Raw genomic sequence first — 72089 nt, 5'->3', positions numbered from 1 at the left:
GGGGGGGGGGGTGTTATCTCTTTTAACAAAAATCAGCTGTTTTTGCTTGAACATTAAATGCATCCAAATGGTTTTTAATTCACTTTCCGGGCCCCTGGAAGCCTGAAAATCACTTTAAACATGCTAATTTTAGCTCTAAAACTGATGATTTTCCTACAAATGTGAACTGACGTGCAAAAATAAGACATTTGAAAATGGACCATTTTTCACCTTTCTGAAGCATGACGTAATGGGGGGGGTGTTATCTCTTTTGTCAAAAATCAGCCGTTTTTGCTTGAACATTAAATGCCTCCAAATGGCATTTAATTCACTTCCCGGGGTGAAGAAACACTTTTTAGACCTCAGAGTGAGTAAATTGGCCATTTTCATGCACTTTTAACCATTCCACAAATGTTGTGTTTAGGGCCCCTAGAAGCATGAAAATCACTTTAAACATGTTAATTTTAGCTCTAAAACTCAAAAATCAGCTGTTTTTGCTTGAACACTAAATGCCTCCAAATGGTTTTTAATACACTTCCTGGGCCCCTGGAAGCCTTAAAATCACTTTAAACATGCTAATTTTAGCTCTAAAACTGATGATTTTCCTACAAATGTGAACTGACGTGCAAAAATAAAACATTTGAAAATGGACCATTTTTCACCTTTCTGAAGCATGACGTAATGGGGAAGTGTTATCTCTTTTGTCAAAAATCAGCCGTTTTTGCTTGAACATTAAATGCCTCCAAATGGCATTTAATTCACTTCCCGGGGTGAAGAAACACTTTTTGAGACGTCAAAGTGAGTAAATTGGCCATTTTCATCCACTTTTAACCATTCCACAAATGTTGTGTTTAGGGCCCCTGGAAGCATGAAAATCACTTTAAACATGCTAATTTTAGCTCTAAAACTGATGATCCACCCACAAATGTGAACTGACGTTCAAAAATTAAATATTTGAAACTGGAACATTTTGCACCTTTCTAAAGCATGACGTAATGGGGGGGTGTTATCTCTTTTGTCAAAAATCTGCTGTTTTTGCTTGAACATTAAATGCCTCCAAATGGTATTTAATTCACTTCCCGGGGTGAAGAAACACTTTTTGAGACCTCAGAGTGAGTAAATTGGCCATTTTCATGCACTTTTAACCATTCCACAAATGTTGTGTTTAGGGCCCCTGGAAGCATGAAAATCACTTTAAACATGCTAATTTTAGCTCTAAAACTGATGATCTACCTACATATGTGAACTGACATTCAAAAATAAAACATTTAAAAATGGACCATTTTTCACCTTTCTGAAGCATGACGTAATGGGGGGGGTGTTATCTCTTTTATCAAAAATCAGCCGTTTTTGCTTGAACATTAAATGCCTCCAAATGGTATTAAATTCACTTCCCAGTGTGATGAAACACTTTTTGAGACCTCAGAGTGAGTAAATTGGCCATTTTCATGCACTTTTAACCATTTCACAAATGTTGTGTTTAGGGCCCCTGGAAGCATGAAAATCACTTTAAACATGCTAATTTTAGCTCTAAAACTGATGATCCACCCACAAATGTGAACTGACGTTCAAAAATTAAATATTTGAAACTGGAACATTTTGCACCTTTCTGAAGCACGACGTAATGGGGGGGTGTTATCTCTTTTGTCAAAAATCAGCCGTTTTTTCTTGAACAATAAAGGCCTCCAAATGGTATTTAATTCACTTCCCGGGATGAAGAAACACTTTTTGAGACCTCAGAGTGAGTAACTTGGCCATTTTCATGCACTTTTAACCATTCCACAAATGTTGTGTTTAGGGCCCCTGGAAGCATGAAAATCAATTTAAACATGCTAATTTTAGCTCTAAAACTGATGATGCACCTACAAATGTGAACTGACGTTCAAAAATAAAACATTTGAAAACGGACCATATTTCACCTTTCTGAAGCATGACGTAATGGGGGGGGGGGGTGTTATCTCTTTTAACAAAAATCAGCTGTTTTTGCTTGAACATTAAATGCATCCAAATTGTTTTTAATTCACTTTCCGGGCCCCTGGAAGCCTGAAAATCACTTTAAACATGCTAATTTTAGCTCTAAAACTGATGATGTTCCTACAAATGTGAACTGACGTGCAAAAATAAGACATTTGAAAATGGACCATTTTTCACCTTTCTGAAGCATGACGTAATGGGGGGGTGTTATCTCTTTTGTCAAAAATCAGCCGTTTTTGCTTGAACATTAAATGCCTCCAAATGGCATTTAATTCACTTCCCGGGGTGAAGAAACACTTTTTAGACCTCAGAGGGAGTAAATTGGCCATTTTCATGCACTTTTAACCATTCCACAAATGTTGTGTTTATGGCCCCTGGAAGCATGAAAATCACTTTAAACATGCTAATTTTAGCTCTAAAACTGAAAATCCACCTACAAATGTGAAATGACGTTCAAAAATAAAACATTTGAAAATGGACCATTTTTCACCTTTCTGAAGCATGACGTAATGGGGGGGTGTTATCTCTTTTAACAAAAATCAGCTGTTTTTGCTTGAACATTAAATGCCTCCAAATGATTTTTAATTAACTTTCCGGGCCCCTGAAAGCATGAAAATCACTTTAAACATGCTAATTTTTGCTCTAAAACTGATGATCTACCTACAAATGTGAACTGACGTTAAAAAATAAAACATTTGAAAACGGCCATTTTTCACCTTTCTGAAGCATGACGTAATGGGGGTGTTATCTCTTTTGTCAAAAATCAGCCGTTTTTGCTTGAACATTAAATGCCTCCAAATGGCATTTAATTCACTTCCCGGGGTGAAGAAACACTTTTTGAGACCTCAGAGTGAGTAAATTTGCCATTTTCATGCACTTTTAACCATTCCACAAATGTTGTGTTTAGGGCCCCTAGAAGCATGAAAATCACTTTAAACATGCTAATTTTAGCTCTAAAACTGATGATCCACCTACAAATGTGAACTGACGTTCAAAAATAAAACATTTGAAAACGGACCATTTTTCACCTTTCTGAAGCATGACGTAATGGGGGGGTGTTATCTCTTTTGTCAAAAATCAGCTGTTTTTGCTTGAACATTAAATGCCTCCAAATGGTTTTTAATTCACTTCCCAGGCCCCTGGAAGCCTTAAAATCACTTTAAACATGCTAATTTTAGCTCTAAAACTGACGATCCACCTACAAATGTGAACTGACGTTCAAAAATAAAATATTTGAAACTGGACCATTTTGCACCTTTCTGAAGCATAATGTAATGGGGGGTGTTATCTCTTTTGTCAAAAATCTGCTGTTTTTGCTTGAACATTAAATGCCTCCAAATGGTATTTAATTCACTTCCCAGGGTGAAGAAACACTTTTTGAGACCTCAGAGTGAGTAAATTGGCCATTTTCATGCACTTTTAACCATTCCACAAATGTTGTGTTTAGGGCCCCTGGAAGCATGAAAATCACTTTAAATATTCAAATTTTAGCTCTAAAACTGATGATCTACCTACAAATGTGAACTGACATTCAAAAATAAAACATTTAAAAATGGACCATTTTTCACTTTTCTGAAGCAAGACGTAATGGGGGGTGTCATCTCTTTTATCAAAAATCAGCCGTTATTGCTTGAACATTAAATGCCTCCAAATGGTATTCCCGGTGTGAAGAAACACTTTTTGAGACCTCAGAGTGAGTAAATTGCCCATTTTCATGCACTTTTAACCATTACACAAATGTTGTGTTTAGGGCCCCTGGAAGCATGAAAATCACTTTAAACATGCTAATTTAAGCTCTAAAACTGATGATCTACCTACAAATGTGAACTGATGTTCAAAAATAAAACATTTGAAAGCGGACAAGTTTTTCACCTTTCTGAAGCATGACGTAATGGGGGGGTGTTATCTCTTTTGTCAAAAATCAGCTGTTTTTGCTTGAACATTAAATGCCTCCAAATGGTATTTAATTCACTTCCCGGGATGAAGAAACACTTTTCGAGACCTCAGAGTGAGTAACTTGGCCATTTTCATGCACTTTTAACCATTCCACAAATGTTGTGTTTAGAGCCCCTGGAAGCATGAAAATCACTTTAAACATGCTAATTTTAGCTCTAAAACTGATGATCCACCTACAAATGTGAACTGACGTTCAAAAATAAAACATTTGAAAATGGACCATATTTCACCTTTCTGAAGCATGACGTAATGGGGGGGGTGTTATCTCTTTTAACAAAAATCAGCTGTTTTTGCTTGAACACTAAATGCATCCAAATGGTTTTTAATTCACTTTCCGGGCCCCTGGAAGCCTGAAAATCACTTTAAACATGCTAATTTTAGCTCTAAAACTGATGATCCACCTACAAATGTGAACTGACGTTCAAAAATAAAACATTTGAAAGCGGACCATTTTTCACCTTTCTGAAGCATGACGTAATGGGGGGGTGTTATCTCTTTTGTCAAAAATCTGCCGTTTTAGCTTGAACATTAAATGCCTCCAAATGGCATTTAATTCACTTCCCGGGGTGAAGAAACACTTTTTAGACCTCAGAGTGAGTAAATTGGCAATTTTCATGCACTTTTAACCATTCCACAAATGTTGTGTTTAGGGCCCCTGGAAGCATGAAAATCACTTTAAACATGCTAATTTTAGCTCTAAAACTGAAAATCCACCTACAAATGTGAAATGACGTTCAAAATTAAAACATTTGAAAACGGACCATTTTTCACCTTTCTGAAGCATGACGTAATGGGGGGGTGTTATCTCTTTTAACAAAAATCAGCTGTTTTTGCTTGAACATTAAATGCCTCCAAATGATTTTTAATTCACTTTCCGGGCCCCTGAAAGCATGAAAATCACTTTAAACATGCTAATTTTTGCTCTAAAACTGATGATCTACCTACAAAAGTGAACTGACGTTAAAAAATAAAACATTTGAAAACGGCCATTTTTCACCTTTCTGAAGCATGACGTAATGGGGGTGTTATCTCTTTTGTCAAAAATCAGCCGTTTTTGCTTGAACATTAAATGCCTCCAAATGGTATTTAATTCACTTCCCGGGGTGAAGAAACACTTTTTCAGACCTCAGAGTGAGTAAATTGGCCATTTTCATGCACTTTTAACCATTCCACAAATGTTGTGTTTAGGGCCCCTGGAAGCCTTAAAATCACTTTAAACATGCTAATTTTAGCTCTAAAACTGATGATTTTCCTACGAATGTGAACTGATGTGCAAAAATAAAACATTTGAAAACGGACCATTTTTCACCTTTCTGAAGCATGACGTAATGGGGGAGTGTTATCTCTTTTGTCAAAAATCTGCCGTTTTTGCTTGAACATTAAATGCCTCCAAATGGCATTTAATTCACTTCCCGTGGTGAAGAAACACTTTTTGAGACGTCAGAGTGAGTAAATTGGCCATTTTCATGCACTTTTAACCATTCCACAGATGTTGTGTTTAGGGCCCCTGGAAGCATGAAAATCACTTTAAACATGCTAATTTTAGCTCTAAAACTGATGATCCACCTACAAATGTGAACTGATGTTCAAAAATAAAATATTTGAAACTGGACTATTTTGCACCTTTCTGAAGCATGACGTAATGGGGGGGTGTTATCTCTTTTGTCAAAAATCTACTGTTTTTGCTTGAACATTAAATGCCTCCAAATGTTTTTTAATTCACTTCACGGGCCCCTGGTAGCATGAAAATCACTTTAAACATGCTAATTTTTTATCTAAAACTGATGATCTACCTACAAATGTGAACTGACATTCAAAAATAAAACATTTAAAAATGGACCATTTTTCACCTTTCTGAAGCAAGACGTAATGGGGGGGTGTTATCTCTTTTATCAAAAATCAGCCGTTTTTGCTTGAACAATAAATGCCTCCAAATGGCATTTAATTCACTTCCCGGGGTGAAGAAACACTTTTTGAGACCTCAGAGTGAGTAAATTGGCCATTTTCATGCACTTTTAACCATTCCACAAATGTTGTGTTTAGGGCCCCTGGAAGCATGAAAATCACTTTAAATATGCAAATTTTAGCTCTAAAACTGATGATCTACCTACAAATGTGAACTGACATTCAAAAATAAAACATTTAAAAATGGACCATTTTTCACCTTTCTGAAGCAAGACGTAATGGGGGGTGTTATCTCTTTTATCAAAAATCAGCCGTTATTGCTTGAACATTAAATGCCTCCAAATGGTATTCCCGGTGTGAAGAAACACTTTTTGAGACCTCAGAGTGAGCAAATTGGCCATTTTCATGCACTTTTAACCATTACACAAATGTTGTGTTTAGGGCCCCTGGAAGCATGAAAATCACTTTAAACATGCTAATTTTAACTCTAAAACTGATGATCTACCTACAAATGTGAACTGACGTTCAAAAATAAAACATTTGAAAGCGGACAATTTTTCACCTTTCTGAAGCATGACGTAATGGGGGGGTGTTATCTCTTTTGTCAAAAATCAGCCGTTTTTGCTTGAACATTAAATGCCTCCAAATGGTATTTAATTCACTTCCCGGGATGAAGAAACACTTTTTGAGACCTCAGAGTGAGTAACTTGGCCATTTTCGTGCACTTTTAACCATTCCACAAATGTTGTGTTTAGGGCCCCTGGAAGCATGAAATTCACTTTAAACATGCTAATTTTAGCTCTAAAACTGATGATCCACCTACAAATGTGAACTGACGTTCAAAAATAAAACATTTGAAAACGGACCATATTTCACCTTTCTGAAGCATGACGTAATGGGGGGGGTGTTATCTCTTTTAACAAAAATCAGCTGTTTTTGCTTGAACATTAAATGCATCCAAATGGTTTTTTATTCACTTTCCGGGCCACTGGAAGCCTGAAAATCACTTTAAACATGCTAATTTTAGCTCTAAAACTGATGATTTTCCCACAAATGTGAACTGACGTTCAAAAATTAAATATTTGAAACTGGAACATTTTGCACCTTTCTGAAGCATGACGTAATGGGGGGGTGTTATCTCTTTTGTCAAAAATCTGCTGTTTTTGCTTGAACATTAAATGCCTCCAAATGGTATTTAATTCACTTCCCGGGGTGAAGAAACACTTTTTGAGACCTCAGAGTGAGTAAATTGGCCATTTTCATGCACTTTTAACCATTCCACAAATGTTGTGTTTAGGGCCCCTGGAAGCATGAAAATCACTTTAAACATGCTAATTTTAGCTCTAAAACTGATGATCTACCTACAAATGTGAACTGACATTCAAAAATAAAACATTTAAAAATGGACCATTTTTCACCTTTCTGAAGCATGACGTAATGGGGGGGTGTTATCTCTTTTGTCAAAAATCTGCTGTTTTTGCTTGAACATTAAATGCCTCCAAATGGTTTTTAATTCACTTCACGGGCCCCTGGAAGCATGAAAATCACTTTAAACTTGCTAATTTTAGATCTAAAACTGATGATCTACCTACAAATGTGAACTGACATTCAAAAATAAAACATTAAAAAATGGACCATTTTTCACCTTTCTGAAGCAAGACGTAATGGGGGGGTGTTATCTCTTTTATCAAAAATCAGCCATTTTTGCTTGAACATTAAATGCCTCCAAATGGTATTTAATTCACTTCCCAGTGTGATGAAACACTTTTTGAGACCTCAGAGTGAGTAAATTGGCCATTTTCATGCACTTGTAACAATTTCACAAATGTTGTGTTTAGGGCCCCTGGAAGCATGAAAATCACTTTAAACATGCTAATTTTAGCTCTAAAACTGATGATCCACCTACAAATGTGAACTGACGTTCAAAAATAAAACATTTGAAAACGGACCATATTTCACCTTTCTGAAGCATGACGTAATGGGGGGGGGGTGTTATCTCTTTTGTCAAAAATCAGCCGTTTTTTCTTGAACATTAAATGCCTCCAAATGGTATTTCATTTATTTCCCGGGGTGAAGAAACACTTTTTGAGACCTCAGAGTGAGTAAATTGGCCATTTTTATGCACTTTTAACCATTCCACAAATGTTGTGTTTAGGGCCCCTAGAAGCATGAAAATCACTTTAAACATGCTAATTTTAGCTCTAAAACTCAAAAATCAGCTGTTTTTGCTTGAACATTAAATGCCTCCAAATGGTTTTTAATTCACTTCCTGGGCCCCTGGAAGCCTTAAAATCACTTTAAACATGCTAATTTTAGCTCTAAAACTGATGATTTTCCTACAAATGTGAACTGACGTGCAAAAATAAAACATTTGAAAATTGACCATTTTTCACCTTTCTGAAGCATGACGTAATGGGGGGGTGTTATCTCTTTTAACAAAAATCAGCTGTTTTTGCTTGAACATTAAATGCATCCAAATGGTTTTTAATTCACTTTCCGGGCCCCTGGAAGCCTGAAAATCACTTTAAACATGCTAATTTTAGCTCTAAAACTGATGATTTTCCTACAAATGTGAACTGACGTGCAAAAATAAGACATTTGAAAATGGACCATTTTTCACCTTTCTGAAGCATGACGTAATGGGGGGGTGTTATCTCTTTTGTCAAAAATCAGCCGTTTTTGCTTGAACATTAAATGCCTCCAAATGGCATTTAATTCACTTCCCGGGGTGAAGAAACACTTTTTAGACCTCAGAGTGAGTAAATTGGCCATTTTCATGCACTTTTAACCATTCCACAAATGTTGTGTTTAGGGCCCCTAGAAGCATGAAAATCACTTTAAACATGCTAATTTTAGCTCTAAAACTCAAAAATCAGCTGTTTTTGCTTGAACACTAAATGCCTCCAAATGGTTTTTAATTCACTTCCTGGGCCCCTGGAAGCCTTAAAATCACTTTAAACATGCTAATTTTAGCTCTAAAACTGATGATTTTCCTACAAATGTGAACTGACGTGCAAAAATAAAACATTTGAAAATGGACCATTTTTCACCTTTCTGAAGCATGACGTAATGGGGAAGTGTTATCTCTTTTGTCAAAAATCAGCCGTTTTTGCTTGAACATTAAATGCCTCCAAATGGCATTTAATTCACTTCCCGGGGTGAAGAAACACTTTTTGAGACGTCAAAGTGAGTAAATTGGCCATTTTCATGCACTTTTAACCATTCCACAAATGTTGTGTTTAGGGCCCCTGGAAGCATGAAAATCACTTTAAACATGCTAATTTTAGCTCTAAAACTGATGATCCACCCACAAATGTGAACTGACGTTCAAAAATTAAATATTTGAAACTGGAACATTTTGCACCTTTCTAAAGCATGACGTAATGGGGGGGTGTTATCTCTTTTGTCAAAAATCTGCTGTTTTTGCTTGAACATTAAATGCCTCCAAATGGTATTTAATTCACTTCCCGGGCTGAAGAAACACTTTTTGAGACCTCAGAGTGAGTAAATTGGCCATTTTCATGCACTTTTAACCATTCCACAAATGTTGTGTTTAGGGCCCCTGGAAGCATGAAAATCACTTTAAACATGCTAATTTTAGCTCTAAAACTGATGATCCACCTACAAATGTGAACTGACGATCAAAAATAAAACATTTGAAAACGGACCATTTTTCACCTTTCTGAAGCATGACGTAATGGGGGGGAGTGTTATCTCTTTTGTCAAAAATCAGCTGTTTTTGCTTGAACATTAAATGCCTCCAAATGGTTTTTAATTTACTTCCCGGGCCCCTGGAAGCCTTAAAATCACTTTAAACATGCTAATTTTAGCTCTAAAACTGTTGATCCACCTACAAATGTGAACTGACGTTCAAAAATAAAATATTTGAAACTGGACCATTTTGCACCTTTCTGAAGCATGACGTAATGGGGGGTGTTATCTCTTTTGTCAAAAATCTGCTGTTTTTGCTTGAACATTAAATGCCTCCAAATGGTATTTAATTCACTTCCCGGGGTGAAGAAACACTTTTTGAGACGTCAAAGTGAGTAAATTGGCCATTTTCATGCACTTTTAACCATTCCACAAATGTTGTGTTTAGGGCCCCTGGAAGCATGAAAATCACTTTAAACATGCTAATTTTAGCTCTAAAACTGATGATCTACCTACATATGTGAACTGACATTCAAAAATAAAACATTTAAAAATGGACCATTTTTCACCTTTCTGAAGCATGACGTAATGGGGGGGTGTTATCTCTTTTATCAAAAATCAGCCGTTTTTGCTTGAACATTAAATGCCTCCAAATGGTATTTAATTCACTTCCCAGTGTGATGAAACACTTTTTGAGACCTCAGAGTGAGTAAATTGGCCATTTTCATGCACTTTTAACCATTTCACAAATGTTGTGTTTAGGGCCCCTGGAAGCATGAAAATCACTTTAAACATGCTAATTTTAGCTCTAAAACTGATGATCCACCCACAAATGTGAACTGACGTTCAAAAATTAAATATTTGAAACTGGAACATTTTGCACCTTTCTGAAGCATGACGTAATGGGGGGGTGTTATCTCTTTTGTCAAAAATCAGCCGTTTTTTCTTGAACAATAAAGGCCTCCAAATGGTATTTAATTCACTTCCCGGGATGAAGAAACACTTTTTGAGACCTCAGAGTGAGTAACTTGGACATTTTCATGCACTTTTAACCATTCCACAAATGTTGTGTTTAGGGCCCCTGGAAGCATGAAAATCAATTTAAACATGCTAATTTTAGCTCTAAAACTGATGATCCACCTACAAATGTGAACTGACGTTCAAAAATAAAACATTTGAAAACGGACCATATTTCACCTTTCTGAAGCATGACGTAATAGGGGGGGGTGTTATCTCTTTTAACAAAAATCAGCTGTTTTTGCTTGAACATTAAATGCCTCCAAATGGTATTTCATTTACTTCCCGGGGTGAAGAAACACTTTTTGAGACCTCAGAGTGAGTAAATTGGCCATTTTCATGCACTTTTAACCATTCCACAAATGTTGTGTTTAGGGCCCCTGGAAGCATGAAAATCACTTTAAATATGCAAATTTTAGCTCTAAAACTGATGATCTACCTACAAATGTGTACTGACATTCAAAAATAAAACATTTAAAAATGGACCATTTTTCACCTTTCTGAAGCAAGACGTAATGGGGGGTGTTATCTCTTTTATCAAAAATCAGCCGTTATTGCTTGAACATTAAATGCCTCCAAATGGTATTCCCGGTGTGAAGAAACACTTTTTGAGACCTCAGAGTGAGCAAATTGGCCATTTTCATGCACTTTTAACCATTACACAAATGTTGTGTTTAGGGCCCCTGGAAGCATGAAAATCACTTTAAACATGCTAATTTAAGCTCTAAAACTGATGATCCACCTACAAATGTGAACTGACGTTCAAAAATAAAACATTTGAAAGCGGACAATTTTTCACCTTTCTGAAGCATGACGTAATGGGGGGGTGTTATCTCTTTTGTCAAAAATCAGCCGTTTTTGCTTGAACATTAAATGCCTCCAAATGGTATTTAATTCACTTCCCGGGATGAAGAAACACTTTTTGAGACCTCAGAGTGAGTAACTTGGCCATTTTCATGCACTTTTAACCATTCCACAAATGTTGTGTTTAGGGCCCCTGGAAGCATGAAAATCACTTTAAATATACAAATGTTAGCTCTAAAACTGATGATCTACCTACAAATGTGAACTGCCATTCAAAAATAAAACATTTAAAAATGGACCATTTTTCACCTTTCTGAAGCAAGACGTAATGGGGGGTGTTATCTCTTTTATCAAAAATCAGCCGTTATTGCTTGAACATTAAATGCCTCCAAATGGTATTCCCGGTGTGAAGAAACACTTTTTGAGACCTCAGAGTGAGTAAATTGGCCATTTTCATGCACTTTTAACCATTACACAAATGTTGTGTTTAGGGCCCCTGGAAGCATGAAAATCACTTTAAACATGCTAATTTAAGCTCTAAAACTGATGATCTACCTACAAATGTGAACTGACGTTCAAAAATAAAACATTTGAAAGCGGACAATTTTTCACCTTTCTGAAGCATGACGTAATGGGGGGGTGTTATCTCTTTTGTCAAAAATAAGCCGTTTTTGCTTGAACATTAAATGCCTCCAAATGGTATTTAATTCACTTCCCGGGATGAAGAAACACTTTTTGAGACCTCAGTGTGAGTAACTTGGCCATTTTCATGCACTTTTAACCATTCCACAAATGTTATGTTTAGGGCCCCTGGAAGCATGAAAATCACTTTAAACATGCTAATTTTAGCTCTAAAACTGATGATCCTCCTACAAATGTGAACTGACGTTCAAAAATAAAACATTTGAAAACGGACCATATTTCACCTTTCTGAAGCATGATGTAATGGGGGGGGTGTTATCTCTTTTAACAAATATCAGCTGTTTTTGCTTGAACATTAAATGCATCCAAATGGTTTTTAATTCACTTTCCGGGCACCTGGAAGCCTGAAAATCACTTTAAACATGCTAATTTTTGCTCTAAAACTGATGATCTACCTACAAATGTGAACTGACGTTAAAAAATAAAACATTTGAAAACGGCCATTTTTCACCTTTCTGAAGCATGACGTAATGGGGGTGTTATCTCTTTTGTCAAAAATCAGCCGTTTTTGCTTGAACATTAAATGCCTCCAAATGGTATTTAATTCACTTCCCGGGGTGAAGAAACACTTTTTGAGACCTCAGAGTGAGTAAATTGGCCATTTTCATGCACTTTTAACCATTCCACAAATGTTGTGTTTAGGGCCCCTGGAAGCATGAAAATCACTTTAAACATGCTAATTTTAGCTCTAAAACTGATGATCCACCTACAAATGTGAACTGACGTTCAAAAATAAAACATTTGAAAACGGACCATTTTGCACCTTTCTGAAGCATGACGTAATGGGGGGGTGTTATCTCTTTTGTCAAAAATCAGCTGTTTTTGCTTGAACATGAAATGCCTCCAAATGGTTTTTAATTCACTTCACGGGCCCCTGGAAGCATGAAAATCACTTTAAACATGCAAATTTTAGCTCTAAAACTGATGATCCACCTACAAATGTGAACTGACGTTCAAAAATAAAACATTTGAAAGCGGACAATTTTTCACCTTTCTGAAGCATGACGTAATGGGGGGGTGTTATCTCTTTTGTCAAAAATCAGCCGTTTTTGCTTGAACATTAAATGCCTCCAAATGGTATTTAATTCACTTCCCGGGATGAAGAAACACTTTTTGAGACCTCAGAGTGAGTAACTTGGCCATTTTCATGCACTTTTAACCATTCCACAAATGTTGTGTTTAGGGCCCCTGGAAGCATGAAAATCACTTTAAATATGCAAATTTTAGCTCTAAAACTGATGATCTACCTACAAATGTGAACTGCCATTCAAAAATAAAACATTTAAAAATGGACTATTTTTTACCTTTCTGAAGCAAGACGTAATGGGGGGTGTTATCTCTTTTATCAAAAATCAGCCGTTATTGCTTGAACATTAAATGCCTCCAAATGGTATTCCCGGTGTGAAGAAACACTTTTTGAGACCTCAGAGTGAGTAAATTGGCCATTTTCATGCACTTTTAACCATTACACAAATGTTGTGTTTAGGGCCCCTGGAAGCATGAAAATCACTTTAAACATGCTAATTTAAGCTCTAAAACTGATGATCTACCTACAAATGTGAACTGACGTTCAAAAATAAAACATTTGAAAGCGGACAATTTTTCACCTTTCTGAAGCATGACGTAATGGGGGGGTGTTATCTCTTTTGTCAAAAATCAGCCGTTTTTGCTTGAACATTAAATGCCTCCAAATGGTATTTAATTCACTTCCCGGGATGAAGAAACACTTTTTGAGACCTCAGTGTGAGTAACTTGGCCATTTTCATGCACTTTTAACCATTCCACAAATGTTGTGTTTAGGGCCCCTGGAAGCATGAAAATCACTTTAAACATGCTAATTTTAGCTCTAAAACTGATGATCCACCTACAAATGTGAACTGACGTTCAAAAATAAAACATTTGAAAACGGACCATATTTCACCTTTCTGAAGCATGACGTAATGGGGGGGGGTGTTATCTCTTTTAACAAATATCAGCTGTTTTTGCTTGAACATTAAATGCATCCAAATGGTTTTTAATTCACTTTCCGGGCACCTGGAAGCCTGAAAATCACTTTAAACATGCTAATTTTTGCTCTAAAACTGATGATCTACCTACAAATGTGAACTGACGTTAAAAAATAAAACATTTGAAAACGGCCATTTTTCACCTTTCTGAAGCATGACGTAATGGGGGTGTTATCTCTTTTGTCAAAAATCAGCCGTTTTTGCTTGAACATTAAATGCCTCCAAATGGTATTTAATTCACTTCCCGGGGTGAAGAAACACTTTTTGAGACCTCAGAGTGAGTAAATTGGCCATTTTCATGCACTTTTAACCATTCCACAAATGTTGTGTTTAGGGCCCCTGGAAGCATGAAAATCACTTTAAACATGCTAATTTTAGCTCTAAAACTGATGATCCACCTACAAATGTGAACTGACGTTCAAAAATAAAACATTTGAAAACGGACCATTTTGCACCTTTCTGAAGCATGACGTAATGGGGGGGTGTTATCTCTTTTGTCAAAAATCAGCTGTTTTTGCTTGAACATGAAATGCCTCCAAATGGTTTTTAATTCACTTCCCGGGCCCCTGGAAGCCTTAAAATCACTTTAAACATGCTAATTTTAGCTCTAAAACTGATGATTTTCCTACGAATGTGAACTGATGTGCAAAAATAAAACATTTGAAAATGGACCATTTTTCACCTTTCTGAACCATGACGTAATGGGGGAGTGTTATCTCTTTTGTAAAAAATCAGCCGTTTTTGCTTGAACATTAAATGCCTCCAAATGGCATTTAATTCACTTCCCGTGGTGAAGAACCACTTTTTGAGACGTCAGAGTGAGTAAATTGGCCATTTTCATGCACTTTTAACCATTCCACAGATGTTGTGTTTAGGGCCCCTGGAAGCATGAAAATCACTTTAAACATGCTAATTTTAGCTCTAAAACTGATGATCCACCTACAAATGTGAACTGATGTTCAAAAATAAAATATTTGAAACTGGACCATTTTGCACCTTTCTGAAGCATGACGTAATGGGGGGGTGTTATCTCTTTTGTCAAAAATCTACTGTTTTTGCTTGAACATTAAATGCCTCCAAATGTTTTTTAATTCACTTCACGGGCCCCTGGAAGCATGAAAATCACTTTAAACATGCTAATTTTAGATCTAAAACTGATGATCTACCTACAAATGTGAACTGACATTCAAAAATAAAACATTTAAAAATGGACCATTTTTCACCTTTCTGAAGCAAGACGTAATGGGGGGTGTTATCTCTTTTATCAAAAATCAGCCGTTTTTGCTTGAACATTAAATGCCTCCAAATGGTATTTAATTCACTTCCCGGTGTGATGAAACACTTTTTGAGACCTCAGAGTGAGTAAATTGGCCATTTTCATGCACTTTTAACCATTTCACAAATGTTGTGTTTAGGGCCCCTGGAAGCATGAAAATCACTTTAAACATGCTAATTTTAGCTCTAAAACTGATGATCCACCTACAAATGTGAACTGACGTTCAAAAATAAAACATTTGAAAACGGACCATATTTCACCTTTCTGATGCATGACGTAATGGGGGGGGTGTTATCTCTTTTGCCAAAAATCAGCCGTTTTTGCTTGAACATTAAATGCCTCCAAATGGTATTTCATTTACTTCCCGGGGTGAAGAAACACTTTTTGAGACCTCAGAGTGAGTAAATTGGCCATTTTCATGCACTTTTAACCATTACACAAATGTTGTGTTTAGGGCCCCTGGAAGCCTTAAAATCACTTTAAACATGCTAATTTTAGCTCTAAAACTGATGATTTTCCTACAAATGTGAACTGACGTGCAAAAATAAAACATTTGAAAATGGACCATTTTTCACCTTTCTGAAGCATGACGTAATGGGGAAGTGTTATCTCTTTTGTCAAAAATCAGCCGTTTTTGCTTGAACATTAAATGCCTCCAAATGGCATTTAATTCACTTCCCGGGGTGAAGAAACACTTTTTGAGACGTCAGAGTGAGTAAATTGGCCATTTTCATGCACTTTTAACCATTCCACAAATGTTGTGTTTAGGGCCCCTGGAAGCATGAAAATCACTTTAAACATGCTAATTTTAGCTCTAAAACTGATGATCCACCCACAAATGTGAACTGACGTTCAAAAATTAAATATTTGAAACTGGACCATTTTTCACCTTTCTGAAGCATGATGTAATGGGGGGTGTTATCTCTTTTGTCAAAAACCAGCCGTTTTTGCTTGAACATTAAATGCCTCCAAATGGCATTTAATTCACTTCCCGGGGTGAAGAAACACTTTTTGAGACCTCAGAGTGAGCAAATTGGCCATTTTCATGCACTTTTAACCATTACACAAATGTTGTGTTTAGGGCCCCTGGAAGCATGAAAATCACTTTAAACATGCTAATTTAAGCTCTAAAACTGATGATCCACCTACAAATGTGAACTGACGTTCAAAAATAAAACATTTGAAAGCGGACAATTTTTCACCTTTCTGAAGCATGACGTAATGGGGGGGTGTTATCTCTTTTGTCAAAAATCAGCCATTTTTGCTTGAACATTAAATGCCTCCAAATGGTATTTAATTCACTTCCCGGGATGAAGAAACACTTTTTGAGACCTCAGAGTGAGTAACTTGGCCATTTTCATGCACTTTTAACCATTCCACAAATGTTGTGTTTAGGGCCCCTGGAAGCATGAAAATCACTTTAAACATGCTAATTTTAGCTCTAAAACTGATGATCCACCTACAAATGTGAACTGACGTTCAAAAATAAAACATTTGAAAACGGACCATATTTCACCTTTCTGAAGCATGATGTAATGGGGGGGGGGTGTTATCTCTTTTAACAAAAATCAGCTGTTTTTGCTTGAACATTAAATGCATCCAAATGGTTTTTAATTCACTTTCCGGGCCCCTGGAAGCCTGCAAATCACTTTAAACATGCTAATTTTAGCTCTAAAACTGATGATTTTCCTACAAATGTGAACTGACGTGCAAAAATAAGACATTTGAAAACGGACCATTTTTCACCTTTCTGAAGCATGACGTAATGGGGGGTGTTATCTCTTTTGTCAAAAATCAGCCGTTTTTGCTTGAACATTAAATGCCTCCAAATGGCATTTAATTCACTTCCCGTGGTGAAGAAACACTTTTTGAGACCTCAGAGTGAGTAAATTGGCCATTTTCATGCACTTTTAACCATTCCACAAATGTTGTGTTTAGGGCCCCTGGAAGCATGAGAATCACTTTAAACATGCTAATTTTAGCTCTAAAACAGAAAATCCACCTACAAATGTGAAATGACGTTCAAAAATAAAACATTTGAAAACGGACCATTTTTCACCTTTCCGAAGCATGACGTAATGGGGGGGTGTTATCTCTTTTAACAAAAATCAGCTGTTTTTGCTTGAACATTAAATGCCTCCAAATGATTTTTAATTCACTTTCCGGGCCCCTGGAAGCCTGAAAATCACTTTAAACATGCTAATTTTAGCTCTAAAACTGATGATTTTCCTACAAATGTGAACTGACGTGCAAAAATAAGACATTTGAAAATGGACCATTTTTCACCTTTCTGAAGCATGACGTAATGGGGGGGTGTTATCTCTTTTGTCAAAAATCAGCCGTTTTTGCTTGAACATTAAATGCCTCCAAATGGCATTTAATTCACTTCCCGGGGTGAAGAAACACTTTTTAGACCTCAGAGTGAGTAAATTGGCCATTTTCATGCACTTTTAACCATTCCACAAATGTTGTGTTTAGGGCCCCTGGAAGCATGAAAATCACTTTAAACATGCTAATTTTAGCTCTAAAACAGAAAATCCACCAACAAATGTGAAATGATGTTAAAAAATAAAACATTTGAAAACGGACCATTTTTCACCTTTCTGAAGCATGACGTAATGGGGGGTGTTATCTCTTTTAACAAAAATCAGCTGTTTTTGCTTGAACATTAAATGCCTCCAAATGATTTTTTATTCACTTTCCGGGCCCCTGAAAGCATGAAAATCACTTTAAACATGCTAATTTTTGCTCTAAAACTGATGATTTTCCTACGAATGTGAACTGATGTGCAAAAATAAAACATTTGAAAACGGACCATTTTTCACCTTTCTGAAGCATGACGTAATGGGGGAGTGTTATCTCTTTTGTAAAAAATCAGCCGTTTTTGCTTGAACATTAAATGCCTCCAAATGGCATTTAATTCACTTCCCGTGGTGAAGAACCACTTTTTGAGACGTCAGAGTGAGTAAATTGGCCATTTTCATGCACTTTTAACCATTCCACAGATGTTGTGTTTAGGGCCCCTGGAAGCATGAAAATCACTTTAAACATGCTAATTTTAGCTCTAAAACTGATGATCCACCTACAAATGTGAACTGATGTTCAAAAATAAAATATTTGAAACTGGACCATTTTGCACCTTTCTGAAGCATGACGTAATGGGGGGGTGTTATCTCTTTTGTCAAAAATCTACTGTTTTTGCTTGAACATTAAATGCCTCCAAATGTTTTTTAATTCACTTCACGGGCCCCTGGAAGCATGAAAATCACTTTAAACATGCTAATTTTAGATCTAAAACTGATGATCTACCTACAAATGTGAACTGACATTCAAAAATAAAACATTTAAAAATGGACCATTTTTCACCTTTCTGAAGCAAGACGTAATGGGGGGTGTTATCTCTTTTATCAAAAATCTGCCGTTTTTGCTTGAACATTAAATGCCTCCAAATGGTATTTAATTCACTTCCCGGTGTGATGAAACACTTTTTGAGACCTCAGAGTGAGTAAATTGGCCATTTTCATGCACTTTTAACCATTTCACAAATGTTGTGTTTAGGGCCCCTGGAAGCATGAAAATCACTTTAAACATGCTAATTTTAGCTCTAAAACTGATGATCCACCTACAAATGTGAACTGACGTTCAAAAATAAAACATTTGAAAACGGACCATATTTCACCTTTCTGATGCATGACGTAATGGGGGGGTGTTATCTCTTTTGTCAAAAATCAGCCGTTTTTGCTTGAACATTAAATGCCTCCAAATGGTATTTCATTTACTTCCCGGGGTGAAGAAACACTTTTTGAGACCTCAGAGTGAGTAAATTGGCCATTTTCATGCACTTTTAACCATTCCACAAATGTTGTGTTTAGGGCCCCTGGAAGCATGAAAATCACTTTAAACATGCTAATTTTAGCTCTAAAACTGATGATTTTCCTACAAATGTGAACTGACGTGCAAAAATAAAACATTTGAAAATGGACCATTTTTCACCTTTCTGAAGCATGACGTAATGGGGAAGTGTTATCTCTTTTGTCAAAAATCAGCCGTTTTTGCTTGAACATTAAATGCCTCCAAATGGCATTTAATTCACTTCCCGGGGTGAAGAAACACTTTTTGAGACGTCAGAGTGAGTAAATTGGCCATTTTCATGCACTTTTAACCATTCCACAAATGTTGTGTTTAGGGCCCCTGGAAGCATGAAAATCACTTTAAACATGCTAATTTTAGCTCTAAAACTGATGATTCACCCACAAATGTGAACTGACGTTCAAAAATTAAATATTTGAAACTGGACCATTTTTCACCTTTCTGAAGCATGACGTAATGGGGGGTGTTATCTCTTTTGTCAAAAATCAGCCGTTTTTGCTTGAACATTAAATGCCTCCAAATGGCATTTAATTCACTTCCCGGGGTGAAGAAACACTTTTTGAGACCTCAGAGTGAGTAAATTGGCCATTTTCATGCACTTTTAACCATTCCACAAATGTTGTGGTTAGGGCCCCTGGAAGCATGAAAATCACTTTAAATATGCAAATTTTAGCTCTAAAACTGATGATCTACCTACAAATGTGTACTGACATTCAAAAATAAAACATTTAAAAATGGACCATTTTTCACCTTTCTGAAGCAAGACGTAATGGGGGGTGTTATCTCTTTTATCAAAAATCAGCCGTTATTGCTTGAACATTAAATGCCTCCAAATGGTATTCCCGGTGTGAAGAAACACTTTTTGAGACCTCAGAGTGAGCAAATTGGCCATTTTCATGCACTTTTAACCATTCCACAAATGTTGTGTTTAGGGCCCCTGGAAGCATGAGAATCACTTTAAACATGCTAATTTTAGCTCTAAAACAGAAAATCCACCTACAAATGTGAAATGACGTTCAAAAATAAAACATTTGAAAACGGACCATTTTTCACCTTTCCGAAGCATGACGTAATGGGGGGGTGTTATCTCTTTTAACAAAAATCAGCTGTTTTTGCTTGAACATTAAATGCCTCCAAATGATTTTTAATTCACTTTCCGGGCCCCTGGAAGCCTGAAAATCACTTTAAACATGCTAATTTTAGCTCTAAAACTGATGATTTTCCTACAAATGTGAACTGACGTGCAAAAATAAGACATTTGAAAATGGACCATTTTTCACCTTTCTGAAGCATGACGTAATGGGGGGGTGTTATCTCTTTTGTCAAAAATCAGCCGTTTTTGCTTGAACATTAAATGCCTCCAAATGGCATTTAATTCACTTCCCGGGGTAAAGAAACACTTTTTGAGACCTCAGAGTGAGTAAATTGGCCATTTTCATGCACTTTTAACCATTCCACAAATGTTGAGTTTAGGGCCCCTGGAAGCATGAAAATCACTTTAAACATGCTAATTTTAGCTCTAAAACAGAAAATCCACCTACAAATGTGAAATGACGTTCAAAAATAAAACATTTGAAAATGGACCATTTTTCACCTTTCTGAAGCATGACGTAATGGGGGGGTGTTATCTCTTTTAACAAAAATCAGCTGTTTTTGCTTGAACATTAAATGCCTCCAAATGATTTTTAATTCACTTTCCGGGCCCCTGAAAGCATGAAAATCACTTTAAACATGCTAATTTTTGCTCTAAAACTGATGATCTACCTACAAATGTGAACTGACGTTAAAAAATAAAACATTCGAAAACGGCCATTTTTCACCTTTCTGAAGCATGACGTAATGGGGGTGTTATCTCTTTTGTCAAAAATCAGCCGTTTTTGCTTGAACATTAAATGCCTCCAAATGGTATTTAATTCACTTCCCGGGGTGAAGAAACACTTTTTGAGACCTCAGAGTGAGTAAATTGGCCATTTTCATGCACTTTTAACCATTCCACAAATGTTGTGTTTAGGGCCCCTGGAAGCATGAAAATCACTTTAAACATGCTAATTTTAGCTCTAAAACTGATGATCCACCTACAAATGTGAACTGACGTTCAAAAATAAAACATTTGAAAACGGACCATTTTGCACCTTTCTGAAGCATAACGTAATGGGGGGGTGTTATCTCTTTTGTCAAAAATCAGCTGTTTTTGCTTGAACATGAAATGCCTCCAAATGGTTTTTAATTCACTTCCCGGGCCCCTGGAAGCCTTAAAATCACTTTAAACATGCTAATTTTAGCTCTAAAACTGATGATTTTCCTACGAATGTGAACTGATGTGCAAAAATAAAACATTTGAAAACGGACCATTTTTCACCTTTCTGAAGCATGACGTAATGGGGGAGTGTTATCTCTTTTGTAAAAAATCAGCCGTTTTTGCTTGAACATTAAATGCCTCCAAATGGCATTTAATTCACTTCCCGTGGTGAAGAACCACTTTTTGAGACGTCAGAGTGAGTAAATTGGCCATTTTCATGCACTTTTAACCATTCCACAGATGTTGTGTTTAGGGCCCCTGGAAGCATGAAAATCCCTTTAAACATGCTAATTTTAGCTCTAAAACTGATGATCCACCTACAAATGTGAACTGATGTTCAAAAATAAAATATTTGAAACTGGACCATTTTGCACCTTTCTGAAGCATGACGTAATGGGGGGGTGTTATCTCTTTTGTCAAAAATCTACTGTTTTTGCTTGAACATTAAATGCCTCCAAATGTTTTTTAATTCACTTCACGGGCCCCTGGAAGCATGAAAATCACTTTAAACATGCTAATTTTAGATCTAAAACTGATGATCTACCTACAAATGTGAACTGACATTCAAAAATAAAACATTTAAAAATGGACCATTTTTCACCTTTCTGAAGCAAGACGTAATGGGGGGTGTTATCTCTTTTATCAAAAATCAGCCGTTTTTGCTTGAACATTAAATGCCTCCAAATGGTATTTAATTCACTTCCCGGTGTGATGAAACACTTTTTGAGACCTCAGAGTGAGTAAATTGGCCATTTTCATGCACTTTTAACCATTTCACAAATGTTGTGTTTAGGGCCCCTGGAAGCATGAAAATCACTTTAAACATGCTAATTTTAGCTCTAAAACTGATGATCCACCTACAAATGTGAACTGACGTTCAAAAATAAAACATTTGAAAACGGACCATATTTCACCTTTCTGATGCATGACGTAATGGGGGGGTGTTATCTCTTTTGTCAAAAATCAGCCGTTTTTGCTTGAACATTAAATGCCTCCAAATGGTATTTCATTTACTTCCCGGGGTGAAGAAACACTTTTTGAGACCTCAGAGTGAGTAAATTGGCCATTTTCATGCACTTTTAACCATTCCACAAATGTTGTGTTTAGGGCCCCTGGAAGCCTTAAAATCACTTTAAACATGCTAATTTTAGCTCTAAAACTGATGATTTTCCTACAAATGTGAACTGACGTGCAAAAATAAAACATTTGAAAATGGACCATTTTTCACCTTTCTGAAGCATGACGTAATGGGGAAGTGTTATCTCTTTTGTCAAAAATCAGCCGTTTTTGCTTGAACATTAAATGCCTCCAAATGGCATTTAATTCACTTCCCAGGGTGAAGAAACACTTTTTGAGACGTCAGAGTGAGTAAATTGGCCATTTTCATGCACTTTTAACCATTCCACAAATGTTGTGTTTAGGGCCCCTGGAAGCATGAAAATCACTTTAAAAATGCTAATTTTAGCTCTAAAACTGATGATCCACCCACAAATGTGAACTGACGTTCAAAAATTAAATATTTGAAACTGGACCATTTTTCACCTTTCTGATGCATGACGTAATGGGGGGGTGTTATCTCTTTTGCCAAAAATCAGCCGTTTTTGCTTGAACATTAAATGCCTCCAAATGGTATTTCATTTACTTCCCGGGGTGAAGAAACACTTTTTGAGACCTCAGAGTGAGTAAATTGGCCATTTTCATGCACTTTTAACCATTCCACAAATGTTGTGTTTAGGGCCCCTGGAAGCATGAAAATCACTTTAAATATGCAAATTTTAGCTCTAAAACTGATGATCTACCTACAAATGTGTACTGACATTCAAAAATAAAACATTTAAAAATGGACCATTTTTCACCTTTCTGAAGCAAGACGTAATGGGGGGTGTTATCTCTTTTATCAAAAATCAGCCGTTATTGCTTGAACATTAAATGCCTCCAAATGGTATTCCCGGTGTGAAGAAACACTTTTTGAGACCTCAGAGTGAGCAAATTGGCCATTTTCATGCACTTTTAACCATTACACAAATGTTGTGTTTAGGGCCCCTGGAAGCATGAAAATCACTTTAAACATGCTAATTTAAGCTCTAAAACTGATGATCCACCTACAAATGTGAACTGACGTTCAAAAATAAAACATTTGAAAGCGGACAATTTTTCACCTTTCTGAAGCATGACGTAATGGGGGGGTGTTATCTCTTTTGTCAAAAATCAGCCGTTTTTGCTTGAACATTAAATGCCTCCAAATGGTATTTAATTCACTTCCCGGGATGAAGAAACACTTTTTGAGACCTCAGAGTGAGTAACTTGGCCATTTTCATGAAACTTTTAACCATTCCACAAATGTTGTGTTTAGGGCCCCTGGAAGCATGAAAATCACTTTAAATATGCAAATTTTAGCTCTAAAACTGATGATCTACCTACAAATGTGAACTGCCATTCAAAAATAAAACATTTAAAAATGGACCATTTTTCACCTTTCTGAAGCAAGACGTAATGGGGGGTGTTATCTCTTTTATCAAAAATCAGCCGTTATTGCTTGAACATTAAATGCCTCCAAATGGTATTCCCGGTGTGAAGAAACACTTTTTGAGACCTCAGAGTGAGTAAATTGGCCATTTTCATGCACTTTTAACCATTACACAAATGTTGTGTTTAGGGCCCCTGGAAGCATGAAAATCACTTTAAACATGCTAATTTAAGCTCTAAAACTGATGATCTACCTACAAATGTGAACTGACGTTCAAAAATAAAACATTTGAAAGCGGACAATTTTTCACCTTTCTGAAGCATGACGTAATGGGGGGGTGTTATCTCTTTTGTCAAAAATCAGCCGTTTTTGCTTGAACATTAAATGCCTCCAAATGGTATTTAATTCACTTCCCGGGATGAAGAAACACTTTTTGAGACCTCAGTGTGAGTAACTTGGCCATTTTCATGCACTTTTAACCATTCCACAAATGTTGTGTTTAGGGCCCCTGGAAGCATGAAAATCACTTTAAACATGCTAATTTTAGCTCTAAAACTGATGATCCACCTACAAATGTGAACTGACGTTCAAAAATAAAACATTTGAAAACGGACCATATTTCACCTTTCTGAAGCATGACGTAATGGGGGGGGGTGTTATCTCTTTTAACAAATATCAGCTGTTTTTGCTTGAACATTAAATGCATCCAAATGGTTTTTAATTCACTTTCCGGGCACCTGGAAGCCTGAAAATCACTTTAAACATGCTAATTTTTGCTCTAAAACTGATGATCTACCTACAAATGTGAACTGACGTTAAAAAATAAAACATTTGAAAACGGCCATTTTTCACCTTTCTGAAGCATGACGTAATGGGGGTGTTATCTCTTTTGTCAAAAATCAGCCGTTTTTGCTTGAACATTAAATGCCTCCAAATGGTATTTAATTCACTTCCCGGGGTGAAGAAACACTTTTTGAGACCTCAGAGTGAGTAAATTGGCCATTTTCATGCACTTTTAACCATTCCACAAATGTTGTGTTTAGGGCCCCTGGAAGCATGAAAATCACTTTAAACATGCTAATTTTAGCTCTAAAACTGATGATCCACCTACAAATGTGAACTGACGTTCAAAAATAAAACATTTGAAAACGGACCATTTTGCACCTTTCTGAAGCATGACGTAATGGGGGGGTGTTATCTCTTTTGTCAAAAATCAGCTGTTTTTGCTTGAACATGAAATGCCTCCAAATGGTTTTTAATTCACTTCCCGGGCCCCTGGAAGCCTTAAAATCACTTTAAACATGCTAATTTTAGCTCTAAAACTGATGATTTTCCTACGAATGTGAACTGATGTGCAAAAATAAAACATTTGAAAATGGACCATTTTTCACCTTTCTGAACCATGACGTAATGGGGGAGTGTTATCTCTTTTGTAAAAAATCAGCCGTTTTTGCTTGAACATTAAATGCCTCCAAATGGCATTTAATTCACTTCCCGTGGTGAAGAACCACTTTTTGAGACGTCAGAGTGAGTAAATTGGCCATTTTCATGCACTTTTAACCATTCCACAGATGTTGTGTTTAGGGCCCCTGGAAGCATGAAAATCACTTTAAACATGCTAATTTTAGCTCTAAAACTGATGATCCACCTACAAATGTGAACTGATGTTCAAAAATAAAATATTTGAAACTGGACCATTTTGCACCTTTCTGAAGCATGACGTAATGGGGGGGTGTTATCTCTTTTGTCAAAAATCTACTGTTTTTGCTTGAACATTAAATGCCTCCAAATGTTTTTTAATTCACTTCACGGGCCCCTGGAAGCATGAAAATCACTTTAAACATGCTAATTTTAGATCTAAAACTGATGATCTACCTACAAATGTGAACTGACATTCAAAAATAAAACATTTAAAAATGGACCATTTTTCACCTTTCTGAAGCAAGACGTAATGGGGGGGTGTTATCTCTTTTATCAAAAATCAGCCGTTTTTGCTTGAACATTAAATGCCTCCAAATGGTATTTCATTCACTTCCCGGTGTGATGAAACACTTTTTGAGACCTCAGAGTGAGTAAATTGGCCATTTTCATGCACTTTTAACCATTTCACAAATGTTGTGTTTAGGGCCCCTGGAAGCATGAAAATCACTTTAAACATGCTAATTTTAGCTCTAAAACTGATGATCCACCTACAAATGTGAACTGACGTTCAAAAATAAAACATTTGAAAACGGACCATATTTCACCTTTCTGATGCATGACGTAATGGGGGGGGTGTTATCTCTTTTGCCAAAAATCAGCCGTTTTTGCTTGAACATTAAATGCCTCCAAATGGTATTTCATTTACTTCCCGGGGTGAAGAAACACTTTTTGAGACCTCAGAGTGAGTAAATTGGCCATTTTCATGCACTTTTAACCATTCCACAAATGTTGTGTTTAGGGCCCCTGGAAGCCTTAAAATCACTTTAAACATGCTAATTTTAGCTCTAAAACTGATGATTTTCCTACAAATGTGAACTGACGTGCAAAAATAAAACATTTGAAAATGGACCATTTTTCACCTTTCTGAAGCATGACGTAATGGGGAAGTGTTATCTCTTTTGTCAAAAATCAGCCGTTTTTGCTTGAACATTAAATGCCTCCAAATGGCATTTAATTCACTTCCCGGGGTGAAGAAACACTTTTTGAGACGTCAGAGTGAGTAAATTGGCCATTTTCATGCACTTTTAACCATTCCACAAATGTTGTGTTTAGGGCCCCTGGAAGCATGAAAATCACTTTAAACATGCTAATTTTAGCTCTAAAACTGATGATCCACCCACAAATGTGAACTGACGTTCAAAAATTAAATATTTGAAACTGGACCATTTTTCACCTTTCTGAAGCATGATGTAATGGGGGGTGTTATCTCTTTTGTCAAAAACCAGCCGTTTTTGCTTGAACATTAAATGCCTCCAAATGGCATTTAATTCACTTCCCGGGGTGAAGAAACACTTTTTGAGACCTCAGAGTGAGCAAATTGGCCATTTTCATGCACTTTTAACCATTACACAAATGTTGTGTTTAGGGCCCCTGGAAGCATGAAAATCACTTTAAACATGCTAATTTAAGCTCTAAAACTGATGATCTACCTACAAATGTGAACTGACGTTCAAAAATAAAACATTTGAAAGCGGACAATTTTTCACCTTTCTGAAGCATGACGTAATGGGGGGGTGTTATCTCTTTTGTCAAAAATCAGCCATTTTTGCTTGAACATTAAATGCCTCCAAATGGTATTTAATTCACTTCCCGGGATGAAGAAACACTTTTTGAGACCTCAGAGTGAGTAACTTGGCCATTTTCATGCACTTTTAACCATTCCACAAATGTTGTGTTTAGGGCCCCTGGAAGCATGAAAATCACTTTAAACATGCTAATTTTAGCTCTAAAACTGATGATCCACCTACAAATGTGAACTGACGTTCAAAAATAAAACATTTGAAAACGGACCATATTTCACCTTTCTGAAGCATGATGTAATGGGGGGGGGGTGTTATCTCTTTTAACAAAAATCAGCTGTTTTTGCTTGAACATTAAATGCATCCAAATGGTTTTTAATTCACTTTCCGGGCCCCTGGAAGCCTGAAAATCACTTTAAACATGCTAATTTTAGCTCTAAAACTGATGATTTTCCTACAAATGTGAACTGACGTGCAAAAATAAGACATTTGAAAACGGACCATTTTTCACCTTTCTGAAGCATGACGTAATGGGGGGTGTTATCTCTTTTGTCAAAAATCAGCCGTTTTTGCTTGAACATTAAATGCCTCCAAATGGCATTTAATTCACTTCCCGTGGTGAAGAAACACTTTTTGAGACCTCAGAGTGAGTAAATTGGCCATTTTCATGCACTTTTAACCATTCCACAAATGTTGTGTTTAGGGCCCCTGGAAGCATGAGAATCACTTTAAACATGCTAATTTTAGCTCTAAAACAGAAAATCCACCTACAAATGTGAAATGACGTTCAAAAATAAAACATTTGAAAACGGACCATTTTTCACCTTTCCGAAGCATGACGTAATGGGGGGGTGTTATCTCTTTTAACAAAAATCAGCTGTTTTTGCTTGAACATTAAATGCCTCCAAATGATTTTTAATTCACTTTCCGGGCCCCTGGAAGCCTGAAAATCACTTTAAACATGCTAATTTTAGCTCTAAAACTGATGATTTTCCTACAAATGTGAACTGACGTGCAAAAATAAGACATTTGAAAATGGACCATTTTTCACCTTTCTGAAGCATGACGTAATGGGGGGGTGTTATCTCTTTTGTCAAAAATCAGCCGTTTTTGCTTGAACATTAAATGCCTCCAAATGGCATTTAATTCACTTCCCGGGGTGAAGAAACACTTTTTAGACCTCAGAGTGAGTAAATTGGCCATTTTCATGCACTTTTAACCATTCCACAAATGTTGTGTTTAGGGCCCCTGGAAGCATGAAAATCACTTTAAACATGCTAATTTTAGCTCTAAAACAGAAAATCCACCTACAAATGTGAAATGATGTTAAAAAATAAAACATTTGAAAACGGACCATTTTTCACCTTTCTGAAGCATGACGTAATGGGGGGGTGTTATCTCTTTTAACAAAAATCAGCTGTTTTTGCTTGAACATTAAATGCCTCCAAATGATTTTTTATTCACTTTCCGGGCCCCTGAAAGCATGAAAATCACTTTAAACATGCTAATTTTTGCTCTAAAACTGATGATTTTCCTACGAATGTGAACTGATGTGCAAAAATAAAACATTTGAAAACGGACCATTTTTCACCTTTCTGAAGCATGACGTAATGGGGGAGTGTTATCTCTTTTGTAAAAAATCAGCCGTTTTTGCTTGAACATTAAATGCCTCCAAATGGCATTTAATTCACTTCCCGTGGTGAAGAACCACTTTTTGAGACGTCAGAGTGAGTAAATTGGCCATTTTCATGCACTTTTAACCATTCCACAGATGTTGTGTTTAGGGCCCCTGGAAGCATGAAAATCACTTTAAACATGCTAATTTTAGCTCTAAAACTGATGATCCACCTACAAATGTGAACTGATGTTCAAAAATAAAATATTTGAAACTGGACCATTTTGCACCTTTCTGAAGCATGACGTAATGGGGGGGTGTTATCTCTTTTGTCAAAAATCTACTGTTTTTGCTTGAACATTAAATGCCTCCAAATGTTTTTTAATTCACTTCACGGGCCCCTGGAAGCATGAAAATCACTTTAAACATGCTAATTTTAGATCTAAAACTGATGATCTACCTACAAATGTGAACTGACATTCAAAAATAAAACATTTAAAAATGGACCATTTTTCACCTTTCTGAAGCAAGACGTAATGGGGGGTGTTATCTCTTTTATCAAAAATCTGCCGTTTTTGCTTGAACATTAAATGCCTCCAAATGGTATTTAATTCACTTCCCGGTGTGATGAAACACTTTTTGAGACCTCAGAGTGAGTAAATTGGCCATTTTCATGCACTTTTAACCATTTCACAAATGTTGTGTTTAGGGCCCCTGGAAGCATGAAAATCACTTTAAACATGCTAATTTTAGCTCTAAAACTGATGATCCACCTACAAATGTGAACTGACGTTCAAAAATAAAACATTTGAAAACGGACCATATTTCACCTTTCTGATGCATGACGTAATGGGGGGGTGTTATCTCTTTTGTCAAAAATCAGCCGTTTTTGCTTGAACATTAAATGCCTCCAAATGGTATTTCATTTACTTCCCGGGGTGAAGAAACACTTTTTGAGACCTCAGAGTGAGTAAATTGGCCATTTTCATGCACTTTTAACCATTCCACAAATGTTGTGTTTAGGGCCCCTGGAAGCATGAAAATCACTTTAAACATGCTAATTTTAGCTCTAAAACTGATGATTTTCCTACAAATGTGAACTGACGTGCAAAAATAAAACATTTGAAAATGGACCATTTTTCACCTTTCTGAAGCATGACGTAATGGGGAAGTGTTATCTCTTTTGTCAAAAATCAGCCGTTTTTGCTTGAACATTAAATGCCTCCAAATGGCATTTAATTCACTTCCCGGGGTGAAGAAACACTTTTTGAGACGTCAGAGTGAGTAAATTGGCCATTTTCATGCACTTTTAACCATTCCACAAATGTTGTGTTTAGGGCCCCTGGAAGCATGAAAATCACTTTAAACATGCTAATTTTAGCTCTAAAACTGATGATTCACCCACAAATGTGAACTGACGTTCAAAAATTAAATATTTGAAACTGGACCATTTTTCACCTTTCTGAAGCATGACGTAATGGGGGGTGTTATCTCTTTTGTCAAAAATCAGCCGTTTTTGCTTGAACATTAAATGCCTCCAAATGGCATTTAATTCACTTCCCGGGGTGAAGAAACACTTTTTGAGACCTCAGAGTGAGTAAATTGGCCATTTTCATGCACTTTTAACCATTCCACAAATGTTGTGTTTAGGGCCCCTGGAAGCATGAAAATCACTTTAAATATGCAAATTTTAGCTCTAAAACTGATGATCTACCTACAAATGTGTACTGACATTCAAAAATAAAACATTTAAAAATGGACCATTTTTCACCTTTCTGAAGCAAGACGTAATGGGGGGTGTTATCTCTTTTATCAAAAATCAGCCGTTATTGCTTGAACATTAAATGCCTCCAAATGGTATTCCCGGTGTGAAGAAACACTTTTTGAGACCTCAGAGTGAGCAAATTGGCCATTTTCATGCACTTTTAACCATTCCACAAATGTTGTGTTTAGGGCCCCTGGAAGCATGAGAATCACTTTAAACATGCTAATTTTAGCTCTAAAACAGAAAATCCACCTACAAATGTGAAATGACGTTCAAAAATAAAACATTTGAAAACGGACCATTTTTCACCTTTCCGAAGCATGACGTAATGGGGGGGTGTTATCTCTTTTAACAAAAATCAGCTGTTTTTGCTTGAACATTAAATGCCTCCAAATGATTTTTAATTCACTTTCCGGGCCCCTGGAAGCCTGAAAATCACTTTAAACATGCTAATTTTAGCTCTAAAACTGATGATTTTCCTACAAATGTGAACTGACGTGCAAAAATAAGACATTTGAAAATGGACCATTTTTCACCTTTCTGAAGCATGACGTAATGGGGGGGTGTTATCTCTTTTGTCAAAAATCAGCCGTTTTTGCTTGAACATTAAATGCCTCCAAATGGCATTTAATTCACTTCCCGGGGTAAAGAAACACTTTTTGAGACCTCAGAGTGAGTAAATTGGCCATTTTCATGCACTTTTAACCATTCCACAAATGTTGAGTTTAGGGCCCCTGGAAGCATGAAAATCACTTTAAACATGCTAATTTTAGCTCTAAAACAGAAAATCCACCTACAAATGTGAAATGACGTTCAAAAATAAAACATTTGAAAATGGACCATTTTTCACCTTTCTGAAGCATGACGTAATGGGGGGGTGTTATCTCTTTTAACAAAAATCAGCTGTTTTTGCTTGAACATTAAATGCCTCCAAATGATTTTTAATTCACTTTCCGGGCCCCTGAAAGCATGAAAATCACTTTAAACATGCTAATTTTTGCTCTAAAACTGATGATCTACCTACAAATGTGAACTGACGTTAAAAAATAAAACATTCGAAAACGGCCATTTTTCACCTTTCTGAAGCATGACGTAATGGGGGTGTTATCTCTTTTGTCAAAAATCAGCCGTTTTTGCTTGAACATTAAATGCCTCCAAATGGTATTTAATTCACTTCCCGGGGTGAAGAAACACTTTTTGAGACCTCAGAGTGAGTAAATTGGCCATTTTCATGCACTTTTAACCATTCCACAAATGTTGTGTTTAGGGCCCCTGGAAGCATGAAAATCACTTTAAACATGCTAATTTTAGCTCTAAAACTGATGATCCACCTACAAATGTGAACTGACGTTCAAAAATAAAACATTTGAAAACGGACCATTTTGCACCTTTCTGAAGCATAACGTAATGGGGGGGTGTTATCTCTTTTGTCAAAAATCAGCTGTTTTTGCTTGAACATGAAATGCCTCCAAATGGTTTTTAATTCACTTCCCGGGCCCCTGGAAGCCTTAAAATCACTTTAAACATGCTAATTTTAGCTCTAAAACTGATGATTTTCCTACGAATGTGAACTGATGTGCAAAAATAAAACATTTGAAAACGGACCATTTTTCACCTTTCTGAAGCATGACGTAATGGGGGAGTGTTATCTCTTTTGTAAAAAATCAGCCGTTTTTGCTTGAACATTAAATGCCTCCAAATGGCATTTAATTCACTTCCCGTGGTGAAGAACCACTTTTTGAGACGTCAGAGTGAGTAAATTGGCCATTTTCATGCACTTTTAACCATTCCACAGATGTTGTGTTTAGGGCCCCTGGAAGCATGAAAATCCCTTTAAACATGCTAATTTTAGCTCTAAAACTGATGATCCACCTACAAATGTGAACTGATGTTCAAAAATAAAATATTTGAAACTGGACCATTTTGCACCTTTCTGAAGCATGACGTAATGGGGGGGTGTTATCTCTTTTGTCAAAAATCTACTGTTTTTGCTTGAACATTAAATGCCTCCAAATGTTTTTTAATTCACTTCACGGGCCCCTGGAAGCATGAAAATCACTTTAAACATGCTAATTTTAGATCTAAAACTGATGATCTACCTACAAATGTGAACTGACATTCAAAAATAAAACATTTAAAAATGGACCATTTTTCACCTTTCTGAAGCAAGACGTAATGGGGGGTGTTATCTCTTTTATCAAAAATCAGCCGTTTTTGCTTGAACATTAAATGCCTCCAAATGGTATTTAATTCACTTCCCGGTGTGATGAAACACTTTTTGAGACCTCAGAGTGAGTAAATTGGCCATTTTCATGCACTTTTAACCATTTCACAAATGTTGTGTTTAGGGCCCCTGGAAGCATGAAAATCACTTTAAACATGCTAATTTTAGCTCTAAAACTGATGATCCACCTACAAATGTGAACTGACGTTCAAAAATAAAACATTTGAAAACGGACCATATTTCACCTTTCTGATGCATGACGTAATGGGGGGGTGTTATCTCTTTTGTCAAAAATCAGCCGTTTTTGCTTGAACATTAAATGCCTCCAAATGGTATTTCATTTACTTCCCGGGGTGAAGAAACACTTTTTGAGACCTCAGAGTGAGTAAATTGGCCATTTTCATGCACTTTTAACCATTCCACAAATGTTGTGTTTAGGGCCCCTGGAAGCCTTAAAATCACTTTAAACATGCTAATTTTAGCTCTAAAACTGATGATTTTCCTACAAATGTGAACTGACGTGCAAAAATAAAACATTTGAAAATGGACCATTTTTCACCTTTCTGAAGCATGACGTAATGGGGAAGTGTTATCTCTTTTGTCAAAAATCAGCCGTTTTTGCTTGAACATTAAATGCCTCCAAATGGCATTTAATTCACTTCCCAGGGTGAAGAAACACTTTTTGAGACGTCAGAGTGAGTAAATTGGCCATTTTCATGCACTTTTAACCATTCCACAAATGTTGTGTTTAGGGCCCCTGGAAGCATGAAAATCACTTTAAAAATGCTAATTTTAGCTCTAAAACTGATGATCCACCCACAAATGTGAACTGACGTTCAAAAATTAAATATTTGAAACTGGACCATTTTTCACCTTTCTGATGCATGACGTAATGGGGGGGGTGTTATCTCTTTTGCCAAAAATCAGCCGTTTTTGCTTGAACATTAAATGCCTCCAAATGGTATTTCATTTACTTCCCGGGGTGAAGAAACACTTTTTGAGACCTCAGAGTGAGTAAATTGGCCATTTTCATGCACTTTTAACCATTCCACAAATGTTGTGTTTAGGGCCCCTGGAAGCATGAAAATCACTTTAAATATGCAAATTTTAGCTCTAAAACTGATGATCTACCTACAAATGTGTACTGACATTCAAAAATAAAACATTTAAAAATGGACCATTTTTCACCTTTCTGAAGCAAGACGTAATGGGGGGTGTTATCTCTTTTATCAAAAATCAGCCGTTATTGCTTGAACATTAAATGCCTCCAAATGGTATTCCCGGTGTGAAGAAACACTTTTTGAGACCTCAGAGTGAGCAAATTGGCCATTTTCATGCACTTTTAACCATTACACAAATGTTGTGTTTAGGGCCCCTGGAAGCATGAAAATCACTTTAAACATGCTAATTTAAGCTCTAAAACTGATGATCCACCTACAAATGTGAACTGACGTTCAAAAATAAAACATTTGAAAGCGGACAATTTTTCACCTTTCTGAAGCATGACGTAATGGGGGGGTGTTATCTCTTTTGTCAAAAATCAGCCGTTTTTGCTTGAACATTAAATGCCTCCAAATGGTATTTAATTCACTTCCCGGGATGAAGAAACACTTTTTGAGACCTCAGAGTGAGTAACTTGGCCATTTTCATGCACTTTTAACCATTCCACAAATGTTGTGTTTAGGGCCCCTGGAAGCATAAAAATCACTTTAAATATGCAAATTTTAGCTCTAAAACTGATGATCTACCTACAAATGTGAACTGCCATTCAAAAATAAAACATTTAAAAATGGACCATTTTTCACCTTTCTGAAGCAAGACGTAATGGGGGGTGTTATCTCTTTTATCAAAAATCAGCCGTTATTGCTTGAACATTAAATGCCTCCAAATGGTATTCCCGGTGTGAAGAAACACTTTTTGAGACCTCAGAGTGAGTAAATTGGCCATTTTCATGCACTTTTAACCATTACACAAATGTTGTGTTTAGGGCCCCTGGAAGCATGAAAATCACTTTAAACATGCTAATTTAAGCTCTAAAACTGATGATCTACCTACAAATGTGAACTGACGTTCAAAAATAAAACATTTGAAAGCGGACAATTTTTCACCTTTCTGAAGCATGACGTAATGGGGGGGTGTTATCTCTTTTGTCAAAAATCAGCCGTTTTTGCTTGAACATTAAATGCCTCCAAATGGTATTTAATTCACTTCCCGGGATGAAGAAACACTTTTTGAGACCTCAGTGTGAGTAACTTGGCCATTTTCATGCACTTTTAACCATTCCACAAATGTTGTGTTTAGGGCCCCTGGAAGCATGAAAATCACTTTAAACATGCTAATTTTAGCTCTAAAACTGATGATCCACCTACAAATGTGAACTGACGTTCAAAAATAAAACATTTGAAAACGGACCATATTTCACCTTTCTGAAGCATGACGTAATGGGGGGGGGTGTTATCTCTTTTAACAAATATCAGCTGTTTTTGCTTGAACATTAAATGCATCCAAATGGTTTTTAATTCACTTTCCGGGCACCTGGAAGCCTGAAAATCACTTTAAACATGCTAATTTTTGCTCTAAAACTGATGATCTACCTACAAATGTGAACTGACGTTAAAAAATAAAACATTTGAAAACGGCCATTTTTCACCTTTCTGAAGCATGACGTAATGGGGGTGTTATCTCTTTTGTCAAAAATCAGCCGTTTTTGCTTGAACATTAAATGCCTCCAAATGGTATTTAATTCACTTCCCGGGGTGAAGAAACACTTTTTGAGACCTCAGAGTGAGTAAATTGGCCATTTTCATGCACTTTTAACCATTCCACAAATGTTGTGTTTAGGGCCCCTGGAAGCATGAAAATCACTTTAAACATGCTAATTTTAGCTCTAAAACTGATGATCCACCTACAAATGTGAACTGACGTTCAAAAATAAAACATTTGAAAACGGACCATTTTGCACCTTTCTGAAGCATGACGTAATGGGGGGGTGTTATCTCTTTTGTCAAAAATCAGCTGTTTTTGCTTGAACATGAAATGCCTCCAAATGGTTTTTAATTCACTTCACGGGCCCCTGGAAGCATGAAAATCACTTTAAACATGCAAATTTTAGCTCTAAAACTGATGATCCACCTACAAATGTGAACTGACGTTCAAAAATAAAACATTTGAAAGCGGACAATTTTTCACCTTTCTGAAGCATGACGTAATGGGGGGGTGTTATCTCTTTTGTCAAAAATCAGCCGTTTTTGCTTGAACATTAAATGCCTCCAAATGGTATTTAATTCACTTCCCGGGATGAAGAAACACTTTTTGAGACCTCAGAGTGAGTAACTTGGCCATTTTCATGCACTTTTAACCATTCCACAAATGTTGTGTTTAGGGCCCCTGGAAGCATGAAAATCACTTTAAATATGCAAATTTTAGCTCTAAAACTGATGATCTACCTACAAATGTGAACTGCCATTCAAAAATAAAACATTTAAAAATGGACCATTTTTCACCTTTCTGAAGCAAGACGTAATGGGGGGTGTTATCTCTATTATCAAAAATCAGCCGTTATTGCTTGAACATTAAATGCCTCCAAATGGTATTCCCGGTGTGAAGAAACACTTTTTGAGACCTCAGAGTGAGTAAATTGGCCATTTTCATGCACTTTTAACCATTACACAAATGTTGTGTTTAGGGCCCCTGGAAGCATGAAAATCACTTTAAACATGCTAATTTAAGCTCTAAAACTGATGATCTACCTACAAATGTGAACTGACGTTCAAAAATAAAACATTTGAAAGCGGACAATTTTTCACCTTTCTGAAGCATGACGTAATGGGGGGGTGTTATCTCTTTTGTCAAAAATCAGCCGTTTTTGCTTGAACATTAAATGCCTCCAAATGGTATTTAATTCACTTCCCGGGATGAAGAAACACTTTTTGAGACCTCAGTGTGAGTAACTTGGCCATTTTCATGCACTTTTAACCATTCCACAAATGTTGTGTTTAGGGCCCCTGGAAGCATGAAAATCACTTTAAACATGCTAATTTTAGCTCTAAAACTGATGATCCACCTACAAATGTGAACTGACGTTCAAAAATAAAACATTTGAAAACGGACCATATTTCACCTTTCTGAAGCATGACGTAATGGGGGGGGGGTGTTATCTCTTTTAACAAATATCAGCTGTTTTTGCTTGAACATTAAATGCATCCAAATGGTTTTTAATTCACTTTCCGGGCACCTGGAAGCCTGAAAATCACTTTAAACATGCAAATTTTTGCTCTAAAACTGGTGATCTACCTACAAATGTGAACTGACGTTAAAAAATAAAACATTTGAAAACGGCCATTTTTCACCTTTCTGAAGCATGACGTAATGGGGGTGTTATCTCTTTTGTCAAAAATCAGCCGTTTTTGCTTGAACATTAAATGCCTCCAAATGGTATTTAATTCACTTCCCGGGGTGAAGAAACACTTTTTGAGACCTCAGAGTGAGTAAATTGGCCATTTTCATGCACTTTTAACCATTCCACAAATGTTGTGTTTAGGGCCCCTGGAAGCATGAAAATCACTTTAAACATGCTAATTTTAGCTCTAAAACTGATGATCCACCTACAAATGTGAACTGACGTTCAAAAATAAAACATTTGAAAACGGACCATTTTGCACCTTTCTGAAGCATGACGTAATGGGGGGGTGTTATCTCTTTTGTCAAAAATCAGCTGTTTTTGCTTGAACATGAAATGCCTCCAAATGGTTTTTAATTCACTTCCCGGGCCCCTGGAAGCCTTAAAATCACTTTAAACATGCTAATTTTAGCTCTAAAACTGATGATTTTCCTACGAATGTGAACTGATGTGCAAAAATAAAACATTTGAAAATGGACCATTTTTCACCTTTCTGAACCATGACGTAATGGGGGAGTGTTATCTCTTTTGTAAAAAATCAGCCGTTTTTGCTTGAACATTAAATGCCTCCAAATGGCATTTAATTCACTTCCCGTGGTGAAGAACCACTTTTTGAGACGTCAGAGTGAGTAAATTGGCCATTTTCATGCACTTTTAACCATTCCACAGATGTTGTGTTTAGGGCCCCTGGAAGCATGAAAATCACTTTAAACATGCTAATTTTAGCTCTAAAACTGATGATCCACCTACAAATGTGAACTGATGTTCAAAAATAAAATATTTGAAACTGGACCATTTTGCACCTTTCTGAAGCATGACGTAATGGGGGGGTGTTATCTCTTTTGTCAAAAATCTACTGTTTTTGCTTGAACATTAAATGCCTCCAAATGTTTTTTAATTCACTTCACGGGCCCCTGGAAGCATGAAAATCACTTTAAACATGCTAATTTTAGATCTAAAACTGATGATCTACCTACAAATGTGAACTGACATTCAAAAATAAAACATTTAAAAATGGACCATTTTTCACCTTTCTGAAGCAAGACGTAATGGGGGGTGTTATCTCTTTTATCAAAAATCAGCCGTTTTTGCTTGAACATTAAATGCCTCCAAATGGTATTTAATTCACTTCCCGGTGTGATGAAACACTTTTTGAGACCTCAGAGTGAGTAAATTGGCCATTTTCATGCACTTTTAACCATTTCACAAATGTTGTGTTTAGGGCCCCTGGAAGCATGAAAATCACTTTAAACATGCTAATTTTAGCTCTAAAACTGATGATCCACCTACAAATGTGAACTGACGTTCAAAAATAAAACATTTGAAAACGGACCATATTTCACCTTTCTGATGCATGACGTAATGGGGGGGGTGTTATCTCTTTTGCCAAAAATCAGCCGTTTTTGCTTGAACATTAAATGCCTCCAAATGGTATTTCATTTACTTCCCGGGGTGAAGAAACACTTTTTGAGACCTCAGAGTGAGTACATTGGCCATTTTCATGCACTTTTAACCATTCCACAAATGTTGTGTTTAGGGCCCCTGGAAGCCTTAAAATCACTTTAAACATGCTAATTTTAGCTCTAAAACTGATGATTTTCCTACAAATGTGAACTGACGTGCAAAAATAAAACATTTGAAAATGGACCATTTTTCACCTTTCTGAAGCATGACGTAATGGGGAAGTGTTATCTCTTTTGTCAAAAATCAGCCGTTTTTGCTTGAACATTAAATGCCTCCAAATGGCATTTAATTCGCTTCCCGGGGTGAAGAAACACTTTTTGAGACGTCAGAGTGAGTAAATTGGCCATTTTCATGCACTTTTAACCATTCCACAAATGTTGTGTTTAGGGCCCCTGGAAGCATGAAAATCACTTTAAACATGCTAATTTTAGCTCTAAAACTGATGATCCACCCACAAATGTGAACTGACGTTCAAAAATTAAATATTTGAAACTGGACCATTTTTCACCTTTCTGAAGCATGACGTAATGGGGGGTGTTATCTCTTTTGTCAAAAACCAGCCGTTTTTGCTTGAACATTAAATGCCTCCAAATGGCATTTAATTCACTTCCCGGGGTGAAGAAACACTTTTTGAGACCTCAGAGTGAGCAAATTGGCCATTTTCATGCACTTTTAACCATTACACAAATGTTGTGTTTAGGGCCCCTGGAAGCATGAAAATCACTTTAAACATGCTAATTTAAGCTCTAAAACTGATGATCCACCTACAAATGTGAACTGACGTTCAAAAATAAAACATTTGAAAGCGGACAATTTTTCACCTTTCTGAAGCATGACGTAATGGGGGGGTGTTATCTCTTTTGTCAAAAATCAGCCGTTTTTGCTTGAACATTAAATGCCTCCAAATGGTATTTAATTCACTTCCCGGGATGAAGAAACACTTTTTGAGACCTCAGAGTGAGTAACTTGGCCATTTTCATGCACTTTTAACCATTCCACAAATGTTGTGTTTAGGGCCCCTGGAAGCATGAAAATCACTTTAAACATGCTAATTTTAGCTCTAAAACTGATGATCCACCTACAAATGTGAACTGACGTTCAAAAATAAAACATTTGAAAACGGACCATATTTCACCTTTCTGAAGCATGACGTAATGGGGGGGGGGGTGTTATCTCTTTTAACAAAAATCAGCTGTTTTTGCTTGAACATTAAATGCATCCAAATGGTTTTTAATTCACTTTCCGGGCCCCTGGAAGCCTGAAAATCACTTTAAACATGCTAATTTTAGCTCTAAAACTGATGATTTTCCTACAAATGTGAACTGACGTGCAAAAATAAGACATTTGAAAACGGACCATTTTTCACCTTTCTGAAGCATGACGTAATGGGGGGTGTTATCTCTTTTGTCAAAAATCAGCCGTTTTTGCTTGAACATTAAATGCCTCCAAATGGCATTTAATTCACTTCCCGTGGTGAAGAAACACTTTTTGAGACCTCAGAGTGAGTAAATTGGCCATTTTCATGCACTTTTAACCATTCCACAAATGTTGTGTTTAGGGCCCCTGGAAGCATGAGAATCACTTTAAACATGCTAATTTTAGCTCTAAAACAGAAAATCCACCTACAAATGTGAAATGACGTTCAAAAATAAAACATTTGAAAACGGACCATTTTTCACCTTTCCGAAGCATGACGTAATGGGGGGGTGTTATCTCTTTTAACAAAAATCAGCTGTTTTTGCTTGAACATTAAATGCCTCCAAATGATTTTTAATTCACTTTCCGGGCCCCTGGAAGCCTGAAAATCACTTTAAACATGCTAATTTTAGCTCTAAAACTGATGATTTTCCTACAAGTGTGAACTGACGTGCAAAAATAAGACATTTGAAAATGGACCATTTTTCACCTTTCTGAAGCATGACGTAATGGGGGGGTGTTATCTCTTTTGTCAAAAATCAGCCGTTTTTGCTTGAACATTAAATGCCTCCAAATGGCATTTAATTCACTTCCCGGGGTGAAGAAACACTTTTTAGACCTCAGAGTGAGTAAATTGGCCATTTTCATGCACTTTTAACCATTCCACAAATGTTGTGTTTAGGGCCCCTGGAAGCATGAAAATCACTTTAAACATGCTAATTTTAGCTCTAAAACAGAAAATCCACCTACAAATGTGAAATGATGTTCAAAAATAAAACATTTGAAAACGGACCATTTTTCACCTTTCTGAAGCATGACGTAATGGGGGGGTGTTATCTCTTTTAACAAAAATCAGCTGTTTTTGCTTGAACATTAAATGCCTCCAAATGATTTTTTATTCACTTTCCGGGCCCCTGAAAGCATGAAAATCACTTTAAACATGCTAATTTTTGCTCTAAAACTGATGATCTACCTACAAATGTGAACTGACATTAAAAAATAAAACATTCGAAAACGGCCATTTTTCACCTTTCTGAAGCATGACGTAATGGGGGTGTTATCTCTTTTGTCAAAAATCAGCCGTTTTTGCTTGAACATTAAATGCCTCCAAATGGTATTTAATTCACTTCCCGGGGTGAAGAAACACTTTTTGAGACCTCAGAGTGAGTAAATTGGCCATTTTCATGCACTTTTAACCATTCCACAAATGTTGTGTTTAGGGCCCCTGGAAGCATGAAAATCACTTTAAACATGCTAATTTTAGCTCTAAAACTGATGATCCACCTACAAATGTGAACTGACGTTAAAAAAAAAACATTTCAAAACGGACCATTTTGCACCTTTCTGAAGCATGACGTAATGGGGGGGTGTTATCTCTTTTGTCAAAAATCAGCTGTTTTTGCTTGAACATGAAATGCCTCCAAATGGTTTTTAATTCACTTCCCGGGCCCCTGGAAGCCTTAAAATCACTTTAAACATGCTAATTTTAGCTCTAAAACTGATGATTTTCCTACGAATGTGAACTGATGTGCAAAAATAAAACATTTGAAAACGGACCATTTTTCACCTTTCTGAAGCATGACGTAATGGGGGAGTGTTATCTCTTTTGTAAAAAATCAGCCGTTTTTGCTTGAACATTAAATGCCTCCAAATGGCATTTAATTCACTTCCCGTGGTGAAGAACCACTTTTTGAGACGTCAGAGTGAGTAAATTGGCCATTTTCATGCACTTTTAACCATTCCACAGATGTTGTGTTTAGGGCCCCTGGAAGCATGAAAATCACTTTAAAACTTGCTAATTTTAGCTCTAAAACTGATGATCCACCTACAAATGTGAACTGATGTTCAAAAATTGAAATATTTGAAACTGGACCATTTTGCACCTTTCTGAAGCATGACGTAATGGGGGGGTGTTATCTCTTTTGTCTAAAATCTACTGTTTTTGCTTGAACATTAAATGCCTCCAAATGTTTTTTAATTCACTTCACGGGCCCCTGGAAGCATGAAAATCACTTTAAACATGCTAATTTTAGATCTAAAACTGATGATCTACCTACAAATGTGAACTGACATTCAAAAATAAAACATTTAAAAATGGACCATTTTTCACCTTTCTGAAGCAAGACGTAATGGGGGGTGTTATCTCTTTTATCAAAAATCAGCCGTTTTTGCTTGAACATTAAATGCCTCCAAATGGTATTTAATTCACTTCCCGGTGTGATGAAACACTTTTTGAGACCTCAGAGTGAGTAAATTGGCCATTTTCATGCACTTTTAACCATTTCACAAATGTTGTGTTTAGGGCCCCTGGAAGCATGAAAATCACTTTAAACATGCTAATTTTAGCTCTAAAACTGATGATCCACCTACAAATGTGAACTGACGTTCAAAAATAAAACATTTGAAAACGGACCATATTTCACCTTTCTGATGCATGACGTAATGGGGGGGTGTTATCTCTTTTGTCAAAAATCAGCCGTTTTTGCTTGAACATTAAATGCCTCCAAATGGTATTTCATTTACTTCCCGGGGTGAAGAAACACTTTTTGAGACCTCAGAGTGAGTAAATTGGCCATTTTCATGCACTTTTAACCATTCCACAAATGTTGTGTTTAGGGCCCCTGGAAGCATGAAAATCACTTTAAACATGCTAATTTTAGCTCTAAAACTGATGATTTTCCTACAAATGTGAACTGACGTGCAAAAATAAAACATTTGAAAATGGACCATTTTTCACCTTTCTGAAGCATGACGTAATGGGGAAGTGTTATCTCTTTTGTCAAAAATCAGCCGTTTTTGCTTGAACATTAAATGCCTCCAAATGGCATTTAATTCACTTCCCGGGGTGAAGAAACACTTTTTGAGACGTCAGAGTGAGTAAATTGGCCATTTTCATGCACTTTTAACCATTCCACAAATGTTGTGTTTAGGGCCCCTGGAAGCATGAAAATCACTTTAAACATGCTAATTTTAGCTCTAAAGCTGATGATCCACCCACAAATGTGAACTGACGTTCAAAAATTAAATATTTGAAACTGGACCATTTTTCACCTTTCTGAAGCATGACGTAATGGGGGGTGTTATCTCTTTTGTCAAAAATCAGCCGTTTTTGCTTGAACATTAAATGCCTCCAAATGGCATTTAATTCACTTCCCGGGGTGAAGAAACACTTTTTGAGACCTCAGAGTGAGTAAATTGGCCATTTTCATGCACTTTTAACCATTCCACAAATGTTGTGTTTAGGGCCCCTGGAAGCATGAAAATCACTTTAAATATGCAAATTTTAGCTCTAAAACTGATGATCTACCTACAAATGTGTACTGACATTCAAAAATAAAACATTTAAAAATGGACCATTTTTCACCTTTCTGAAGCAAGACGTAATGGGGGGTGTTATCTCTTTTATCAAAAATCAGCCGTTATTGCTTGAACATTAAATGCCTCCAAATGGTATTCCCGGTGTGAAGAAACACTTTTTGAGACCTCAGAGTGAGCAAATTGGCCATTTTCATGCACTTTTAACCATTACACAAATGTTGTGTTTAGGGCCCCTGGAAGCATGAAAATCACTTTAAACATGCTAATTGAAGCTCTAAAACTGATGATCCACCTACAAATGTGAACTGACGTTCAAAAATAAAACATTTGAAAGCGGACAATTTTTCACCTTTCTGAAGCATGACGTAATGGGGGGGTGTTATCTCTTTTGTCAAAAATCAGCCGTTTTTGCTTGAACATTAAATGCCTCCAAATGGTATTTAATTCACTTCCCGGGATGAAGAAACACTTTTTGAGACCTCAGAGTGAGTAACTTGGCCATTTTCATGCACTTTTAACCATTCCACAAATGTTGTGTTTAGGGCCCCTGGAAGCATGAAAATCACTTTAAACATGCTAATTTTAGCTCTAAAACTGATGATCCACCTACAAATGTGAACTGACGTTCAAAAATAAAACATTTGAAAACGGACCATATTTCACCTTTCTGAAGCATGACGTAATGGGGGGGGGGAATTATCTCTTTTAACAAAAATCAGCTGTTTTTGCTTGAACATTAAATGCATCCAAATGGTTTTTAATTCACTTTCCGGGCCCCTGGAAGCCTGAAAATCACTTTAAACATGCTAATTTTTGCTCTAAAACTGATGATCTACCTACAAATGTGAACTGACGTTAAAAAATAAAACATTTGAAAACGGCCATTTTTCACCTTTCTGAAGCATGACGTAATGGGGGTGTTATCTCTTTTGTCAAAAATCAGCCGTTTTTGCTTGAACATTAAATGCCTCCAAATGGTATTTAATTCACTTCCCGGGGTGAAGAAACACTTTTTGAGACCTCAGAGTGAGTAAATTGGCCATTTTCATGCACTTTTAACCATTCCACAAATGTTGTGTTTAGGGCCCCTGGAAGCATGAAAATCACTTTAAACATGCTAATTTTAGCTCTAAAACTGATGATCCACCTACAAATGTGAACTGACGTTCAAAAATAAAACATTTGAAAACGGACCATTTTGCACCTTTCTGAAGCATGACGTAATGGGGGGGTGTTATCTCTTTTGTCAAAAATCAGCTGTTTTTGCTTGAACATGAAATGCCTCCAAATGGTTTTTAATTCACTTCCCGGGCCCCTGGAAGCCTTAAAATCACTTTAAACATGCTAATTTTAGCTCTAAAACTGATGATTTTCCTACGAATGTGAACTGATGTGCAAAAATAAAACATTTGAAAACGGACCATTTTTCACCTTTCTGAAGCATGACGTAATGGGGGAGTGTTATCTCTTTTGTAAAAAATCAGCCGTTTTTGCTTGAACATTAAATGCCTCCAAATGGCATTTAATTCACTTCCCGTGGTGAAGAACCACTTTTTGAGACGTCAGAGTGAGTAAATTGGCCATTTTCATGCACTTTTAACCATTCCACAAATGTTGTGTTTAGGGCCCCTGGAAGCATGAAAATCACTTTAAACATGCTAATTTTAGCTCTAAAGCTGATGATCCACCCACAAATGTGAACTGACGTTCAAAAATTAAATATTTGAAACTGGACCATTTTTCACCTTTCTGAAGCATGACGTAATGGGGGGGTGTTATCTCTTTTGTCAAAAATCAGCCGTTTTTGCTTGAACATTAAATGCCTCCAAATGGCATTTAATTCACTTCCCGGGGTGAAGAAACACTTTTTGAGACCTCAGAGTGAGTAAATTGGCCATTTTCATGCACTTTTAACCATTCCACAAATGTTGTGTTTAGGGCCCCTGGAAGCATGAAAATCACTTTAAATATGCAAATTTTAGCTCTAAAACTGATGATCTACCTACAAATGTGTACTGACATTCAAAAATAAAACATTTAAAAATGGACCATTTTTCACCTTTCTGAAGCAAGACGTAATGGGGGGTGTTATCTCTTTTATCAAAAATCAGCCGTTATTGCTTGAACATTAAATGCCTCCAAATGGTATTCCCGGTGTGAAGAAACACTTTTTGAGACCTCAGAGTGAGCAAATTGGCCATTTTCATGCACTTTTAACCATTACACAAATGTTGTGTTTAGGGCCCCTGGAAGCATGAAAATCACTTTAAACATGCTAATTGAAGCTCTAAAACTGATGATCCACCTACAAATGTGAACTGACGTTCAAAAATAAAACATTTGAAAGCGGACAATTTTTCACCTTTCTGAAGCATGACGTAATGGGGGGGTGTTATCTCTTTTGTCAAAAATCAGCCGTTTTTGCTTGAACATTAAATGCCTCCAAATGGTATTTAATTCACTTCCCGGGATGAAGAAACACTTTTTGAGACCTCAGAGTGAGTAACTTGGCCATTTTCATGCACTTTTAACCATTCCACAAATGTTGTGTTTAGGGCCCCTGGAAGCATGAAAATCACTTTAAACATGCTAATTTTAGCTCTAAAACTGATGATCCACCTACAAATGTGAACTGACGTTCAAAAATAAAACATTTGAAAACGGACCATATTTCACCTTTCTGAAGCATGACGTAATGGGGGGGGGGAATTATCTCTTTTAACAAAAATCAGCTGTTTTTGCTTGAACATTAAATGCATCCAAATGGTTTTTAATTCACTTTCCGGGCCCCTGGAAGCCTGAAAATCACTTTAAACATGCTAATTTTTGCTCTAAAACTGATGATCTACCTACAAATGTGAACTGACGTTAAAAAATAAAACATTTGAAAACGGCCATTTTTCACCTTTCTGAAGCATGACGTAATGGGGGTGTTATCTCTTTTGTCAAAAATCAGCCGTTTTTGCTTGAACATTAAATGCCTCCAAATGGTATTTAATTCACTTCCCGGGGTGAAGAAACACTTTTTGAGACCTCAGAGTGAGTAAATTGGCCATTTTCATGCACTTTTAACCATTCCACAAATGTTGTGTTTAGGGCCCCTGGAAGCATGAAAATCACTTTAAACATGCTAATTTTAGCTCTAAAACTGATGATCCACCTACAAATGTGAACTGACGTTCAAAAATAAAACATTTGAAAACGGACCATTTTGCACCTTTCTGAAGCATGACGTAATGGGGGGGTGTTATCTCTTTTGTCAAAAATCAGCTGTTTTTGCTTGAACATGAAATGCCTCCAAATGGTTTTTAATTCACTTCCCGGGCCCCTGGAAGCCTTAAAATCACTTTAAACATGCTAATTTTAGCTCTAAAACTGATGATTTTCCTACGAATGTGAACTGATGTGCAAAAATAAAACATTTGAAAACGGACCATTTTTCACCTTTCTGAAGCATGACGTAATGGGGGAGTGTTATCTCTTTTGTAAAAAATCAGCCGTTTTTGCTTGAACATTAAATGCCTCCAAATGGCATTTAATTCACTTCCCGTGGTGAAGAACCACTTTTTGAGACGTCAGAGTGAGTAAATTGGCCATTTTCATGCACTTTTAACCATTCCACAGATGTTGTGTTTAGGGCCCCTGGAATCATGAAAATCCCTTTAAACATGCTAATTTTAGCTCTAAAACTGATGATCCACCTACAAATGTGAACTGATGTTCAAAAATAAAATATTTGAAACTGGACCATTTTGCACCTTTCTGAAGCATGACGTAATGGGGGGGTGTTATCTCTTTTGTCAAAAATCTACTGTTTTTGCTTGAACATTAAATGCCTCCAAATGTTTTTTAATTCACTTCACGGGCCCCTGGAAGCATGAAAATCACTTTAAACATGCTAATTTTAGATCTAAAACTGATGATCTACCTACAAATGTGAACTGACATTCAAAAATAAAACATTTAAAAATGGACCATTTTTCACCTTTCTGAAGCAAGACGTAATGGGGGGTGTTATCTCTTTTATCAAAAATCAGCCATTTTTGCTTGAACATTAAATGCCTCCAAATGGTATTTAATTCACTTCCCGGTGTGATGAAACACTTTTTGAGACCTCAGAGTGAGTAAATTGGCCATTTTCATGCACTTTTAACCATTTCACAAATGTTGTGTTTAGGGCCCCTGGAAGCATGAAAATCACTTTAAACATGCTAATTTTAGCTCTAAAACTGATGATCCACCTACAAATGTGAACTGACGTTCAAAAATAAAACATTTGAAAACGGACCATATTTCACCTTTCTGATGCATGACGTAATGGGGGGGTGTTATCTCTTTTATCAAAAATCAGCCGTTTTTACTTTAACATTAAATGCCTCCAAATGGTATTTAATTCACTTCCCGGTGTGATGAAACACTTTTTGAGACCTCAGAGTGAGTAAATTGGCCATTTTCATGCACTTTTAACCATTTCACAAATGTTGTGTTTAGGGCCCCTGGAAGCATGAAAATCACTTTAAACATGCTAATTTTAGCTCTAAAACTGATGATCCACCTACAAATGTGAACTGACGTTCAAAAATAAAACATTTGAAAACGGACCATATTTCACCTTTCTGAAGCATGACGTAATGGGGGGGTGTTATCTCTTTTGTCAAAAATCAGCCGTTTTTGCTTGAACATTAAATGCATCCAAATGGTATTTCATTTACTTCCCGGGGTGAAGAAACACTTTTTGAGACCTCAGAGTGAGTAAATTGGCCATTTTCATGCACTTTTAACCATTCCACAAATGTTGTGTTTAGGGCCCCTAGAAGCATGAAAATAACTTTAAACATGCTAATTTTAGCTCTAAAACTCAAAAATCAGCTGTTTTTGCTCGAACATTAAATGCCTCCAAATGGTTTTTAATTTACTTCCTGGGCCCCTGGAAGCCTTAAAATCACTTTAAACATGCTAATTTTAGCTCTAAAACTGATGATCCACCTACAAATGTGAACTGACGTTCAAAAATAAAATATTTGAAACTGGACCATTTTGCACCTTTCTGAAGCATGACGTAATGGGGGGTGTTATCTCTTTTGTCAAAAATCTGCTGTTTTTGCTTGAACATTAAATGCCTCCAAATGGTATTTAATTCACTTCCCAGGGTGAAGAAACACTTTTTGAGACCTCAGAGTGAGTAAATTGGCCATTTTCATGCACTTTTAACCATTCCACAAATGTTGTGTTTAGGGCCCCTGGAAGCATGAAAATCACTTTAAATATGCAAATTTTAGCTCTAAAACTGATGATCTACCTACAAATGTGAACTGCCATTCAAAAATAAAACATTTAAAAATGGACCATTTTTCACCTTTTTGAAGCAAGACGTAATGGGGGGTGTTATCTCTTTTATCAAAAATCAGCCGTTATTGCTTGAACATTAAATGCCTCCAAATGGTATTCCCGGTGTGAAGAAACACTTTTTGAGACCTCAGAGTGAGTAAATTGGCCATTTTCATGCACTTTTAACCATTACACAAATGTTGTGTTTAGGGCCCCTGGAAGCATGAAAATCACTTTAAACATGCTAATTTAAGCTCTAAAACTGATGATCTACCTACAAATGTGAACTGACGTTCAAAAATAAAACATTTGAAAGCGGACAAATTTTCACCTTTCTGAAGCATGACGTAATGGGGGGGTGTTATCTCTTTTGTCAAAAATCAGCCGTTTTTGCTTGAACATTAAATGCCTCCAAATGGTATTTAATTCACTTCCCGGGATGAAGAAACACTTTTTGAGACCTCAGTGTGAGTAACTTGGCCATTTTCATGCACTTTTAACCATTCCACAAATGTTGTGTTTAGGGCCCCTGGAAGCATGAAAATCACTTTAAACATGCTAATTTTAGCTCTAAAACTGATGATCCACCTACAAATGTGAACTGACGTTCAAAAATAAAACATTTGAAAACGGACCATATTTCACCTTTCTGAAGCATGACGTAATGGGGGGGGTGTTATCTCTTTTAACAAATATCAGCTGTTTTTGCTTGAACATTAAATGCATCCAAATGGTTTTTAATTCACTTTCCGGGCCCCTGGAAGCCTGAAAATCACTTTAAACATGCTAATTTTTGCTCTAAAACTGATGATCTACCTACAAATGTGAACTGACGTTAAAAAATAAAACATTTGAAAACGGCCATTTTTCACCTTTCTGTAGCATGACGTAATGGGGGTGTTATCTCTTTTGTCAAAAATCAGCCGTTTTTGCTTGAACATTAAATGCCTCCAAATGGTATTTAATTCACTTCCCGGGGTGAAGAAACACTTTTTGAGACCTCAGAGTGAGTAAATTGGCCATTTTCATGCACTTTTAACCATTCCACAAATGTTGTGTTTAGGGCCCCTGGAAGCATGAAAATCACTTTAAACATGCTAATTTTAGCTCTAAAACTGATGATCCACCTACAAATGTGAACTGACGTTCAAAAATAAAACATTGAAAACGGACCATTTTGCACCTTTCTGAAGCATGACGTAATGGGGGGGTGTTATCTCTTTTGTCAAAAATCAGCTGTTTTTGCTTGAACATGAAATGCCTCCAAATGGTTTTTAATTCACTTCCCGGGCCCCTGGAAGCCTTAAAATCACTTTAAACATGCTCATTTTAGCTCTAAAACTGATGATTTTCCTACGAATGTGAACTGATGTGCAAAAATAAAACATTTGAAAACGGACCATTTTTCACCTTTCTGAAGCATGACGTAATGGGGGAGTGTTATCTCTTTTGTAAAAAATCAGCCGTTTTTGCTTGAACATTAAATGCCTCCAAATGGCATTTAATTCACTTCCCGTGGTGAAGAACCACTTTTTGAGACGTCAGAGTGAGTAAATTGGCCATTTTCATGCACTTTTAACCATTCCACAGATGTTGTGTTTAGGGCCCCTGGAAGCATGAAAATCCCTTTAAACATGCTAATTTTAGCTCTAAAACTGATGATCCACCTACAAATGTGAACTGATGTTCAAAAATAAAATATTTGAAACTGGACCATTTTGCACCTTTCTGAAGCATGACGTAATGGGGGGGTGTTATCTCTTTTGTCAAAAATCTACTGTTTTTGCTTGAACATTAAATGCCTCCAAATGTTTTTTAATTCACTTCACGGGCCCCTGGAAGCATGAAAATCACTTTAAACATGCTAATTTTAGATCTAAAACTGATGATCTACCTACAAATGTGAACTGACATTCAAAAATAAAACATTTAAAAATGGACCATTTTTCACCTTTCTGAAGCAAGACGTAATGGGGGGTGTTATCTCTTTTATCAAAAATCAGCCGTTTTTGCTTGAACATTAAATGCCTCCAAATGGTATTTAATTCACTTCCCGGTGTGATGAAACACTTTTTGAGACCTCAGAGTGAGTAAATTGGCCATTTTCATGCACTTTTAACCATTTCACAAATGTTGTGTTTAGGGCCCCTGGAAGCATGAAAATCACTTTAAACATGCTAATTTTAGCTCTAAAACTGATGATCCACCTACAAATGTGAACTGACGTTCAAAAATAAAACATTTGAAAACGGACCATATTTCACCTTTCTGATGCATGACGTAATGGGGGGGTGTTATCTCTTTTGTCAAAAATCAGCCGTTTTTGCTTGAACATTAAATGCCTCCAAATGGTATTTCATTTACTTCCCGGGGTGAAGAAACACTTTTTGAGACCTCAGAGTGAGTAAATTGGCCATTTTCATGCACTTTTAACCATTCCACAAATGTTGTGTTTAGGGCCCCTGGAAGCCTTAAAATCACTTTAAACATGCTAATTTTAGCTCTAAAACTGATGATTTTCCTACAAATGTGAACTGACGTGCAAAAATAAAACATTTGAAAATGGACCATTTTTCACCTTTCTGAAGCATGACGTAATGGGGAAGTGTTATCTCTTTTGTCAAAAATCAGCCGTTTTTGCTTGAACATTAAATGCCTCCAAATGGCATTTAATTCACTTCCCGGGGTGAAGAAACACTTTTTGAGACGTCAGAGTGAGTAAATTGGCCATTTTCATGCACTTTTAACCATTCCACAAATGTTGTGTTTAGGGCCCCTGGAAGCATGAAAATCACTTTAAAAATGCTAATTTTAGCTCTAAAACTGATGATCCACCCACAAATGTGAACTGACGTTCAAAAATTAAATATTTGAAACTGGACCATTTTTCACCTTTCTGAAGCATGACGTAATGGGGGGTGTTATCTCTTTTGTCAAAAATCAGCCGTTTTTGCTTGAACATTAAATGCCTCCAAATGGCATTTAATTCACTTCCCGGGGTGAAGAAACACTTTTTGAGACCTCAGAGTGAGTAAATTGGCCATTTTCATGCACTTTTAACCATTCCACAAATGTTGTGTTTAGGGCCCCTGGAAGCATGAAAATCACTTTAAATATGCAAATTTTAGCTCTAAAACTGATGATCTACCTACAAATGTGTACTGACATTCAAAAATAAAACATTTAAAAATGGACCATTTTTCACCTTTCTGAAGCAAGACGTAATGGGGGGTGTTATCTCTTTTATCAAAAATCAGCCGTTATTGCTTGAACATTAAATGCCTCCAAATGGTATTCCCGGTGTGAAGAAACACTTTTTGAGACCTCAGAGTGAGCAAATTGGCCATTTTCATGCACTTTTAACCATTACACAAATGTTGTGTTTAGGGCCCCTGGAAGCATGAAAATCACTTTAAACATGCTAATTTAAGCTCTAAAACTGATGATCCACCTACAAATGTGAACTGACGTTCAAAAATAAAACATTTGAAAGCGGACAATTTTTCACCTTTCTGAAGCATGACGTAATGGGGGGGGGTGTTATCTCTTTTGTCAAAAATCAGCCGTTTTTGCTTGAACATTAAATGCCTCCAAATGGTATTTAATTCACTTCCCGGGATGAAGAAACACTTTTTGAGACCTCAGAGTGAGTAACTTGGCCATTTTCATGCACTTTTAACCATTCCACAAATGTTGTCTTTAGGGCCCCTGGAAGCATGAAAATCACTTTAAATATGCACATTTTAGCTCTAAAACTGATGATCTACCTACAAATGTGAACTGCCATTCAAAAATAAAACATTTAAAAATGGACCATTTTTCACCTTTCTGAAGCAAGACGTAATGGGGGGTGTTATCTCTTTTATCAAAAATCAGCCGTTATTGCTTGAACATTAAATGCCTCCAAATGGTATTCCCGGTGTGAAGAAACACTTTTTGAGACCTCAGAGTGAGTAAATTGGCCATTTTCATGCACTTTTAACCATTACACAAATGTTGTGTTTAGGGCCCCTGGAAGCATGAAAATCACTTTAAACATGCTAATTTAAGCTCTAAAACTGATGATCTACCTACAAATGTGAACTGACGTTCAAAAATAAAACATTTGAAAGCGGACAATTTTTCACCTTTCTGAAGCATGACGTAATGGGGGGGTGTTATCTCTTTTGTCAAAAATCAGCCGTTTTTGCTTGAACATTAAATGCCTCCAAATGGTATTTAATTCACTTCCCGGGATGAAGAAACACTTTTTGAGACCTCAGTGTGAGTAACTTGGCCATTTTCATGCACTTTTAACCATTCCACAAATGTTGTGTTTAGGGCCCCTGGAAGCATGAAAATCACTTTAAACATGCTAATTTTAGCTCTAAAACTGATGATCCACCTACAAATGTGAACTGACGTTCAAAAATAAAACATTTGAAAACGGACCATATTTCACCTTTCTGGAGCATGACGTAATGGGGGGGGGGTGTTATCTCTTTTAACAAATATCAGCTGTTTTTGCTTGAACATTAAATGCATCCAAATGGTTTTTAATTCACTTTCCGGGCCCCTGGAAGCCTGAAAATCACTTTAAACATGCTCATTTTTGCTCTAAAACTGATGATCTACCTACAAATGTGAACTGACGTTAAAAAATAAAACATTTGAAAACGGCCATTTTTCACCTTTCTGAAGCATGACGTAATGGGGGTGTTATCTCTTTTGTCAAAAATCAGCCGTTTTTGCTTGAACATTAAATGCCTCCAAATGGTATTTAATTCACTTCCCGGGGTGAAGAAACACTTTTTGAGACCTCAGAGTGAGTAAATTGGCCATTTTCATGCACTTTTAACCATTCCACAAATGTTGTGTTTAGGGCCCCTGGAAGCATGAAAATCACTTTAAACATGCTAATTTTAGCTCTAAAACTGAGGATCCACCTACAAATGTGAACTGACGTTCAAAAATAAAACATTTGAAAACGGACCATTTTGCACCTTTCTGAAGCATGACGTAATGGGGGGGTGTTATCTCTTTTGTCAAAAATCAGCTGTTTTTGCTTGAACATGAAATGCCTCCAAATGGTTTTTAATTCACTTCCCGGGCCCCTGGAAGCCTTAAAATCACTTTAAACATGCTAATTTTAGCTCTAAAACTGATGATTTTCCTACGAATGTGAACTGATGTGCAAAAATAAAACATTTATAAAATGGACCATTTTTCACCTTTCTGAACCATGACGTAATGGGGGAGTGTTATCTCTTTTGTAAAAAATCAGCCGTTTTTGCTTGAACATTAAATGCCTCCAAATGGCATTTAATTCACTTCCCGTGGTGAAGAACCACTTTTTGAGACGTCAGAGTGATTAAATTGGCCATTTTCATGCACTTTTAACCATTCCACAGATGTTGTGTTTAGGGCCCCTGGAAGCATGAAAATCACTTTAAACATGCTAATTTTAGCTCTAAAACTGATGATCCACCTACAAATGTGAACTGATGTTCAAAAATAAAATATTTGAAACTGGACCATTTTGCACCTTTCTGAAGCATGACGTAATGGGGGGGTGTTATCTCTTTTGTCAAAAATCTACTGTTTTTGCTTGAACATTAAATGCCTCCAAATGTTTTTTAATTCACTTCACGGGCCCCTGGAAGCATGAAAATCACTTTAAACATGCTAATTTTAGATCTAAAACTGATGATCTACCTACAAATGTGAACTGACATTCAAAAATAAAACATTTAAAAATGGACCATTTTTCACCTTTCTGAAGCAAGACGTAATGGGGGGTGTTATCTCTTTTATCAAAAATCAGCCGTTTTTGCTTGAACATTAAATGCCTCCAAATGGTATTTAATTCACTTCCCGGTGTGATGAAACACTTTTTGAGACCTCAGAGTGAGTAAATTGGCCATTTTCATGCACTTTTAACCATTTCACAAATGTTGTGTTTAGGGCCCCTGGAAGCATGAAAATCACTTTAAACATGCTAATTTTAGCTCTAAAACTGATGATCCACCTACAAATGTGAACTGACGTTCAAAAATAAAACATTTGAAAACGGACCATATTTCACCTTTCTGATGCATGACGTAATGGGGGGGGTGTTATCTCTTTTGCCAAAAATCAGCCGTTTTTGCTTGAACATTAAATGCCTCCAAATGGTATTTCATTTACTTCCCGGGGTGAAGAAACACTTTTTGAGACCTCAGAGTGAGTAAATTGGCCATTTTCATGCACTTTTAACCATTCCACAAATGTTGTGTTTAGGGCCCCTGGAAGCCTTAAAATCACTTTAAACATGCTAATTTTAGCTCTAAAACTGATGATCCACCCACAAATGTGAACTGACGTTCAAAAATTAAATATTTGAAACTGGACCATTTTTCACCTTTCTGAAGCATGACGTAATGGGGGGTGTTATCTCTTTTGTCAAAAACCAGCCGTTTTTGCTTGAACATTAAATGCCTCCAAATGGCATTTAATTCACTTCCCGGGGTGAAGAAACACTTTTTGAGACCTCAGAGTGAGCAAATTGGCCATTTTCATGCACTTTTAACCATTACACAAATGTTGTGTTTAGGGCCCCTGGAAGCATGAAAATCACTTTAAACATGCTAATTTAAGCTCTAAAACTGATGATCCACCTACAAATGTGAACTGACGTTCAAAAATAAAACATTTGAAAGCGGACAATTTTTCACCTTTCTGAAGCATGACGTAATGGGGGGGTGTTATCTCTTTTGTCAAAAATCAGCCGTTTTTGCTTGAACATTAAATGCCTCCAAATGGTATTTAATTCACTTCCCGGGATGAAGAAACACTTTCTGAGACCTCAGAGTGAGTAACTTGGCCATTTTCATGCACTTTTAACCATTCCACAAATGTTGTGTTTAGGGCCCCTGGAAGCATGAAAATCACTTTAAACATGCTAATTTTAGCTCTAAAACTGATGATCCACCTACAAATGTGAACTGACGTTCAAAAATAAAACATTTGAAAACGGACCATATTTCACCTTTCTGAAGCATGACGTAATGGGGGGGGGGGGTGTTATCTCTTTTAACAAAAATCAGCTGTTTTTGCTTGAACATTAAATGCATCCAAATGGTTTTTAATTCACTTTCCGGGCCCCTGGAAGCCTGAAAATCACTTTAAACATGCTAATTTTAGCTCTAAAACTGATGATTTTCCTACAAATGTGAACTGACGTGCAAAAATAAGACATTTAAAAACGGACCATTTTTCACCTTTCTGAAGCATGACGTAATGGGGGGTGTTATCTCTTTTGTCAAAAATCAGCCGTTTTTGCTTGAACATTAAATGCCTCCAAATGGCATTTAATTCACTTCCCGTGGTGAAGAAACACTTTTTGAGACCTCAGAGTGAGTAAATTGGCCATTTTCATGCACTTTTAACCATTCCACAAATGTTGTGTTTAGGGCCCCTGGAAGCATGAGAATCACTTTAAACATGCTAATTTTAGCTCTAAAACAGAAAATCCACCTACAAATGTGAAATGAGGTTCAAAAATAAAACATTTGAAAACGGACCATTTTTCACCTTTCCGAAGCATGACGTAATGGGGGGGTGTTATCTCTTTTAACAAAAATCAGCTGTTTTTGCTTGAACATTAAATGCCTCCAAATTATTTTTAATTCACTTTCCGGGCCCCTGGAAGCCTGAAAATCACTTTAAACATGCTAATTTTAGCTCTAAAACTGATGATTTTCCTACAAATGTGAACTGACGTGCAAAAATAAGACATTTGAAAATGGACCATTTTTCACCTTTCTGAAGCATGACGTAATGGGGGGGTGTTATCTCTTTTGTCAAAAATCAGCCGTTTTTGCTTAAACATTAAATGCCTCCAAATGGCATTTAATTCACTTCCCGGGGTGAAGAAACACTTTTTAGACCTCAGAGTGAGTAAATTGGCCATTTTCATGCACTTTTAACCATTCCACAAATGTTGTGTTTAGGGCCCCTGGAAGCATGAAAATCACTTTAAACATGCTAATTTTAGCTCTAAAACAGAAAATCCACCTACAAATGTGAAATGACGTTCAAAAATAAAACATTTGAAAACGGACCATTTTTCACCTTTCTGAAGCATGACGTAATGGGGGGGTGTTATCTCTTTTAACAAAAATCTGCTGTTTTTGCTTGAACATTAAATGCCTCCAAATGATTTTTTATTCACTTTCCGGGCCCCTGAAAGCATGAAAATCACTTTAAACATGCTAATTTTTGCTCTAAAACTGATGATCTACCTACAAATGTGAACTGACGTTAAAAAATAAAACATTCGAAAACGGCCATTTTTCACCTTTCTGAAGCATGACGTAATGGGGGTGTTATCTCTTTTGTCAAAAATCAGCCGTTTTTGCTTGAACATTAAATGCCTCCAAATGGTATTTAATTCACTTCCCGGGGTGAAGAAACACTTTTTGAGACCTCAGAGTGAGTAAATTGGCCATTTTCATGCACTTTTAACCATTCCACAAATGTTGTGTTTAGGGCCCCTGGAAGCATGAAAATCACTTTAAAAATGCAAATTTTAGCTCTAAAACTGATGATCCACCTACAAATGTGAACTGATGTTCAAAAATAAAACATTTGAAAATGGACCATTTTGCACCTTTCTGAAGCATGACGTAATGGGGGGGTGTTATCTCTTTTGTCAAAAATCTGCTGTTTTTGCTTGAATATTAAATGCCTCCAAATGGTTTTTAATTCACTTCACGGGCCCCTGGAAGCATGAAAATCACTTTAAACATGCTAATTTTAGCTCTAAAACTGATGATCTACCTACAAATGTGAACTGACGTTCAAAAATAAAACATTTGAAAGCGGACCATTTTTCACCTTTCTGAAGCATGACGTAATGGGGGGGTGTTATCTCTTTTGTCAAAAATCAGCTGTTGCTTGAACATTAAATGCCTCCAAATGGTATTTAATTCACTTCCCGGGGTGAAGAAACACTTTTTGAGACCTCAGAGTGAGTAAATTGGCCATTTTCATGCACTATTAACCATTCCACAGATGTTGTGTTTAGGGCCCCTGGAAGCATGAAAATCACTTTAAACATGCTAATTTTAGCTCTAAAACTGATGATCCACCTACAAATGTGAACTGATGTTCAAAAATAAAATATTTGAAACTGGACCATTTTGTACCTTTCTGAAGCATGACGTAATGGGGGGGTGTTATCTCTTTTGTCAAAAATCTGCTGTTTTTGCTTGAACATTAAATGCCTCCAAATGGTTTTTAATTCACTTCACGGGCCCCTGGAAGCATGAAAATCACTTTAAACATGCTAATTTTAGATCTAAAACTGATGATCTACCTACAAATGTGAACTGACGTTCAAAAATAAAACATTTGAAAACGGACCATATTTCACCTTTCTGAAGCATGAAGTAATGGGGGGGTGTTATCTCTTTTGTCAAAAATCAGCCGTTTTTGCTTGAACATTAAATGCATCCAAATGGTATTTCATTTACTTCCCGGGGTGAAGAAACACTTTTTGAGACCTCAGAGTGAGTAAATTGGCCATTTTCATGCACTTTTAACCATTCCACAAATGTTGTGTTTAGGGCCCCTAGAAGCATGAAAATCACTTTAAACATGCTAATTTTAGCTCTAAAACTCAAAAATCAGCTGTTTTTGCTCGAACATTAAATGCCTCCAAATGGTTTTTAATTTACTTCCTGGGCCCCTGGAAGCCTTAAAATCACTTTAAACATGCTAATTTTAGCTCTAAAACTGATGATCCACCTACAAATGTGAACTGACGTTCAAAAATAAAATATTTGAAACTGGACCATTTTGCACCTTTCTGAAGCATGACGTAATGGGGGGTGTTATCTCTTTTGTCAAAAATCTGCTGTTTTTGCTTGAACATTAAATGCCTCCAAATGGTATTTAATTCACTTCCCAGGGTGAAGAAACACTTTTTGAGACCTCAGAGTGAGTAAATTGGCCATTTTCATGCACTTTTAACCATTCCACAAATGTTGTGTTTAGGGCCCCTGGAAGCATGAAAATCACTTTAAATATGCAAATTTTAGCTCTAAAACTGATGATCTACCTACAAATGTGAACTGCCATTCAAAAATAAAACATTTAAAAATGGACCATTTTTCACCTTTCTGAAGCAAGACGTAATGGGGGGTGTTATCTCTTTTATCAAAAATCAGCCGTTATTGCTTGAACATTAAATGCCTCCAAATGGTATTCCCGGTGTGAAGAAACACTTATTGAGACCTCAGAGTGAGTAAATTGCCCATTTTCATGCACTTTTAACCATTACATAAATGTTGTGTTTAGGGCCCCTGGAAGCATGAAAATCACTTTAAACATGCTAATTTAAGCTCTAAAACTGATGATCTACCTACAAATGTGAACTGACGTTCAAAAATAAAACATTTGAAAGCGGACAATTTTTCACCTTTCTGAAGCATGACGTAATGGGGGGTGTTATCTCTTTTGTCAAAAATCAGCCGTTTTTGCTTGAACATTAAATGCCTCCAAATGGTATTTAATTCACTTCCCGGGATGAAGAAACACTTTTTGAGACCTCAGTGTGAGTAACTTGGCCATTTTCATGCACTTTTAACCATTCCACAAATGTTGTGTTTAGGGCCCCTGGAAGCATGAAAATCACTTTAAACATGCTAATTTTAGCTCTAAAACTGATGATCCACCTACAAATGTGAACTGACGTTTAAAAATAAAACATTTGAAAACGGACCATATTTCACCTTTCTGAAGCATGACGTAATGGGGGGGGGTGTTATCTCTTTTAACAAATATCAGCTGTTTTTGCTTGAACATTAAATGCATCCAAATGGTTTTTAATTCACTTTCCGGGCCCCTGGAAGCCTGAAAATCACTTTAAACATGCTAATTTTTGCTCTAAAACTGATGATCTACCTACAAATGTGAACTGACGTTAAAAAATAAAACATTTGAAAACGGCCATTTTTCACCTTTCTGAAGCATGACGTAATGGGGGTGTTATCTCTTTTGTCAAAAATCAGCCGTTTTTGCTTGAACATTAAATGCCTCCAAATGGTATTTAATTCACTTCCCGGGGCGAAGAAACACTTTTTGAGACCTCAGAGTGAGTAAATTGGCCATTTTCATGCACTTTTAACCATTCCACAAATGTTGTGTTTAGGGCCCCTGGAAGCATGAAAATCACTTTAAACATGCTAATTTTTGCTCTAAAACTGATGATCCACCTACAAATGTGAACTGACGTTCAAAAATAAAACATTTGAAAACGGACCATTTTGCACCTTTCTGAAGCATGACGTAATGGGGGGGTGTTATCTCTTTTGTCAAAAATCAGCTGTTTTTGCTTGAACATGAAATGCCTCCAAATGGTTTTTAATTCACTTCCCGGGCCCCTGGAAGCCTAAAAATCACTTTAAACATGCTAATTTTAGCTCTAAAACTGATGATTTTCCTACGAATGTGAACTGATGTGCAAAAATAAAACATTTGAAAACGGACCATTTTTCACCTTTCTGAAGCATGACGTAATGGGGGAGTGTTATCTCTTTTGTAAAAAATCAGCCGTTTTTGCTTGAACATTAAATGCCTCCAAATGGCATTTAATTCACTTCCCGTGGTGAAGAACCACTTTTTGAGACGTCAGAGTGAGTAAATTGGCCATTTTCATGCACTTTTAACCATTCCACAGATGTTGTGTTTAGGGCCCCTGGAAGCATGAAAATCACTTTAAACATGCTAATTTTAGCTCTAAAACTGATGATCCACCTACAAATGTGAACTGATGTTCAAAAATAAAATATTTGAAACTGGACCATTTTGCACCTTTCTGAAGCATGACGTAATGGGGGGTGTTATCTCTTTTGTCAAAAATCTACTGTTTTTGCTTGAACATTAAATGCCTCCAAATGTTTTTTAATTCACTTCACGGGCCCCTGGAAGCATGAAAATCACTTTAAACATGCTAATTTTAGATCTAAAACTGATGATCTACCTACAAATGTGAACTGACATTCAAAAATAAAACATTTAAAAATGGACCATTTTTCACCTTTCTGAAGCAAGACGTAATGGGGGGTGTTATCTCTTTTATCAAAAATCAGCCGTTTTTGCTTGAACATTAAATGCCTCCAAATGGTATTTAATTCACTTCCCGGTGTGATGAAACACTTTTTGAGACCTCAGAGTGAGTAAATTGGCCATTTTCATGCACTTTTAACCATTTCACAAATGTTGTGTTTAGGGCCCCTGGAAGCATGAAAATCACTTTAAACATGCTAATTTTAGCTCTAAAACTGATGATCCACCTACAAATGTGAACTGACGTTCAAAAATAAAACATTTGAAAACGGACCGTATTTCACCTTTCTGATGCATGACGTAATGGGGGGGTGTTATCTCTTTTGTCAAAAATCAGCCGTTTTTGCTTGAACATTAAATGCCTCCAAATGGTATTTCATTTACTTCCCGGGGTGAAGAAACACTTTTTGAGACCTCAGAGTGAGTAAATTGGCCATTTTCATGCACTTTTAACCATTCCACAAATGTTGTGTTTAGGGCCCTGGAAGCCTTAAAATCAATTTAAACATGCTAATTTTAGCTCTAAAACTGATGATTTTCCTACAAATGTGAACTGACGTGCAAAAATAAAACATTTGAAAATGGACCATTTTTCACCTTTCTGAAGCATGACGTAATGGGGAAGTGTTATCTCTTTTGTCAAAAATCAGCCGTTTTTGCTTGAACATTAAATGCCTCCAAATGGCATTTAATTCACTTCCCGGGGTGAAGAAACACTTTTTGAGACGTCAGAGTGAGTAAATTCGCCATTTTCATGCACTTTTAACCATTCCACAAATGTTGTGTTTAGGGCCCCTGGAAGCATGAAAATCACTTTAAACATGCTAATTTTAGCTCTAAAACTGATAATCCACCCACAAATGTGAACTGACGTTCAAAAATTAAATATTTGAAACTGGACCATTTTTCACCTTTCTGAAGCATGACGTAATGGGGGGTGTTATCTCTTTTGTCAAAAATCAGCCGTTTTTGCTTGAACATTAAATGCCTCCAAATGGCATTTGATTCACTTCCCGGGGTGAAGAAACACTTTTTGAGACCTCAGAGTGAGTAAATTGGCCATTTTCATGCACTTTTAACCATTCCACAAATGTTGTGTTTAGGGCCCCTGGAAGCATGAAAATCACTTTAAATATGCAAATTTTAGCTCTAAAACTGATGATCTACCTACAAATGTGAACTGCCATTCAAAAATAAAACATTTAAAAATGGACCATTTTTCACCTTTCTGAAGCAAGACGTAATGGGGGGTGTTATCTCTTTTATCAAAAATCAGCCGTTATTGCTTGAACATTAAATGCCTCCAAATGGTATTCCCGGTGTGAAGAAACACTTTTTGAGACCTCAGAGTGAGTAAATTGGCCATTTTCATGCACGTTTAACCATTACACAAATGTTGTGTTTAGGGCCCCTGGAAGCATGAAAATCACTTTAAACATGCTAATTTAAGCTCTAAAACTGATGATCTACCTACAAATGTGAACTGACGTTCAAAAATAAAACATTTGAAAGCGGACAATTTTTCACCTTTCTGAAGCATGACGTAATGGGGGGGTGTTATCTCTTTTGTCAAAAATCAGCCGTTTTTGCTTGAACATTAAATGCCTCCAAATGGTATTTAATTCACTTCCTGGGATGAAGAAACACTTTTTGAGACCTCAGTGTGAGTAACTAGGCCATTTTCATGCACTTTTAACCATTCCACAAATGTTGTGTTTAGGGCCCCTGGAAGCATGAAAATCACTTTAAACATGCTAATTTTAGCTCTAAAACTGATGATCCACCTACAAATGTGAACTGACGTTCAAAAATAAAACATTTGAAAACGGACCATATTTCACCTTTCTGAAGCATGACGTAATGGGGGGGGTGTTATCTCTTTTAACAAATATCAGCTGTTTTTGCTTGAACATTAAATGCATCCAAATGGTTTTTAATTCACTTTCCGGGCCCCTGGAAGCCTGAAAATCACTTTAAACATGCTAATTTTTGCTCTAAAACTGATGATCTACCTACAAATGTGAACTGACGTTAAAAAATAAAACATTTGAAAACGGCCATTTTTCACCTTTCTGAAGCATGACGTAATGGGGGTGTTATCTCTTTTGTCAAAAATCAGCCGTTTTTGCTTGAACATTATATGCCTCCAAATGGTATTTAATTCACTTCCCGGGGTGAAGAAACACTTTTTGAGACCTCAGAGTGAGTAAATTGGCCATTTTCATGCACTTTTAACCATTCCACAAATGTTGTGTTTAGGGCCCCTGGAAGCATGAAAATCACTTTAAACATGCTAATTTTAGCTCTAAAACTGATGATCCACCTACAAATGTGAACTGACGTTCAAAAATAAAACATTTGAAAACGGACCATTTTGCACCTTTCTGAAGCATGACGTAATGGGGGGGTGTTATCTCTTTTGTCAAAAATCAGCTGTTTTTGCTTGAACATGAAATGCCTCCAAATGGTTTTTAATTCACTTCCCGGGCCCCTGGAAGCCTTAAAATCACTTTAAACATGCTAATTTTAGCTCTAAAACTGATGATTTTCCTACGAATGTGAACTGATGTGCAAAAATAAAACATTTGAAAACGGACCATTTTTCACCTTTCTGAAGCATGACGTAATGGGGGAGTGTTATCTCTTTTGTAAAAAATCAGCCGTTTTTGCTTGAACATTAAATGCCTCCAAATGGCATTTAATTCACTTCCCGTGGTGAAGAACCACTTTTTGAGACGTCAGAGTGAGTAAATTGGCCATTTTCATGCACTTTTAACCATTCCACAGATGTTGTGTTTAGGGCCCCTGGAAGCATGAAAATCACTTTAAACATGCTAATTTTAGCTCTAAAACTGATGATCCACCTACAAATGTGAACTGATGTTCAAAAATAAAATATTTGAAACTGGACCATTTTGCACCTTTCTGAAGCATGACGTAATGGGGGGGTGTTATCTCTTTTGTCAAAAATCTACTGTTTTTGCTTGAACATTAAATGCCTCCAAATGTTTTTTAATTCACTTCACGGGCCCCTGGAAGCATGAAAATCACTTTAAACATGCTAATTTTAGATCTAAAACTGATGATCTACCTACAAATGTGAACTGACATTCAAAAATAAAACATTTAAAAATGGACCATTTTTCACCTTTCTGAAGCAAGACGTAATGGGGGGTGTTATCTCTTTTATCAAAAATCAGCCGTTTTTGCTTGAACATTAAATGCCTCCAAATGGTATTTAATTCACTTCCCGGTGTGATGAAACACTTTTTGAGACCTCAGAGTGAGTAAATTGGCCATTTTCATGCACTTTTAACCATTTCACAAATGTTGTGTTTAGGGCCCCTGGAAGCATGAAAATCACTTTAAACATGCTAATTTTAGCTCTAAAACTGATGATCCACCTACAAATGTGAACTGACGTTCAAAAATAAAACATTTGAAAACGGACCATATTTCACCTTTCTGATGCATGACGTAATGGGGGGTGTTATCTCTTTTGTCAAAAATCAGCCGTTTTTGCTTGAACATTAAATGCCTCGAAATGGTATTTCATTTACTTCCCGGGGTGAAGAAACACTTTTTGAGACCTCAGAGTGAGTAAATTGGCCATTTTCATGCACTTTTAACCATTCCACAAATGTTGTGTTTAGGGCCCCTGGAAGCATGAAAATCACTTTAAACATGCTAATTTTAGCTCTAAAACTGATGATCCACCCACAAATGTGAACTGACGTTCAAAAATTAAATATTTGAAACTGGACCATTTTTCACCTTTCTGAAGCATGACGTAATGGGGGGTGTTATCTCTTTTGTCAAAAATCAGCCGTTTTTGCTTGAACATTAAATGCCTCCAAATGGCATTTAATTCACTTCCCGAGGTGAAGAAACACTTTTTGAGACCTCAGAGTGAGTAAATTGGCCATTTTCATGCACTTTTAACCATTCCACAAATGTTGTGTTTAGGGCCCCTGGAAGCATGAAAATCACTTTAAATATGCAAATTTTAGCTCTAAAACTGATGATCTACCTACAAATGTGAACTGCCATTCAAAAATAAAACATTTAAAAATGGACCATTTTTTCACCTTTCTGAAGCAAGACGTAATGGGGGGTGTTATCTCTTTTATCAAAAATCAGCCGTTATTGCTTGAACATTAAATGCCTCCAAATGGTATTCCCGGTGTGAAGAAACACTTTTTGAGACCTCAGAGTGAGTAAATTGGCCATTTTCATGCACTTTTAACCATTACACAAATGTTGTGTTTAGGGCCCCTGGAAGCATGAAAATCACTTTAAACATGCTAATTGAAGCTCTAAAACTGATGATCTACCTACAAATGTGAACTGACGTTCAAAAATAAAACATTTGAAAGCGGACAATTTTTCACCTTTCTGAAGCATGACGTAATGGGGGGGTGTTATCTCGTTTGTCACAAATCAGCCGTTTTTGCTTGAACATTAAATGCCTCCAAATGGTATTTAATTCACTTCCCGGGATGAAGAAACACTTTTTGAGACCTCAGTGTGAGTAACTTGGCCATTTTCATGCACTTTTAACCATTCCACAAATGTTGTGTTTAGGGCCCCTGGAAGCATGAAAATCACTTTAAGCATGCTAATTTTAGCTCTAAAACTGATGATCCACCTACAAATGTGAACTGACGTTCAAAAATAAAACATTTGAAAACGGACCATATTTCACCTTTCTGAAGCATGACGTAATGGGGGGGGTGTTATCTCTTTTAACAAAAATCTGCTGTTTTTGCTTGAACATTAAATGCCTCCAAATGGTATTTAATTCACTTCCCGGTGTGATGAAACACTTTTTGAGACCTCAGAGTGAGTAAATTGGCCATTTTCATGCACTTTTAACCATTTCACAAATGTTGTGTTTAGGACCCCTGGAAGCATGAAAATCACTTTAAACATGCTAATTTTAGCTCTAAAACTGATGATCCACCTACAAATGTGAACTGACGTTCAAAAATAAAACATTTGAAAACGGACCATATTTCACCTTTCTGAAGCATGACGTAATGGGGGGGTGTTATCTCTTTTGTCAAAAATCAGCCGTTTTTGCTTGAACATTAAATGCATCCAAATGGTATTTCATTTACTTCCCGGGGTGAAGAAACACTTTTTGAGACCTCAGAGTGAGTAAATTGGCCATTTTCATGCACTTTTAACCATTCCACAAATGTTGTGTTTAGGGCCCCTAGAAGCATGAAAATCACTTTAACATGCTAATTTTAGCTCTAAAACTCAAAAATCAGCTGTTTTTGCTTGAACATTAAATGCCTCCAAATGGTTTTTAATTCACTTCCTGGGCCCCTGGAAGCCTTAAAATCACTTTAAACATGCTAATTTTAGCTCTAACACTGATGATCCACCTACAAATGTGAACTGACGTTCAAAAATAAAATATTTGAAACTGGACCATTTTGCACCTTTCTGAAGCATGACGTAATGGGGGGTGTTATCTCTTTTGTCAAAAATCTGCTGTTTTTGCTTGAACATTAAATGCCTCCAAATGGTATTTAATTCACTTCCCAGGGTGAAGAAACACTTTTTGAGACCTCAGAGTGAGTAAATTGGCCATTTTCATGCACTTTTAACCATTCCACAAATGTTGTGTTTAGGGCCCCTGGAAGCATGAAAATCACTTTAAATATGCAAATTTTAGCTCTAAAACTGATGATCTACCTACAAATGTGAACTGCCATTCAAAAATAAAACATTTAAAAATGGACCATTTTTCACCTTTCTGAAGCAAGACGTAATGGGGGGTGTTATCTCTTTTATCAAAATCAGCCGTTATTGCTTGAACATTAAATGCCTCCAAATGGTATTCCCGGTGTGAAGAAACACTTTTTGAGACCTCAGAGTGAGTAAATTGGCCATTTTCATGCACTTTTAACCATTCCACAAATGTTGTGTTTAGGGCCCCTGGAAGCATGAAAATCACTTTAAACATGCAAATTTTAGCTCTAAAACTGATGATCCACCTACAAATGTGAACTGATGTTCAAAAATAAAACATTTGAAAACGGACCATTTTGCACCTTTCTGAAGCATGACGTAATGGGGGGGTGTTATCTCTTTTGTCAAAAATCTGCTGTTTTTGCTTGAATATTAAATGCCTCCAAATGGTTTTTAATTCACTTCACGGGCCCCTGGAAGCATGAAAATCACTTTAAACATGCTAATTTTAGCTCTAAAACTGATGATCTACCTACAAATGTGAACTGACGTTCAAAAATAAAACATTTGAAAGCGGACCATTTTTCACCTTTATGAAGCATGACGTAATGGGGGGGTGTTATCTCTTTTGTCAAAAATCAGCCGTTGCTTAAACATTAAATGCCTCCAAATGGTATTTAATTCACTTCCCGGGGTGAAGAAACACTTTTTGAGACCTCAGAGTGAGTAAATTGGCCATTTTCATGCACTATTAACCATTCCACAGATGTTGTGTTTAGGGCCCCTGGAAGCATGAAAATCACTTTAAACATTCTAATTTTAGCTCTAAAACTGATGATCCACCTACAAATGTGAACTGATGTTCAAAAATAAAATATTTGAAACTGGACCATTTTGTACCTTTCTGAAGCATGACGTAATGGGGGGGGGTGTTATCTCTTTTGTCAAAAATCTGCTGTTTTTGCTTGAACATTAAATGCCTCCAAATGGTTTTTAATTCACTTCACGGGCTCCTGGAAGCATGAAAATCACTTTAAACATGCTAATTTTAGATCTAAAACTGATGATCTACCTACAAATGTGAACTGACATTCAAAAATAAAACATTTAAAAATGGACCATTTTTCACCTTTCTGAAGCAAGACGTAATGGGGGGGTGTTATCTCTTTTATCAAAAATCAGCCGTTTTTACTTTAACATTAAATGCCTCCAAATGGTATTTAATTCACTTCCCGGTGTGATGAAACACTTTTTGAGACCTCAGAGTGAGTAAATTGGCCATTTTCATGCACTTTTAACCATTTCACAAATTTTGTGTTTAGGGCCCCTGGAAGCATGAAAATCACTTTAAACATGCTAATTTTAGCTCTAAAACTGATGATCCACCTACAAATGTGAACTGACGTTCAAAAATAAAACATTTGAAAACGGACCATATTTCACCTTTCTGAAGCATGACGTAATGGGGGGGTGTTATCTCTTTTGTCAAAAATCAGACGTTTTTGCTTGAACATTAAATGCATCCAAATGGTATTTCATTTACTTCCCGGGGTGAAGAAACACTTTTTGAGACCTCAGAGTGAGTAAATTGGCCATTTTCATGCACTTTTAACCATTCCACAAATGTTGTGTTTAGGGCCCCTAGAAGCATGAAAATCACTTTAAACATGCTAATTTTAGCTCTAAAACTCAAAAATCAGCTGTTTTTGCTCGAACATTAAATGCCTCCAAATGGTTTTTAATTTACTTCCTGGGCCCCTGGAAGCCTTAAAATCACTTTAAACATGCTAATTTTAGCTCTAAAACTGATGATCCACCTACAAATGTGAACTGACGTTCAAAAATAAAATATTTGAAACTGGACCATTTTGCACCTTTCTGAAGCATGACGTAATGGGGGGTGTTATCTCTTTTGTCAAAAATCTGCTGTTTTTGCTTGAACATTAAATGCCTCCAAATGGTATTTAATTCACTTCCCAGGGTGAAGAAACACTTTTTGAGACCTCAGAGTGAGTAAATTGGCCATTTTCATGCACTTTTAACCATTCCACAAATGTTGTGTTTAGGGCCCCTGGAAGCATGAAAATCACTTTAAATATGCAAATTTTAGCTCTAAAACTGATGATCTACCTACAAATGTGAACTGCCATTCAAAAATAAAACATTTAAAAATGGACCATTTTTCACCTTTCTGAAGCAAGACGTAATGGGGGGTGTTATCTCTTTTATCAAAAATCAGCCGTTATTGCTTGAACATTAAATGCCTCCAAATGGTATTCCCGGTGTGAAGAAACACTTATTGAGACCTCAGAGTGAGTAAATTGCCCATTTTCATGCACTTTTAACCATTCCACAAATGTTGTGTTTAGGGCCCCTGGAAGCATGAAAATCACTTTAAATATGCAAATTTTAGCTCTAAAACTGATGATCTACCTACAAATGTGAACTGCCATTCAAAAATAAAACATTTAAAAATGGACCATTTTTCACCTTTCTGAAGCATGACGTAATGGGGGGGTGTTATCTCTTTTGTCAAAAATCAGCCGTTTTTGCTTGAACATTAAATGCCTCCAAATGGTATTTAATTCACTTCCCGGGATGAAGAAACACTTTTTGAGACCTCAGTGTGAGTAACTTGGCCATTTTCATGCACTTTTAACCATTCCACAAATGTTGTGTTTAGGGCCCCTGGAAGCATGAAAATCACTTTAAACATGCTAATTTTAGCTCTAAAACTGATGATCCACCTACAAATGTGAACTGACGTTCAAAAATAAAACATTTGAAAACGGACCATATTTCACCTTTCTGAAGCATGACGTAATGGGGGGGTGTTATCTCTTTTAACAAATATCAGCTGTTTTTGCTTGAACATTAAATGCCTCCAAATGGTTTTTAATTCACTTCCCGGGCCCCTGGGAGCCTTAAAATCACTTTAAACATGCTAATTTTAGCTCTAAAACTGATGATTTTCCTACGAATGTGAACTGATGTGCAAAAATAAAACATTTGAAAACGGACCATTTTTCACCTTTCTGAAGCATGACGTAATGGGGGAGTGTTATCTCTTTTGTAAAAAATCAGCCGTTTTTGCTTGAACATTAAATGCCTCCAAATGGCATTTAATTCACTTCCCGTGGTGAAGAACCACTTTTTGAGACGTCAGAGTGAGTAAATTGGCCATTTTCATGCACTTTTAACCATTCCACAGATGTTGTGTTTAGGGCCCCTGGAAGCATGAAAATCACTTTAAACATGCTAATTTTAGCTCTAAAACTGATGATCCACCTACAAATGTGAACTGATGTTCAAAAATAAAATATTTGAAACTGGACCATTTTGCACCTTTCTGAAGCATGACGTAATGGGGGGGTGTTATCTCTTTTGTCAAAAATCTACTGTTTTTGCTTGAACATTAAATGCCTCCAAATGTTTTTTAATTCACTTCACGGGCCCCTGCAAGCATGAAAATCACTTTAAACATGCTAATTTTAGATCTAAAACTGATGATCTACCTACAAATGTGAACTGACATTCAAAAACTAAAACATTTAAAAATGGACCATTTTTCACCTTTCTGAAGCAAGACGTAATGGGGGGTGTTATCTCTTTTATCAAAAATCAGCCGTTTTTGCTTGAACATTAAATGCCTCCAAATGGTATTTAATTCACTTCCCGGGGTGAAGAAACACTTTTTGAGACCTCAGAGTGAGTAAATTGGACATTTTCATGCACTATTAACCATTCCACAGATGTTGTGTTTAGGGCCCCTGGAAGCATGAAAATCACTTTAAACATGCTAATTTTAGCTCTAAAACTGATGATCCACCTACAAATGTGAACTGATGTTCAAAAATAAAATATTTGAAACTGGACCATTTTGTACCTTTCTGAAGCATGACGTAATGGGGGGGTGTTATCTCTTTTGTCAAAAATCTGCTGTTTTTGCTTGAACATTAAATGCCTCCAAATGGTTTTTAATTCACTTCACGGGCTCCTGGAAGCATGAAAATCACTTTAAACATGCTAATTTTAGATCTAAAACTGATGATCTACCTACAAATGTGAACTGACATTCAAAAATAAAACATTTAAAAATGGACCATTTTTCACCTTTCTGAAGCAAGACGTAATGGGGGGGTGTTATCTCTTTTATCAAAAATCAGCCGTTTTTACTTTAACATTAAATGCCTCCAAATGGTATTTAATTCACTTCCCGGTGTGATGAAACACTTTTTGAGACCCCAGAGTGAGTAAATTGGCCATTTTCATGCACTTTTAACCATTTCACAAATGTTGTGTTTAGGGCCCCTGGAAGCATGAAAATCACTTTAAACATGCTAATTTTAGCTCTAAAACTGATGATCCACCTACAAATGTGAACTGACGTTCAAAAATAAAACATTTGAAAACGGACCATATTTCACCTTTCTGAAGCATGACGTAATGGGGGGGTGTTATCTCTTTTGTCAAAAATCAGACGTTTTTGCTTGAACATTAAATGCATCCAAATGGTATTTCATTTACTTCCCGGGGTGAAGAAACACTTTTTGAGACCTCAGAGTGAGTAAATTGGCCATTTTCATGCACTTTTAACCATTCCACAAATGTTGTGTTTAGGGCCCCTAGAAGCATGAAAATCACTTTAAACATGCTAATTTTAGCTCTAAAACTCAAAAATCTGCTGTTTTTGCTCGAACATTAAATGCCTCCAAATGGTTTTTAATTTACTTCCTGGGCCCCTGGAAGCCTTACAATCACTTTAAACATGCTAATTTTAGCTCTAAAACTGATGATCCACCTACAAATGTGAACTGACGTTCAAAAATAAAATATTTGAAACTGGACCATTTTGCACCTTTCTGAAGCATGACGTAATGGGGGGTGTTATCTCTTTTGTCAAAAATCTGCTGTTTTTGCTTGAACATTAAATGCCTCCAAATGGTATTTAATTCACTTCCCATGGTGAAGAAACACTTTTTGAGACCTCAGAGTGAGTAAATTGGCCATTTTCATGCACTTTTAACCATTTCACAAATGTTGTGTTTAGGGCCCCTGGAAGCATGAAAATCACTTTAAATATGCAAATTTTAGCTCTAAAACTGATGATCTACCTACAAATGTGAACTGCCATTCAAAAATAAAACATTTAAAAATGGACCATTTTTCACCTTTCTGAAGCAAGACGTAATGGGGGGTGTTATCTCTTTTATCAAAAATCAGCCGTTATTGCTTGAACATTAAATGCCTCCAAATGGTATTCCCGGTGTGAAGAAACACTTATTGAGACCTCAGAGTGAGTAAATTGGCCATTTTCATGCACTTTTAACCATTACACAAATGTTGTGTTTAGGGCCCCTGGAAGCATGAAAATCACTTTAAACATGCTAATTTAAGCTCTAAAACTGATGATCTACCTACAAATGTGAACTGACGTTCAAAAATAAAACATTTGAAAGCGGACAATTTTTCACCTTTCTGAAGCATGACGTAATGGGGGGGGTGTTATCTCTTTTGTCAAAAATCAGCCGTTTTTGCTTGAACATTAAATGCCTCCAAATGGTATTTAATTCACTTCCCGGGATGAAGAAACACTTTTTGAGACCTCAGTGTGAGTAACTTGGCCATTTTCATGCACTT

This window comes from Lissotriton helveticus, chromosome 3_1 (genome assembly GCF_964261635.1).
Source record: "Lissotriton helveticus chromosome 3_1, aLisHel1.1, whole genome shotgun sequence".
Taxonomy (NCBI): Eukaryota; Metazoa; Chordata; class Amphibia; order Caudata; family Salamandridae; genus Lissotriton; species Lissotriton helveticus.
The sequence above is the reverse complement of the archived record's forward strand: the minus strand, read 5'-3'. Positions refer to the sequence as shown.